The sequence below is a fragment of the Nannobrachium achirus genome (assembly GCF_963921795.1).
Source record: "Nannobrachium achirus genome assembly, chromosome: 1".
Classification (NCBI taxonomy): domain Eukaryota; kingdom Metazoa; phylum Chordata; class Actinopteri; order Myctophiformes; family Myctophidae; genus Nannobrachium; species Nannobrachium achirus.
Window position 1 is genome coordinate 58,760,010 of NC_137810.1, and position 72,089 is coordinate 58,832,098.

At 41.7% G+C, this 72,089-nt stretch overlaps 3 protein-coding genes across 3 annotated transcripts in view; 1 reads left to right on the forward strand and 2 right to left on the reverse strand.

Moving 5' to 3' along the window:
• The first annotated feature begins 2,835 nt into the window (after positions 1-2,835).
• On the forward strand, positions 2,836-6,379 carry LOC308282624 (CD209 antigen-like protein A). The gene is made up of 5 exons (XM_080723009.1): positions 2,836-2,962; positions 3,488-3,652; positions 3,782-3,909; positions 4,048-4,157; positions 5,645-6,379. Exons 2-5 carry the CDS (start codon positions 3,571-3,573, stop codon positions 5,778-5,780), a joined length of 456 nt encoding a protein of 151 aa, XP_080579135.1. The 5' UTR covers positions 2,836-2,962; positions 3,488-3,570; the 3' UTR covers positions 5,781-6,379.
• Positions 6,380-10,972: 4,593 nt separating this feature from the next.
• Positions 10,973-48,639, reverse strand: LOC308289041 (P-selectin-like; the record flags this gene model as incomplete). The annotated part of the gene is made up of 25 exons (XM_080730575.1): positions 48,566-48,639; positions 47,432-47,652; positions 46,893-47,067; positions 45,350-45,460; positions 44,159-44,344; positions 43,885-44,073; positions 41,935-42,120; positions 39,843-40,028; positions 37,900-38,085; positions 36,968-37,156; positions 36,279-36,464; positions 33,921-34,109; positions 33,416-33,601; positions 32,759-32,944; positions 31,920-32,108; positions 31,149-31,334; positions 30,353-30,538; positions 29,517-29,705; positions 27,940-28,125; positions 27,186-27,371; positions 25,958-26,146; positions 25,363-25,557; positions 24,010-24,135; positions 14,328-14,468; positions 10,973-10,992 (listed from the first exon to the last, which is right to left on the reverse strand). Exons 1-25 carry the CDS (start codon positions 48,597-48,599, stop codon positions 10,973-10,975), a joined length of 4,203 nt encoding a protein of 1,400 aa, XP_080586701.1. The 5' UTR covers positions 48,600-48,639.
• A 22,853-nt stretch (positions 48,640-71,492) lies between these two features.
• The window catches only part of LOC308289048 (E-selectin-like), a gene marked incomplete at both ends in the record, with an annotated part of 6,487 nt that continues 5,890 nt past the window's right edge, over positions 71,493-72,089 (reverse strand). Inside the window, 2 exons of the mRNA XM_080730597.1 lie at positions 71,493-71,556; positions 71,981-72,089. The exon at positions 71,981-72,089 is cut by the window's right edge and continues 27 nt beyond it. Of these exons, the coding sequence (XP_080586723.1) occupies positions 71,493-71,556; positions 71,981-72,089 (173 nt within the window). The remainder of the gene's footprint in view (positions 71,557-71,980) is intronic.

The window sequence follows — 72,089 nt, forward strand, 5'->3', positions numbered from 1 at the left end:
AACTTTTGTGTGTAAAAACAATGTGCATGCAGGCCATGTGTGCTTGTTATTTTTGGCAAGATCACACCCACAAACTACTACTGTATATCACTGACATACTGTATATTAAAGAGGAACCAACTGGACGTGTGTGTGTGTGTGTGTGTGTGTGTGTGTGTGTGTGTGTGTGTGTGTGTGTGTGATTCTTTTGAGGGGGTCTCCAGTTCAAATATGAATATGTTGGCGCGGTCACGGGCTGTGCTGCTCTAGCTGACGTGCATATGAGAATAGTAAACACATATTATGCAAAACATTGCATCTCTCTCAATGCACTGTGAGCTTGTAGATCTGCTATTTTCAAACGGCTGAAATACAGGGCTGAAGTGGTTACTTCATATGTTTTGTAATAATAATCCAAATCTATAAAGTAACCATTTTCAAATAATTGTAGTGGAGTAAAAAGTATCATATTTGTCTCTGAGGTGTATAAAAAAAAACACGTTACTACTACTACTTAAAAAAAAATAATTGTACAGTACAGTACTTGAGTAAATGTACTTAATTACTTTACACCACTGAATGTGATTGATTGATTGAAGACTTTATTAGAAGTTTGCATAGGAAAAGGTACAGTTTCATGACGGTACAGTTCACTGGTACAAGGTCTACTAAAAGGAGATCCATGAAAAGACTAAGCTTACTTATTTCCACAGGAAACCATTAAAGTATCTCATATAACATTGAATGACAGACGAATAGAACACAGTACTATGCAGTAGATATGTAAAGAAAATAAAATGAGAGAACAAAAAAAAGAAAACAGTAAGCCTAAACAAACAGTAAGTATAAGAAGGGGCAGGGGAGGGTAGGGTTGGGCTAGCTGAACACATCAGAAGACGAAATGTGTAAAAGAGGAAGATGGATCGAGCCACAGAAACAAAAGAAACAGCGCAGCGTCATCAGCACAACTTCTCTCCTCTTCAGCGCGCTGTGAAGACGCCGTGAACCATCATCAACCAAACACTTTATCCAGGTTAATTAAAGTCATAAAAGGAAGAAGAAATGGCCGTGGCTTTTCATTCCGACAGCATCGAGATCCAAGAGGAAGATGATGACGATGACGGTGACAACCAAACTCCTCAAGATGATGTACAGTACGAGAACGTCGAGACCAAGACTTCATCTCAGAAACTTCCACGGAAGAAGTCTGGTAAGAATATACTGTAGGCCTTATAACGTGTCTGTAAGAGACTATAGAGGCCTTATAACATGTCTGTAAGAGACTATTATAGAGGCCTTATATAATGTGTGTCTGTGAGAGAAGACATGATTGATTTGTAAATAGTTTAAAAGTGACCATTAAGACATTAAGTCCAGAGGCTGATTCTACCAAATGCTTCTAAATCACTAGTTCTCACACGTTCACGTTTTTCTCCAAAAACCTTCAATGACCAAATTCTCACATAAACTGTAATTTAAAAGTTGAGAAATTACAATATAGATTAACGTTTTGAGAAATGGGCATATATGACGCGCACCACTTTTTATCAGCTGTTCCGATCATGACTTTACACAAATGCTTCTTGTCAGAGCTGATGGTATCTCTGTTGTAACAGTGTGTTGTAACAGTGTGTTGTAACAGTGTGTTGTAATCTGTCTATTTTTGAACAGCCAAAACGCTAGGCTTGTTTTGTGCACTTTTTGTGGCCAAGCGGAGCAAGTTGAGAAATTGTGGGCAAGTTGAGAAATTACCGTTATCATCCCATACTGTAGACTATGGTCCATAGGCTATGTTGGCCTATCAGGAGGCTCTGTTACAGTATAGGCTGTCATCAGTAACTGCATGTGTTGTCACGTGACCTGCCCGAGTCCCGGAAAATACATGGGCGTTTATGCAACACCAATCATAAGTGTACACGGATGCTGCTGGTGTGTTCTGATGGTATCTCTGTGTCCTGCTGGCACTGAGCCACGTAGTCATGACAACCACACCTCAACCACACCACACTGACACCATCACCCCTCCTCCTCTTCTGTTCTGTCTGCCAAAAACTGTATGATAAACCTAAGTATTACCTAATATACAGTAATTATATCGTATTCACTGTATATTCAGGAGTTGTTTATTTTCTTAAAATTAATGTAGTGCACTGCTGCTCCCCTTGTAAACTTGTTTTATTTTGTATTGTTCTTATGAACTTCCATTTTTCTTAATGACCTCTTCCATTAAAGGCCCAGTTCTTATTTTATTGTTGTTTGGGACACGATCAACACAATCCTGAGTTATTTTTTGTGTTCAATAGATATTTTAGTATTTCAGCATGCTACAAAGCATCATGCAAAATGCATCATATGATGCTTTGTAGCATGCTGAAATACTAAAACATCTAAAAACACAGATCACCTAATGTGAACTCACCCTTAGATCATCAACATTTATACTGTATAGGCAGGTTTCTATAGCAGGTACCCCCAGTTCTAAAGAACTGATAAAGGCTGGATTGTTCTTCAATCAAGCAATAAATAAAGAGAAATTTAACTATTGCCACTGTGTGTACATTGCCCTGTTTAGTCTGATATAAAAGACAGATATGTGATAAATAGCTACTGTATGCCATGCAGTTGCTCAGTTTTGATCAATCTCACATCAACTAGTTTACAACTCTGTAAATATGCTGTACTTTCTGTACGTTAATACTTAATAATTCTTATTGCCATGTTTTTATGACAAAAATAGAAATCCCAAACAACTATAGGCTCCTAACTTTTCAAACTAGTGTTTGAAAGTGTTTGTTTAACTGATCTCCCTCCCTCCCATTTCTTTGTGTGTGTGTGTGTGTGTGTGTGTGTGTGTGTGTGTGTGTGTGAGTGCGTGCGTGCGTGTGTGTGTTTGTCACAGGACGGTGCAAGCTGATTGGACTGGTTGTTGGATTGCTTTGTGGTGTTCAAGCTCTGCTCAACATTGGTCTCAGACTCTCTCTCCGTAAGTCAAATTTCATTACAGTGCATTCTTTTATTTTAATGTTTAATATTTCTATGATGATCCAACAATTCATTTTATGTTCAATATTAGCAAATATGATACCCCATACAAAGTAATAGTAGCAGTAGATGTTGTAGTTTGCCTCCACTTGGCAGCCATTTGGCTTGTAGTTTTCTGTCAGTGAGCCAACACTCCAACGCAGGTCAAATGAACTACACACCCCAGAAAACCATCTGTCGTGATGTCATCACTGCCTACAGCCCTGCAAGATAACATGGGAAATGGATGCGTCTGATGTGTCTCGGCTTATGTTAGCTACAATGAAAATAGCAGAAGTACAAGCTTGCAGTGTGGCAGAAAGTAACGTGCTGCAAGCCATTAGCATCTGCTATTTTTTAGTATAGCCACTTGACAACGTAAAAAAAAAAATAGATACTTTTCTGGTTTTGATGGGTTGAGGAGGTCAGATCAGAGACAAAGTTGCAAATAAAACTCATTGTTTTTTTTGTTTTTTTTCTCTTACAGATTCTGAACCGATCAACAACCTGACCAAACACCTGGACCATCTACAGTCCAGCTACGACAACGTCACCAAACACCTGGACCAGATGACTAAACAGAAGGATGACTTACAGTCCAGATACGACAACGTCACAGCAGAGAGAGATGAGCTGAAGAGGAGGCTCTGTGGTCAGTGAGACACCACTGTTTTTATCCACTGTTACATCATGTGGTTCATCATTTGTCATTAATGTGAACAACTGACAAAAAAAAACAAAAAAAAAACACTTGTTGTCTTTATTTTGTTGTTTGAATCAGGTGGATGGCAGACCTTTGGCAGCAGTTGTTATTACATCTCTACTGAGAAGAAGACCTGGGAGGCGAGCAGGCAGTGGTGTCGAGACAGAGGAGCAGACCTGGTCATCATCAACAGCAAAGAAGAACAGGTATGATGTGCGCTTGCGTTTTGTGCATGCGCGCGTGCAAGCATTCGTGAGTGTGCGTGTGTGCTTGTACGTGTGTGTGTATTGTAACATATCTATTATACAGTGTGTACTTCAGTAACCAGCATCTGTTCTGTCCAGGACTTTGTTAACAGAGTTGTTAACGGGAACGCGTGGCTGGGTTTGACTGACAGCGAGCAGGAAGGAGTGTGGAAATGGGTCGATGGAACACCAGTGACCTCCACACCAACGTAAGACTTTATACCTTCATTCTACTCTGATTCATTTCAACAAACATTTTATATTTAATCTTTGTTATTTTCTAAATGGTATTCAAGGTTTCCTTTAGACCTGGAACAACACCTATATGTTGTTATACAGTATATAGAAACATGAAGGATTTTTACATGCTTTTTTATTCATTTTTGTGTATAAAAAAATAAATAGTTTTCAGAAAACTTTAGCAGTGGTGGAAAGTACTCACATTTATTACTTAACGTAAAGTATCAATACTGCAATATAGAAATATCTGTTACAAGCAAAAGTCCAGAATTCAAAATGTACTTGAGTAAAAGTACAAAACGTTTGAAATTAGCCGATCTACAATGCGACACATTGTGAGCTTGTAGATCGGCTATTTTTAAATAGCGCTTATGTATAAAATAGGGCTAAAGTTTTATATTATAATTTATAACTGTAAATTCTGTAATGTAATGTAACTAGTAACTAAAGTTCTCAAATACATGTTGTGGAGTAAAAGTGCAATATTTGGATCCAAGTTGTAGTCGAGTAGAAGTAAAAGTACTGGGAAAAGTAAAGTAAATAAACCTCAACAGTTTACTTCTAGTAATATACAGTACTTAAAGGAGTAGTTCACCACTTTTCAACCTGTCTTCATATAATAGGTCCTCACTAATGTTCATGATAAAATATCACAATTCTTTTCTACTCCAAGTCTCCTAGGAGAGCTGTGGGAAGTTCAGAATCCATCGTCTTGTGACATCATTTCCCCCCAACAAAAAAATGTAATCAATATTTTTGAAACAAATATTTAGATTTTTATTATCGCGAGAAGAATGGCTTCCACTTTAAAATTGCAACTTTTCAGGAATAGAAAGCCTGCAGTTTCTATAAGCTGGATTGGCAATCGATGATGTCACAAGACGATGGGTTTCTGACCTGCCCACAGCCCTCCTCTGAGAAAAAAAAGAATAAAAAAAAATAAAAAAAAATAAGCTATTTTTGAGTGAGGAAGCTGTAGCTCAGGAGGTAGAGTGGGTTGGCCAATGATCCGTGGGTCGGAGGTTCAAATCCCAGCTCCTCCTGTCAACATGTCGAAGTGTCCTTGGGCAAGACACTGAACCCCACGTTGCCTCCAATGAGTTGGTTGGTGCAAGCTTGCCACCATTGGTGTGTGAATGTGGGAAGTGAGGACGCTGGCGTCGAATGTTCGCCGCTTCACTTCCCAATGTATGAATGAATGAACCATTGTAAAGCGCTTTGAGCACTTGGAAAAGCGCTATAAAAATGCAATTCATTATTATTCATTAATTATATGAACATAGGTTGAAAAGTGGTGGAGTGCCCCATTAAGTAAATGTACTAAGTTACTTTACACCAGTGGGATTTATAAGGTGTTTTTAGAATGGCCCTCAGGTCTAAAACAAAAGATGAAAGTGAAAAACTATCCTTGTAAATGTACAGTATTGTAATGAATGTAATGTTCCTACTTCTCCAGGTACTGGAGCCCTAACTATGGTGTTCAGCCTAAAGGTGGTGTAGGATCAGACTGTGCTGTGCATCACAGTGGGGATGGATGGTACGACTACCCATGTACTGAAACTAGGCCTTGGATGTGTGAAAAGGTTGTGTAGTGAATCATGACGTTCACATTGCATCAGTTGTGTGTTGTGTTGGTACAGCTACATGATAAGTGTGTTAACAGCTGGTCGTTTATGTGTTTGCTTTGCTTTGTCTGCCTTGTAATTCTAACCAATGTATTCAATTCAAAGGAGCTTTATTGGCATGAGAAAAACATACATGTACATTGCCAAAGCAAGCATTGTGTAAACAGACCTATGTCACATTGTGCATTTTTTTTCATTATGTAGTTAAAGCAGAGCCTATATAATGTCTGTTTCATTTTAATACCATGTCTCATGCAGATTAATGAAGTGCTGTATTCTTAAAACAGTACAGTACAAGTTATTATGCATCTACTGTATTTCTCACAATATAATAATACTGGATTTAAATGTTGGTTTGAGGTATTTTATTTCATTCTATTTCTTATTGATATGATTGATGATATGATTTACTTGAGATTGTTTGCTGTATTTTGTTACTTTTATAGTTTTTCTTGTTTTCTTCCATTTAGTCCTGACCATTAAACTAAAACATTTCTCTGAAACATAAAAACAATCCAATTAATATGCATTTGTTTCATTAAAGCCTGTTTTGGTGACAATCTGAATCTTTGGTCTGTGACGTTACTGACAGCATGTTGAATTACTGGTGCTATCTAGTGGTAGACTGAGGTACAGCCCAACAGAGTGGCCAGTGTGTAAGTGAGTAGCCTACTACATCACTGTCTGGTTTTTGCTCTTTTGGCATAAATCAGGGTGTTAAGAATGTTTTTTAATACTAAAAACCTAAAACCCCAAAATAAATATAAAAGAAAGAATATAGAACCTTAACTAAAATATAAAAGAATAATAGAATCCGAGAAGATGATGAAGTAGATGTTCCTTGCAACATTTATTTAGGCAGGCATCACAGCATAGTCCAAGATAGCATACAGCATAAAAAACTAAAATGCAGGGTACAGTAGAGACTGCCAAAAAGGCCTGACCACCTCGCGGTGTCAGCAGGCTGATACTGACTCCTCACTTCAATTTACTGTCACTTTAAATACAATGTCCAATAAGCATGTCATATGGCCTACAGCATGGGTCTTCAACAGGGGGTCCGGGACCCCTAGGGGGTCCTCAGAGTTACTACAGGGGGTCCTCCAGATCTTTGAGTGATAGAAACTTTTTTTTCTTCTTTTTTATATTAACCATTTGAACCCTAGTGTCCATATTCGGAGAACTTTAGCCAAACATAGCAGATCTACAAGCTCACAACGCCTCGCGCTGTGAGGCGTTGTGAGCTTGTTGATCGGCTATTTTCGGCAAAGAGGTTTGGTGTAGAGGGGAAAAGCTGACTAAGTACAGAGTGAAGTGAAAGGTCAAGTTTATTAAGTATTGACGGTTGAAGTGGTTAAATATGCACCCGGGGTAAGTCCCTACGACATACTAGCGTCATGTCCAGGGGGTGTACTTGTACATCAAGCTGCCTCAAGCTACAGAAACAGGAGATAGGCTCCTGCCCTATGAGCCTCATGGCTCGGCCCAGTCATATGGGCCTCATGGCTTGGTAAGGCTTACTTACTATGTACAGCATCATAAACTGTCCAGGTGAATAGTATCACAGTGTTTTATGTCTGTTGCATATACAGTCTTTTGCATACATGTTGTGTAGAGGCCAATTTGTGCTTTTACCTATAACCACCGATTAGTGTAAAACTTTGTATGCACACTTCCCAGAGGCCAAGGAAAAACCTGTGCCCTGCATTTTTGACATCTGCCATTTATAGCGCCACCAGAAGGCCGACTTACAGTCTGTAAAACACATTCTTCGATATTACTCCTTCAGATTGTATCCGAAAATCACACAAATCAGTACACAGTATCTCTACAGTGATGTAATCATGACGGATTTGTCCGATATCATATTCTATCTAATTGGCTAACATTGAATTCCAAGGTTTGCAGTATTGCTCCTTTTTGAACAAAATGTCTCAAATCATGAACGCAGCCTGCTGTGTGTGTGAGATTTTGCACACACATTCCCACTAGGCCAAGGAACAGATGCCACCCTTCTCACATTGGCCTGTTATAGCACCACCAGTGGGTCAACTTTTGCAAAACACATTTTTGGAAAAGAATGGCTCAAATCCCGCATGCAGCGTCCGATTGCCGTGAAAGGCCCAAGAACGCGTGGTACCCTTTTCACTTTGGCCTATTATAGAGTCACCGGTAGGGAAAAAAAAGAAAAAAAAAAACCCCGCCGGAGGCCTGTTCGGAAGAACACTGCTTCTAGTTTTTCTTTGATTTCTTCTTTGCTTTCCCTTGATGCTTTTTTGCTTTCCTGCTTTTTCTGCCTTGGCCACTTTATCGCTGCTTGCAGCTATATTTCAATTTAAAATCTTTCATAGACTTCATTATTGCAAATCAAAGCTCGCTAAGATATATCCTGATGTTGATGACAAATGTGATCGCTGTGCGCTATCGCCAGCAAACCATACTCACATGTTCTGGTCTTGCCCAAAGCTAGTACAATATTGGACAAAAATCTTTGAGATTCTCTCTGAAGTGTTCTCGGTTCAATTAGAACCTTCACCCCAAATACTATTTTTGGAGTGCCATCAAATTTTCAGCTACTAACAACAAAGAAATCCAACATATTGGCCTTCGCAACATTAGTGGCAAGACGTAGGATATTACTGTTATGGAAATCTCCAGCCCCTCCTTCTGCTGATTTATGGCTGAAGGACATCATGGGATTTCTGAAATTGGAAAAAATAAAATTCACACTGAGGGGATCGGTAGAAAGATTTTTTTCAACCTGGCAACCACTTATCACATACTTTGAGGGTCTGAGGACACTTGCAGTAGACTGACCAACACTGTATAACTCAGAATATTTAATGGCCACCTCTCGGGGCAACCTGTAATGATATACATAATTGAGGAGGATGATGTCTGTTAACACTCTATCGACTTGATCTGTGTAAATAGTACAACTATGGTTTCTAGAAGACTTAATTCCAATGTTATTTTTTATTATTATTATATATATATATATATATATATATATATATATATTTTCTTTTAATTTACTGTACTTAACCTTGTTTGTGTAACTATTTTTCTTTACTATCGTGTATAATGTGTACGCTGATTTATTCTTTTGTATTTATTTTTATTATTACTGTCTCTATTATTTTTCAAGGAGTGATTAATGATAGCAATATGGGGGGAGGGTTGGGGAAAGGGGGAAAAAAGAAAAAAGAAAAAGAATGTCTTTGCAATATTGACTTGTTTAATGTATGATGTTGAAACATATGTGACATGAATAAAGATATATATATAAAAAAAAGAAAATATGTTAAATTCTAAGAAGGTTTCGAGTACCGATTTGATACAAAAGCGAATAAGCGCTACACTTCTGGAATCCTGTGCGTCGACTTAAAGTCGGATCCAGGCCTAATAACTTTATCTGGCCGCCCCGTTGCCACCTCCTTGTTACATTTTCTTTTCTCCAGGTGGATGGACATTCTTTTATAGGGGATCTAAGTCCAGCCGCCCCGTATCAGATCGGAGGAGGATACCGCACATTGTACCTCATCCACCCTTTCTTCTCTCTCCTTTTGGTATCTTTATCCTCCTCCTCCTCCTCCTCCTCCTTTTTTTCTTTTTTTGTCTTTTTTAGTCTTGTGTTTAGTCGCCCCGTACAGGAAGTGATGTCACAACTCGCTGACATCACACTGACATCACATCCTGTACAGAAGGAAGGTCACAGAAGGAAGGTCACTCAAGCGTCAAGGTTTTTCAGGGTAAATGCGACCTTCGGTCGCAATTAATTAAGTAATTCAAACTTAAATATATTTAAGATTCTCTGAGAAATCATTGGGTTTGGCCCTCATTTATAATGATGCTGAGATTACACTGTTGAAAATACATACAATGATTAACAAATAAAATCAGTTCAAATTGTTGACTTGGGTAATACAACCGTACAAATCAACAGACAGAATCAGTTACAATACAGTAGCTATACAGGTATGGACGATAGTACTTTATTTTTGCCAGACCCATGAAATGGGTAGGCCTACATAAGCAAATGTCGGTCTGTCCGGGTTTTCTATATAAAGGGTATATATGATGATGACATGATGATGACATGCCTACAAAAGGCATGATGTCATAAATGATGATGACAGACAGGGGGTCTGGCACAACCAGGTTGACCTGGTCTAGTTTTATTACATTTTCAAAAACGACAATGAAGACTGACAAGTATAACACGGAATAAGACATAAGTAAGAGGGAGCTAAAACTAACTAAAAACAAATAGTAAGATGGAATTACATAAAACAAAATAGCCTATATAAAGCAAAAGCAGTCAAAATTAAACAAAGCAGACGTAAGACAACCAAAGCTAGAAAAGGACACATACAAGTCAGGTTCCTCACAGCACAAGACATCCAATTTCATTTTGACAAAGTTGATAGTACAATCTTAAAATTGCCAAGAGGTATAAGGGCATTCATGGTTTTATGTCACATTGCACAATGCATGAGTCTGCTGTAGAAATACTAAAAGCAATCTTTCCAAGGTCAGACATGACATGAGGTCCCTGCACAACCAAGATAGTTGCTGGAGCAAGTAAAAAAGAACCACGGTTACAATACAACATAGATGTGATTGATGTCATATGCATCTAAATAAACGTGCCACAAGATGAGCCAGGATATGCAGAAATAGTATCTAAACACATGTAATATTGATTTTCCCAATGTATAAATAATGGCATGTAACAATGCAAGACTTCATAAAAACGTAGTTGTCCTTCAATCGTACCGGTAAGTCTCATTGGCTGGAATCGTTGCCTCTTCGACCTCCCTATACAGTAGACACAGTGAAAGAAGTGATTCTTTTTTTTTTATTACATGAGATAAACAGAAAGTTTGAATATGAAATTATATTAACCATCCAATGTTTTGAAATGATTATAATAATGTAAATTGTGTCCTTGGCTGACACAAATATTGTTGATTGATTCATGAAATACTGTTGCCGTACATATTATAATAATATTATAATTTGTATGACAGTAGATAGATTCTTGGAAATTAACTTCCAAAAAATAAAAAGTCATGGCATGGGTGGAACTATGATACATCTGTGTACAGTGAATATGATTTCAACACTGACCGTTTGAGGTAGCTTTCCTAAGAAACCTAAGAGGACCGTAGCTTTCCTAAGAAACCAAGAAGAACAGGTCATCATAGAGACATGAGGATTGCATCATATATTTTTGATTTTGAAATACAGTAATGTTGCAGAGGTTGATACAGACTTAAAGGACAACTCCGCCCTAAATCACTTCTAGGGTAATTTTCATACTTATATTGATCCCAAAATACTGTCCATGGGGTCTATTAGGCAGAAATTTTCCTGTTGTCCAGTTTCCCCTGCAGAACCCAGCAGCCCTCATAGCTTAGAGTGGAGACTATAAGCCTATCACTTTTACACTATTTGTTGTGGTCAAAAGTGATTTTCTTGTTCATGAATGTGTTACTAGTTGTCATTACAAACGCATCCATGCCTTGGTTGTCCCACACAAGCCTCCATAATCTCATAAATAATGTTTTGGGGTGAGCATTCCGCAGACATGCCAATCAAAGTGACTGTACTGGCCAATCACAGGGCATCTTTTCCGGGACTTGGCAAAACACATAAAAGCATAACATCTGTTTAGCAGAGTGTGATGGCTTGTGCGGGACAACGATGACATGGATGTGTTTGTAATGACGACAAGTACCACATTCATGAAAAATAAAGTCACTTTTGACCACAACAAATAGTTTAAAAGTGATAGGCTTATAGGCTCCACTCTATGCTAAGAGAGCTGCTGGGTTCTGATGGGGAAAATGAACAACAGGTGCATTTCTGCCTAATAGACCCCATGGACAGTCTTTTTGGATCAATATAAGTAGGAAAATGAGCCTAGAAGTGATTTAGGGCGGAGTTGTCCTTTAAGGCCTCTCCATACTTTGACTGAAATGTTCGGCGAGTTGGACTTTCCGACGTGCAAATTTCCGAACTCTCATTCGGTCTAATGCTTTTCAGAAGTCGCGAGTGGCGTCATTTTGTAGTCGAACCTTACCTTTTGACCGAAAACGGCGGTTTCGGTCAAAGTATGGACAGGCCTTTACTCTTTCTGTACTTTGAGCAACAAAAGCAGAGGCAGCACAGTCCTACAGCGGAGCAGGCCACACAACTAGCCAGAGCCATCAGAGCATGTTTATAGTCTGGGGAAATTGAGAAAGGAAGATTAACAATGCAGTAAGTAACCCTGTGTTTGCCAGTTTGACGTTTCTTCTATGTCGCCTCCGCTCCTCGTTAATCAATCAATCAATCAATCAATCAATCAATCAATCAATCAAACTTTATTTATATAGTCCATAACATTATATAGTCTATACAGCAAGTGAAACTCAAAAAAATATGAAAAGATAGGAAAACATTAACTCATCTAGTGCCTATCCCAAAGATTTCCGGGTGGTTATTTTCATGTCCGTGGTGCCTATCCCGAAAACCACCGGGTTTTGCCTTTTATTGTATAATCTAATTTTTTTGTTTGAAAGCTGTGAACAGCGTGCACACACATGGTGCATGATCTAGGCATGGGCGTGCATGATCCGTGCACTAACAAGAATCGACACACAGTCAATTTAAAATCTGGTGTATTGGTGTGTTGAAGTTAGTGTTGGTGTTCTTTCTCATGTATATTTCATAATATTCTAACTTACTGTAGGCTATATGTCTAGGGATGGCCAAATGGAGATTTTTTCTTAACCGATAACCGTCAGGCCTTATCAGTTAATTAACCGTTAACCGTTAAGGAAATGTGTTCAAAAATGCGCTATTTTAGCGATTTAAAAAAGGAAAATAGGCCTACACACGTTTTTCCCCATAATAAAGTGCTATATTTACACATTAAAAACCATAACACTGGGAGAAACAAGAATACAAATGTTTTCTAAAAGAAATGTGTTTTTGCAAAGAAACGGATTGAAATTATAAGTCTGTAATGTGATGCGCTGGTCGCCAGGCACGTGCGCACATACAGCAAAAGGGGCCCCTTAACTTTTATCCGTATGAAAAGGCCCTTTTAGAAATGTCAGCCCATGCCTCTCTAAAATTCTGTGCACTCCCTGGACCCTGGCTGTTGCCTAACAAAACCAGCATGAGACGCATGTAGCCGCATGTAGCAATAACTTCCAATCGTATGACTTTTGGAATCGTTGAATCGGCTAAACGTGATGTCCATTTCATTCATTTACTTCTCTCACGCCCGTGTTTTGTGTGTGCTGATGCAGCGATCATTGAATTTGCGACTCTGAGGTTTGTTATTTTCGCATAGCCTACTATGTAACCAAGACGACTTTAGCGTTCCTCACGTCATCAATGTAACATTAGAAAGTTGTGTTTTAAGCTCTTCTTAAACAGGATTCAATGTGACGACGCGGGTCTGTTTTGTAAAATCCAATCGACGAGGGAGCATGTTTCCTGATGACCAAGTCAGCGTGTACAGCCAAATCAAGCACGCAGCGGCAGACTCGCAGTTGTATGAATGCATGTATGTTACACAGACATTGGTGTCCAGAAATGTGTGACCACAGGGCCTGGCCTGTGAAGTGTGAAGGAATGGAGGGCCGCTCCCAATCATGAAACTAGCTCGGTTACCATGTGACATGGACAGCCAATCGGCAAATAGGTCGCCTGAAAGTCTCCTGAAAGTCTCGCCAGAAAATCATCTCTTTAAAGATCTGGTTTACACCAGATAAAAATGATATGGATTGGCATCCTGGTACTTGGGAGCCATTTTGAAAATGCAGCGAATGAAATAAAAAATAAAAGCAATGCAAATAACCTATAGGTGAAAACAATGTTAAAATGGTATATATTTTCTTTTTAAGTCCCATATACTGTAGATCCAGGCTGTTCCAAAGGTTAGAACCTATCAGCTGCTTTTCCGTGCCATGGTCTTGGAGTTGCGACTATATGGGGTCAGGAGATCTGGGATCTTGCTGTTGCTGCCAGGAACATATTCAAGAAGCATCTCAGATATATACAGGCAGATGCATAGCAATTTAATGATTTTCAAACTAACAGTTAATCGACGCAGGGACTTCAAGTTGCAACTGACCAAGGTTTTGTCAGACAGGAGAGAAGTACAGCTGTTACAAGCCTGCTACTGTAGTAATAAAACGATGCATCACTTCTCCAGGGTCAGCCTGGGAGAGAAAAGAGCAAATGACATATCTGTCTACTGTACGTTTATTATATACTGTAATAACGATTAGAAAATGTTGACATTCAGTGTCGAGCTGTATCTCTGTATTTATTCCCAATATTTATTCCCATTCATTTCCATGGACGTTTTGAATATCTCCAAAACACTTTCACCTCCAAAAAACTAAAGAAAAGGTTCAGGCCTGTTTTGGTGTAGCCTATAATGATAGTGACTGTAAGGTTCATATAATGAAACTTTAATTACTTGTACAAAAAGGTCGTGGCCCTCTCCACCTGCCATCGCTACCGCAGGTGACCCCAGTAGCAGGAAGCCCACGGAGCAGCCAAAGCGGCAGGTCGAGTTGAAGGTCCGGTTCGATCCCGAGCAGTCGATGTAGCCGTCGTCGGGTGCAGACTGTGCAGTACACTCCACAGCTAGAGAGACATGGGGGTTAAAGTGTATCTGCAATGCTTTAAAGTCCCAATGCCATCTTACTACTGTGTGAAGATGGATTTCTGCTGTGCCACATAAACCCACGTGTTAGCATTCTGAGTGTGGTTTTACGCGTCGGCAAACAGGAAACAGAGGAAACAGATGTCAAGTTGGATGTGACCATAAGCATCAAAGGTTAATTGAGGAAGCGCACGCAGTTGCCTTGTGGTTAGAGTGTCCGTCCTGAGGCTGGGAGGTCGGGGTTCAATCCCTGGCCCGGGTCACACTAAAGACTATAAAAATGGTGCCCAAATGCCTCCATGCTTGGCACTCAGCATCAAAGGTTTGGATTGGTGGGTTAAGGCCCTGCAACATGCTATAATGTCCAGGGGGCAGGGCAGGAATTTCAGGGAGGCCATGAAGGTCATGGCCGCCATTGCCCCTCAGTTTGGCCTTGTGCCCCTCAAACCAATTGCATGACCTGAGCCCACAGTGGCCTTAATGCCCCAGTTGACTGTACCACTTTCTCCTCTGTCTCTCACAATATGTAGACAGTAGACACTGGTGTCTCTTTCTTGTAAATATGTAGACACCAGTGTCCCCGAGTCCCCATCTTCAAACCAATCCAGTGACTTTGATTGGTGCAGGGCTGAGCATGGATCAGATTTTTAATACCATCATTTAACCTATTTCACTGCAGATTAGGTTATCATCCTTAACCCTTAGATTCAACAAATTCTTTCAATGCCATGGACAAAAATCTTGTTTTATTTGATGGCCTTCCTGCCCTGTCATTTGGCCTTTGTGCCCTCAAAATGGACAACACCAAAGGCCAAATGGCCTTGCCCCTAAAATGATGAAATTCCAGGCCTGCCAGAGGGTGTACTTGTACATCAAGCTGCCTCATGCCAAGGAAACAGGAGATAAGCTGCTGACCTAGGGGCCACATAAGCACAGGAACCTTTGTTTCCTGAATCCTGAGGCTAAACTTACTAAATAATTAGGGAGACACGGTTAGATAATACGTAAACATACGTAATCAACAAGCGATCCTTCAAGCTGTAGGCAGAGGGCTGTGGTGTAAATATGGAGCTGTTATGACAGTAATTTAACTTAAGTGTCAAAATGAGACGAATGGTTTTTGAGTCAGTATTGTATGAATTGCATTAAGAAATATTTGTCTCTGCTTTTCTGCTTTATAGTGACAGTGAAAGAGAGACAGGAAAGGCAGACAGAGAACAGGGTAATGACACAAAGCAGACAGTGGAACTGGGGACAAGCTGAAACAGCTGGATGTAACCATTCAGTTATCAGGTCGCCCAGAAATGTTTATCTTAACGTGTCAGCATGTGCACACACATTAAAATCCTCTGTTTAAAAGGAGTAGTTCACTACCAAAATGACTTTTTCTCCATTGATTACTCACGCCATGGAGACTTGAGTTCAATTATATTTTTTGTCGCATTCCAAAGACATGCAAAGTGAAGAAGTTGCCAGCACTCAAGGAATCTCCTTTAAAAAAGTTTTTATTTACCTCTCAACAGGCTCAAAACGGACGGTTTAGAGTCTAGACCAGGGTTCCCCAATTAGTTTTCCCCAAGGGCCGAATTATGTCTAGGGTACCAAGCCGAGGGCCACAACATTGCAGGGGGCGACGGCGGCGTTAATGCTACTCCAGCGACAGTTCAGATATCGTCGTTGTCGGGTGAAAATCTTGTATGTCCAAAACCGTTTGTTTCTAATTTATAATTTTTTAAATGATTTAAACTAGTGAAAACAGCCAATCTACAAGCACACAACGCCTCGCGGTGCGAGGCGTTGTGTGCTTGTAGATCTGCTGTTTTCACTATTTTGTGCGACGGCCTTGTATGATTTGCGAAAGAACGTACAAATTTGGAGATACGAGATTTCCAGCCGACAACGACGATATACCGGTACTAGTGTTGTTGCTGCTCTTATACCACCATGGTAGCACTTTACAATAATGACCTGTTATAAATCATTTATAAACAGTTTATAGATAAGTAATAAACATGAACAAACTGTTTATTGACATTTGTTAATGTTTACCTATACATTTATAACTGTTTTAAACATCATTTACATGTTATTAGTAAGGTATTAGTAAGTAGTAAACTAATCATGAACAAATCATTTATAATACATTCATAAATGTTTACTAAATCATTCATAACCAATGCTAAAAATCACATGTAATGTGTAGGAATTCATTTAAGAATGTCTGTTAAGGTGACCTCCATGTTTGTTCATGTATAATATATGCTTTGTAGATGTTATCAAGAGCCCTAATGTAAAGTGAAGACTATTCATTGTGACCATCAGGTTGCAAGTTACTATGAAAACCTCCCCCGGCTGTCTGTTAGTCCCTCCGTCAGTCTGTCCGTCACGTCACGTCACATCACATCACGTCACGTCACGTCACACTTTTGGCCCTACTCTTATCTCCGGCACCGTTTCCCCTATCCATGCCAAACTTTCCAAACTGCTAAACATGAACAAACATGGAGGCCACATTAACAGACAGTTGTAAATAATGAATAGTCTTCACTTTACATTAGGGCTCTTGATAACATCTACTAATGATTTATAGATATTTAAGGAATGTTTTACAAAGCATAACCATGAACAAACAAGGAGGCCACATTAACAGACAGATGAAAATAACCAGTAAGACTCCCTAATTGGGAGATAAGCAACCTCATGGTGGCGCTAGAAGAGGGGCATGTGAGAAATCAGGGGTGGAGGTTGTGGTTTGGCAGCCAAGGAGTGTGTGCAAAGTTTGGCATGGATAGGGGCAACGGTGCCAGAGATAAGAGTAGGGCCAAAAGAGTGGCATGACGTGACGTGACGGGACGTGACGTGACGTGACGTGACATGACAGACGGACATCCGGTGGAGGTTTTTATAGTAACTTGCGACATCATGGTCACAATGAATAGTCTTCACTTTACATTAGGGCTCTTGATAACATCTACAAAGCGTATATTAAACATGAACAACACATGGAGGTCACCTTAACAGACATTTGTAAATGCATTCCTACCTACACATTATGTGAATTTTAGCATTGGTAATAAATTATTTAGTAAGCATTTACAAATGTAGATAAATGGTTTATTCATGATTAGTTTACTACTTACTTATAACATGCCTTACTAATAACATGTAAATGATGTTTAAAACAGTTATAAATGTTTAGGTAAACATTTACAAATGTCAATAAACAGTTTGTTCATGTTTATTACTTATCTATAAACTGTTTATAAATGATTTATAAATGTTTATAAATGATTTACACAGAGAAAAACCCTTTATGACAAGAAGACACTAGATAATCTATTGTATCAGAGAGGTTACTAAACCCAACAATACTAAGGCTTACTGTGAACAATTCCAAAAATAGACGATATAAAAAATAAAAAAATATAAAACTAAGAATATACAAGAAGGAAGCCGTTGAGATCCACCACGCTCTAAGTTAGCATCTAAATGGTGTTAAATGCCAAACAAATTACATGACAGGCAACATGTCCAATTTCACAAGAAGCAGCTCAATAACAGCTCCTCCTTAAGTCCCTTAAGGGTGTTCAGTCTGAAGAGTAGCCTATGAATCCAAAAGCCAGGTTGTGACAGCTTCCCTCTGTAATAACAACTTATCCCAATCGCCACCTCTCTTCAAGGGGTTTACCACCTCAATCCCCATGAACCTTAAAGTACAGACATCGTGACCCACAGCATTAAAATGCCTAGCAAGGGTTAGGGTCCACACGGCACTTCAAAAGGTATACAACATATTTAGTTTTACATGTAATTCTGCCCTTGACTAAATATTTTTTACCAGAATGTGGATGTAAAAATGACTCGATCTTAATCATAGCATTACAGTGTATACAATTTTGACAAGGGAAAACATTCCCTTTCCGAAACACGGCCCCCACAAAACTGTAAAAAGTGACGACTCATCACTAAATCATAGTTTTATGGGGGCCGTTTTTAGCCCAAGGAATGTTTTTCATGCAAAACAAATGCTTGCATTGGATTCCGAATCATGAAAAAACCCTAGTTTGACCCCTCACATGCTACTTAAAGCATATTTATTTTTTGTATTATTTTACTGTATAGTAAAGCCTATGAGACGCCAACTTTGATTGGCTCCCACAAGTTTCCCCAAGACAAATCTGCGATGGCCCTATAGCCAAAAAAGTTAAATATGGCATGTTCTAACTGTGTGCCAAATGTCATGTTTCTATCGTAGTGCAGGGACATGCTGGGCCCCTGATTCAGCCCGGGAAAAAGAGTTGGAGAGGCCCTCATTGCGTGCTATGGAGAGAGATCTCTCTCTATAGTGCTGCTGCTATTCAAAGATTTGCCATTTCAGATCATGACAAGTGACAAGCCAGTGGGCCAATTATTGTACATGAGTTATATTTTGTCGTTGTCGGGTGGAAACCTTGTATGTCCAAAACCGTTTGTTTTGTATTTATCATTTTAAAAATGATTTAAACTAGTGAAAACAGCAGATCTACAAGCACACAACGCCTCGCGGTGCGAGGCGTTGTGTGCTTGTAGATCGGCTGTTTTCACTACTTTTGTGCAACGGCCTTGTATGATGAAGCAGGGCTTTGCTTTGCGAAAAAAAAATTATAAATTTGAAACTTGGAGATACAAGGTTTCTGCCCGACAGTGACAATTTACTTTGTTGGCCGCCCAGCCCCCAAAATGGAACATAGGCCAACATTTTATTTTATTTATTTTCCTAAAGGCCGGCCTGGACCGGCCGGGAATGAACCGGCCGTTAGGGAGTTGTCCCGCTTTTCCCAATGGCCAGCACGTCCCTGGTAAAGTGCATGATTCCATCAAAATACTGCCCGAAATGCCCGGACTATGGGGACATGTGCCCAGTTTGAATCCCACATGGAGCCGTGATGCAGAGAGGCATAATACATCACCTCCTCAGCTCTTAGTGATGGGGGGGGGGGGGTGGGGGGTTGTCTTTCTGGCCAGTAGATTGTGCCACATTGACACTTCATGCCATGCTTTGGCAGTTGCCCAGGCTTTGTGTGGCACTTTCACCAGTTGACCCCCAGGTTGTGAAGCCCATGCAGGGGGTGAGAGGCGGGTGAACTGGGCCAGTATGAAGGTGTTACAGCCAGACAGTGCCAGACCACTTCACATTGCAGTCGAGCAGTGGTTCTCAGATACTTAAAGTGTGGTTCCTGTGGAAATAAGCCTCGGCTTTCTAGGATCTCCTTTTAGTTGACCTTGTACCAGTGATTTGTACTGTCATGAAACTATACTTTTTTTCTATTGCAAACTTCTAATACATTCTTCAATCAATCAATCAATCAATCTCAATCCAAATAATCATATTTTAACTGGGGACCCCCCCACCCTACGAGCACTAAGAGTTGAGGCATTAGCCCCATTACATTTTGTATAACGCGGTTCTATTGTGAAAATAGCAGATCTACATGTTCACAAAGCCTCGCAACGCGAGGCGTTGTGAGCATGTTGATCTTCTATTTTCACAATTTCTGCCTCTAATATTTGACAATTTGGCCAATGTTTAATTTGTCATTTCAGAGGTATTAAAAAGTCCTTAAATTGTCACTTTAGAAATGTGTATATATACCCTCTATAGACTTAAAGTTTATGTTGGTTTGTTTACTGTTGAGTGAGAAATCAATTTTGCACATTAAGTTAATCATCTGGAGACCCCCCAAAATAATTTGGGGACCCCCCTGGGGGTCCCGACCCACACGTTGAGAACCACTGCAGTAGAGGTTTGGGTGACTCTCACATCTTGGGGTTATTAGGGTTAGTTAGCCGAGTCACAAGTTGTACAGTACATTGTAAAGTTTGGTTTATTCTCCATTATTTTAATATTACAATCACAAAACCATATACAGTAAATACAAGAAGCACTCGAATGTAAAAAGAATGTAAAAGTATAAAAGAAATAGTATTTTCAATATTATTCAATTATTTTCAATATTATTTCAATAATATTGAGAGTTCAACTCTCAAAAGCCGGATTCACCCTCTCTTCCCACAATGTTGGTTCAAAGTCCATGATGCCTGTTGAAATGAGAATTCAATAATTAATAAAACACATTCAGTAAACCAATGTATACTATATATATATTAGGGTTTTTCGATTAATCGATTTTTAATCGAAATCCGGGTTTTTTCCTTTGGACGATTTAAAAAATAAGAAATCGTCAAATCGAGTTTCACTTTAATTAGGGTAATTCTTACTCATTGGAGCCTTGCACGGGGCAAAAAGTACACAGCCCGGTCCTCCTAAAGCAGGACGACAAGGTCCGACACCAAATTAATACTAATTTCTCTCTGAGGTGTCATTTCTTTGATGCACATTTATAGCGCACGTCAGACTGTGTGCTGTGGCAGAGCTCACCACAGCACTGCGCTTACTCGCACTGGTACAGGCAGCAAACAGAACAAACGCTGCTGAGCTGGTAAACTTGCTTGTTGTTGTAGTTTGAAAGGAGCTTATTAATTCTGTGTTACCCACCTACTGTAGTCCTACGGTCCCTGTCACTGTGTTAATTTTGCGTCGGGAAGCGAAGCGCTTCGCCTCCGTTTACAATCAATCAACATCTCCGTGCATGGGCAGTGCAGGGGCGGCCTTAGCTATTTTTTCACCTGTTTCACCAGCCTCCAAGAGCTGGCCAGCAAGCCTTGTTCAACTTGCAACTTGTCACTGCACATTCCTCTGTTGCCACGGCAAGCTGTTTTGTCACTCACTATTGCTAATGAAACACTAAGGACTCTATAAGTTAACTTCTGTATGTGATTGTTGCGCAACTAAAGTTATTATTATTATTATTTTATTACATTTTGCTATTTGGCTATATAAAAAAAAAGAAAAACAACAACAATAAAAAAAAATCTTCTCCTTGCATTTTTTAAATGAAAACAACATAGTTGAAACAATGTATTATTTTTTACCAAAACAATCGAAATCGGAATTGAAAATCGACTTTTCTGAGAAATTCATACTTGTCAGCTGTCGTAACGACGCTGTGGGAACGCCCCCTGGTTTACTTGTGTCGGGCAGAAAACCACGTGATCTAGCACAGACCTCCAGTCTGCAACCCGACAGAAGCGTTTCACTGCCCTCCAAAAAGGATTGCAAAGCGACTTTGCCACATGCCGGACAGTTGTTGTACGATTGGTGTTCTAATAGACGAGGAGATAACTCCGGAGCATTATTTTGCGAGTGTTTAGTGTTGTGTTAGTTGTGTAGTACAGTGTTAACACACTGTACGATGTTGCGTGGTCGGCGAGTCATCAGGTCGTTAGATTATTTCACACTAAACAAGTGACTTTCTTTCTTGAAATCGTCTGTCATAATAATATTGTTGTGGTTTTCACACTATGAGATTGATCACACACTGTCAGATATTTCACCAGGATGATCCTTGCCAAAGCAAGTGTCACAAATAAAATAAAAACGGTTGAAAATGGATAACATATAGCCTATACATTGGGAGGGGGAACAGCATTGTGTAAAGCTATGTCGCATTGTGACATTTTATATATATACAGGGTATAAAGCTTTTGGAACAAATAACAGCATTTCTTCTCAAAATGCATTTAAAGGTAGCAGCTCTGTTTCATACTGTATGTGCAGTAGGTGTCAATCCATGGTTTATTCATAGTTTACTCTATTCACGTCTGTAATAAAAACAGCTAAATATTGTTGAACTCAAGTCTCCATGGTGTGAGTATAATCAATAGAAGAAAAGTCATTTTGAGGGTGAACTATGAAATACATTTTATTTTTTATGTGTTAAACGGACGAGGCTTGCTTAACGAGTTTTAATATGCTACAGCTGGAGAGACATCAAGACGACGTCAATTCTTAATCCAGCAGTGCTGGATTTAAACAACACAATAATCGAATCACGATCATCACATATTGTGTTTGGAAGCTGTTTACTACATTAAGGACTTTATTAATTTGGAACAGAGGATATCCTACAGGTAGGAGGAAAGCAGAGTGGACTTTGTTCAGTGTGTTATTGTCTCTGTTGTTGCGACTTGAGTTAAATGGCCATGGCAGCCCACATTTACATCTCTAAAAGCGTAACACTTTCTCAATTGCCCGGCCGCTTACTATAGTCAATGAATGGAACTGGTTGAGCGACATTCCTAGGCCTAGGTCCTCTCCACACTGTACTGTCCAGTCAGGTCTTTACACAATGGAAATAGAGATTTATTTATGTTTTAATTTAGGCGAGATCAGCTCTCAGTAGGCGGGCGCCTCGTTCGCCTAACGTTCCCTACGCTTCAGTTCATGATATATCCATCCATCGATCTATCCATCGATCTATCCATCCATCCATACAGACAGACAGACATAAGTTCTGTCTGTGCTCACATGCTGTCTGCTTTCATTTAACACGGATCTTTGAGGGTGCGCAGCCTCTTTCATACTGTATGATAAGTTTGCGACAGAGCCAAATATCAATTGCTACTAGATATCTAGAAACGCTCGGGAAGAAATCGCTGAGCGATATATTTTCTTGCGGCCAGATCTTCGGGTGATGATATTTAGTAGTATGTCCTTATTTAGTAGTACTACTAACACTAACCCTATCAGTTAGTGTTAGTGTTGTGTTTTACAGTGAGCATTATTATCAGCTTGCGTATTCTCTTCCATGGGCGACGCTATTGTTGTGACATTCTACGTGCTTTCTGCCCGACAGCATGGAGGAGGGGGGCAGGGGGCGGAGTCACTGACAAGTATGAATAAATCGAGATTTTATTTTTAGGCCATATCGAACAACCCTAATATATATATATGTTACAGGATATTTGGGTAACCCAGGACGTTCATTGTAAGAGCGCTCGTTTTGTAGTTCACCACACACTAATCACCACCAGATGGCGACGTCAGCCACTGGATAAGAGAGTTACGTCACGCTTTGAACTCGCCGCAGACCGGAAGTGTTTACTCTTTATTTACTAGCCTAGCCTAGCCTAGCCTAGCCTAGCCTAGCCTAGCCTAGCCTAGCCTAGCCTAGCCATTAGCTCCATTGTAGTCACTTGGACAGGGCGTTTAACGTGCGCTTGCCCAGGCCTTACGGCCTGGGCATAAATATAACGATTGCATTCACCACGGCTTCGTAACTCGCGCGGCCGGCCCTGGCCCGCTCTTCGCGGCCACTCGCGCCTGCGGCGCTCGGGGGCGAAGAGCAGGACCAAGGTCCGCTGGCCTTCGCGCCGCTTGGGGCTTCGTGGACCCAGGGGGGCCTCGTAACTCGTTTGGGCTTCGTGGATACAGGGGGGCTTCGGTAGCCGCTCGCAGTGTCGTGGACAATAGAGCGGCGCACCGCCTGGAGTACGTTGTATTGGCGACCGCTTGCTCCGCCCCGTGCCGCACCACGAGTGCTCCGCGTCTCGAATGTCCTGTTTCTCTTTAAAACCGTGACATATATATATATATATATATATATATATACTTGTGTAAATCTTACTCTCAGATGGACTCACCCCGCTTCTTTGTCAAACGTTTAGCAATCAGTAGACCAAGTCCTATTAGGGCCAGCACAGCAACAGCAGAGCCTGCCCCAATGCCTGCATACATCAGCATAGCACGTCGTAGTGGAATACCCTCCTCTGGAACACAAAACCATCAGATGCATCGTCAGCACAAGTCCTTACACAGTACTACTCTGATCTCATACAAATAACCAATTCTAAAGCTTCATTTATACTTAGCAGGGACGTGCAGAGAATGTTAGAGAGGCAGGGGCTGAAATGGTGAAAATGTTGAAAATAGCATGACATCCGAGCTCAAGACGCATCGCAGCTTGGAGGTCGCTGTTTGCGTTTCTTGAGACCACACTGAACTAAGCATAATCAAGTATTGGAATTTTGGAGATGTGGCGTAACGGCATGTATTTCTACACAGAGAGGGCAATTCTTTCAACATAAGTTGCTGCATTCAAGTTCGGGAGAGTTCGGACAAGGCAATTCTCTTGGCATGGAAAGAGCGTGTTTCTTTCACCATAGTAAAAACTGAATTCATGGTCTGGAGAGGGCGCTTTTTATAGACACGTAAAAGGGGAGGGGCTCAAGCCCCCTTTGATGTCTATGTGTGCACTTGCTATTAGTTGAACGCCGGTGTTGTGCACCGAAGGTATAGCCATATCAACAAGGCTGGGCCCCCGGGGACCCCCTGGGTGCCGGCCCCGTCTGTCCCGGTCGCAGGGGGGCGGAGTTACGGCCTTTTTAGCGGGCTGCAGTGGCGGGGGTCCACCGGTAGGTGGCGTTCTACACAAGGCTGTCTCCGCTCCACCGAGGCGGATGCGTGTGTACCGGCCCCGGCTCTCCCGGTCGCTCCTAGCCCGAGTTGCAGCATTTTATATGCACTGCAGTAGCGGGGGTCCTCCACTAGTGACCACTTTTGCATCGGTTCTGGAGCACCAGGAGTCGGTGGTCCCCGGGAATTCCCCATGAGCAGCCCCGTTGGGGTGGTCATTTGGTCATTTTTGCTCTTTTTGGTGGCGGCGCCAGGGGTCCCTGGGGGTCCCTGGAGATCCGGGGGTCCTGGAGCTTGTGGTTTGGCAGGCAAAGAGTGTGTATGCAAAATTTGGCATGGATAGGGGCAACGTTGTTGTACACCATACGTCGCAATCACTGTGGGTCGCGATCATTTGCGCGTGGTCGTGCGCGTGCACGCTTCGCAAAAATTTCCCTCCCCCGTAAATCGCTCAGAATAGGGCACAGTTTCAGGCTAAAGCGTGAGCTGAGTCTGAAATCAGGCTAGGTAGAGTACCATTCCACATACTGTAGCTTACCTGTACAGGTGGGTACAGTGCCATTCCACATACTGTAGCTTACCTGTACAGGTGGGTACAGTGTCATTCCAGAGGCCAGTGGAAGAACACGACAGCGCGTCTGTTCCATTCATGGAGAAACCGTCGTCACACGTGAAGAGACACTGGGAGCCAAAGGTGAAGTTGCCATGCAGGGGGTGATGAGAGCAGTTCATGAACAGGGGTGAGGACTGAGTAGGAAGGGCCTCACACAGGACCACTGTATGTGGAGAAAACAGGAGTTTCGGGGATAATTAGCAGACCACGTAAAGTACCAGTTTAGGAATATAATACATTGTAAAGAGAAGATGCATGTGAAAGTCAAATGATTATTGCTACAGATTGCACTCTGTGTGTGCATGCGTTTTCCTTCATGCTGTCAGAATAAAGGTTCATTCCCACTGGACGCAATAAAGATAACGATAACAATATGTCGGTTCGCATTATGACGGCTTTATCGTTGTGGTGTGGACACTGCTATCCACTTCAATTGAAAACGATATTTTTCACCGTTGTCTTTATCTTATCGCACCCAGTGGGAAAGGGCCTTTAAAATTACACACGACATAGCAGGTTTGAATTCAAATGGAAACTTAAAAGTCCATGTATTGACTGTTAACCTTGGCAGCTGGGAGCCTCTTGGCTCCAGAGAGCTGAGGTGGTGCAGTGTATTGTTGGCGTTCCTCTCAGCAGGAAGCCCTCCTTGCATCCAAAGTCACAGTGGGAGCCGTGGCTGAAAGGGGAATAGGGATGGCTGCAATTCATCCACCCATGATGTGGACCACTGGCCAGTAGGGGGCAGCGGCGTGCTGTGAAGAAAAGATAAACATGTCACCATCAGGTCAAACCACCAGTCCAGTTGCACTCCGCCTGTGCAGCTTTACCAACGGGTCTGAGGCATTAAGCTAGATGCAGAATAGACCCACATTTAGAGTGAATATTTTAACTCAAATCTTTGCTTCTGGGGGTCTCTGGAACAAAATATCTTGAGATGGGGTCCACGGCCAAATACATATCATTTTGGGGGTCCTTGACAGGACAGAGAACCACTGATATAGCGAGTTTTTTTTTTTCTGTTAGGATTTAGAAGACATTTTAGAATTGGCCTATATCAGTGGTTAAGGACCTCCAAAATGATACGGACCCCCATCTAAAAGAAATCAAACCTCGGTTTGAAGTGAAGCGGTGAAATGTTATTCTATGTGTTCTAGAGCTATGAAATCTGTGTTCTAGATCTATACATTCTGTGTTCTAGATCTATACTTTCTATGTGCTTTAGTTCTATATTTTTATGAATTCTGAATGAATTAATGATTTTGTCTGGAGGGCCAAATTGTCATGTGAAGCTTGACCAATCCTCTATTCTGCATGCACGGTACATTTACGGGACAGACAAAGCCACTCCTTGAGAATCTATGGGAATCCTCAAAAAAAAACATGTACGGGACAGACAAAGCCACTCCTTGGAAGCGGCTTTCACCGCTTCAAAAGTATTTTGTTACAGGGACCCCAAGAAGCAATGATTTGCGTTAAAAATGTTCACTCTGAATTTGGGTCTTGCATTAAGCTAGATGCAGAATAGATACACGCAGCTCAGACCCGTTGGCAAACGAAAGGTTGTGTCCACTCCAGAGTCCACACTAATAAAGAGTGGTGACAGGATTTCCTACAAAATAATTATTCTTACCATTGATCTAACAACTAAACGCAGGGGACAAATTCCACGTATGTGAACGAGGTACTTTCGCAATACCCCAACAACAACTCCTATTATTATAGGCGTAAAACAACAAAAGGAGAAGTATATCTTCACAAGCTATTACTGAACCCTCTGTGGTCATACTGTACCCTGGCAGAGAGGAAGAGCATGGCTCCAGTTGCCCTGTGAGAAACACTGAGTGGAGTTATCTCCAATCAGATCAAATCCCTCTTCACACTGTGTGGTGCATGTTGAACCATAGCTGAACTCTCCCAAAGGGTCCTGGCATTGCAGAGAGGCATGAGGGGGAGCTTTTAGGCTGCTGCACCGTATCACTGCAAAGGAGTAGAACAACTTTGATTTGACACGTAAACTTGATTTTTTTCTCTCTTTTTTAAATGCAACATTATCCTTCTGAAGTTATCGCTTTGCCACAATCACCAAGGCAAAAGCAATTAAGATACAGTACATTTTCGAAAATAGTATCGAAAATAGCAGACCTCCAAGCTCACAATGCGTCACGCTGCGACGTATTGTGAGCTTGGAGTTCGGTTATTTTCAGTGCTTAATACCACACTGAATTACAGTATAAGCATAATCAAGTCAATACTGGAGATGTAGCGTGCTGCGTACAGCATGGATTTCTACACAGAGAGAGCAATTCTTTCAACATAAGATGCTGCGTTGAAGTTCAGGAGAGTTTGGACATGGCAATTCTCTTGAATGCTGCCTTCAGGTATGGCATGGAAGGCAGCATTTCACCAAAGTAAAAACGGCATTCATGGTCTGGAGAGGGCACTTTTTTACTGACTGATAAATGGGCAGGGGCTCAAGCCCCCTTTGATTTCTATGTGTGGATCGTGTGTACGTGCCTGAAGAGAATAAATGTTGCCTGTGACTTACCTGTGCATACAGGAGTTAGTTTGCTCCACTGTCCAGAGGCCAGACAGGTGAGTGTGCTGTCTCCCTTCAGAGAATAGCCCTCCTCACAGGTAAAGTGACAGGAGGAGTTAAAGGAGGAAGGTTCCAGGGGGTCCACACATGTCATGTTACCCATAGAAGGTGAGGAGAGACGGGGACATCTGACAGCTGAGAAGAAACACAGATATTGAGTAGCCTATTGAGTTATAACCTATATGGCAAATAAGTAAATTAGTTTGAATAGTTTTACTAACATAATACGGGCGTCATGTCAGTCAAGACAATCATTACTTGCACCAGCATAGCACGCAAGTACTGCGTTCGGCTGCATATGTACATATACACACCGTTATGTATGTCGGTGTCTGCTGCATATGTATGGGGCGGCATAGCTCAGGGGTAGAGAAACCGCCATTAGAGCTCGAAGGGTTCCCGAAAGGTTCCCAGTTCAAATCCGGGCTCCCCCTGAGTTAATGTCGAGGAGTCCTTGAGCAAGACTCTGAACCCCTAGTTGCTCCCGTTGAGTAGGTCGGTGCCTTGCATGGTTTCCTACTCCATGCGTGTGAATGTAATGCACAATCTATGTAAAGCGCCTTGGATAAAAGCGCTATATAAATCCACCATTTCTTTTTTTTTTTTATGTCGGTGTCTGTGTTTGTTTAAGCCTGTAGCCCAATCAGGGACAGGGACCAGTATTTATGGCAACGTCATCATTAACAGCCAATGAGGGACCAGCAAGTGATGCCAGTGGTGATGCCAGTGGTGAACACACCTCATGGTGCGCTTTGCTGGCGCACAAGTAGGTTATACATGGCCTACCTGATGTGTGCAGGGTGCAAGTTGGCACCTCGACAAAGTGCATTTCTAGTTTTAGATTGCAATACAGTCAAGGGAAATGCCACCTACTTATTGACATACAATGTAGAATACCTGTGTTGAATGAATTCAGGAATTATGTGTGATATTTTGACTGCATGCATTGCAGGCCCAATATCACGACAGACTTGTGACAGTTTGATTTCAAAAGGTAGTGCATGGGTCTTCAACAGGGGGTCCGGGACCCCTAGGGGGTCCTCAGAGTTACTACAGGGGGTCCTCCCAATCTTTGAGTGATATAAACTTTTTTTTCTCCTTTTATATAATAACCACTTGTACCCTAGCGTCCATAGTCTGAGCACTTTAGCCAAAAATAGCCGATCTGCAAGCTCACAACGCCTCGCGCTGCGAGGCGTTGTGAGCTTGAAGATCGGCTATTTTCGGCAAAGAGCTTTGGTGTAGAGGAGAAAAAGAGCAGACCAAGTACAGAGTGAAAGGTCAACGTTATTAAATATTGACAGTTCAAGTGGTTAAATATCTGAAAACACAAATTGACATGAATCCAAAATACACTGATGATTGTGCCGGCAAACAATGAAACTATATGGAATCTATGATAAGGTAGTGGGGGGTCCCTGATTTATTTCTCTCTCAACTAAGGGGTCCCTGGCCTGAAAACATTGAAGACCCCTGAGGTAGTGTTTAAATGTAATTTGTAATTATGCCATGTATTGACTGTTAACCTTGGCAGCTGGGGGCCTCTTGGCTCCAGAGAGCTGAGGTGTTGCAGTGTATTGTTGGCGTTCCTCTCAGCAGGAAGCCCTCCTTGCATCCAAAGTCACAGTGGGAGCCGTGGCTGAAAGGGGAATAGGGATGGCTGCAATTCATCCAGCCATGATGTGGACCACTGGCCAGTAGGGGGCAGCGGCGTGCTATAAGGGAGACAATGAACAATGGATAAACATCAGGCCAAAACCACCCATCCACTCCAGACTAATAAAGTGCCAAACAGGGTTTCCTTCAAAATAAATAATATTCTTAATTGATCCAGCAACTAAAAGTAGAGGAGAAATTCTAGGTATGAAAGGTTTATTGCAGGGGTCACCGCCATGCTGGCTTGTGATGGACATTTTTGTCAAAATTCCATTTTTGCCGCTGACATACAAAATGAGCAGACAATGATATTACCAGAAATACATAAAGAGATAGCCCTGAATGACCATAACAGGTCTGTAACTCTGAGAGTGTACACATTAAACATTTGGTTCACACTCTCAGAGTTAAGGGGGGTCCTTGCAAATAAAACATTTGAGAACCACTAGTACTGGTGGTCTCCTAATATGCCACAGTGTCATAATAAATCAGCGTCACACATGTTCTGAAGAAAACCTGAAGACTTGACATTCAGTAATTGGGTCTTGTTATCAAAATAGGAACATTATAATGGTGTGTAAAAATCCCACACTGTTTTGTAGGAACAGTATTTCTAATTATTATAGGGGTACAAGGACAAAAGGAGAAGTATTTACTCTGGGTCTGACAACACAAAATTACTGAACCCTCTGTGGTCATACTGTACCCTGGCAGAGAGGAAGAGCATGGCTCCAGTTGCCCTGTGAGAAACACTGAGTGGAGTTCTGGCCAATCAGATCAAATCCCTCTTCACACTGTGTGGTGCATGTTGAACCATAGCTGAACTCTCCCAAAGGGCCCTGGCATTGCAGAGAGGCATGAGGGGGAGCTTTTAGGCTGCTGCACCGTATCACTGCAAAGGAGTAGAACAACTTTGATTTTACACATAAACTTGATTTTTTCTCTCTCTTTTTTAAATGCAACATTATTTTTCCTTCTGAAGTTATCGCTTTGCCACAATCACCAAGGCAAAAGCAATTATGATACAGTACATTTTTACATACATACACATTTCAAAAAGAGCCTTTTGGTATATTGAAAATAGCAGACCTCCAAGCTCACAATGCGTCACGCTGCAACGTATTGTGAGCTTGGAGTTCGGTTATTTTCAGTGCTGAATTACTGAATTACAGTATAAGCATAATCAAGTCAATACTGGAGGTGTAGCGTACGGCATGGATTTCTACACAGAGAGAGCAATTCTTTCAACATAAGATGCTGCATTCAAGTTCAGGAGAGTTTGGACAAGGCAATTCTCTTGAATGCTGCCTTCAGGTATGGCACGCATGGAAAGAGGGCATTTTCGTTTCTTTCACCATAGTAAAAACTGCATTCATGGTCTGGAGAGGGCACTTTTTTACTGACTGATAAAAGGGCAGGGGCTCAAGCCCCCTTTGATGTCTATGTGTGGATCGTGTGTATGTGCCTGAAGAGAATACATGTTGCCTGTGGCTGTGACTTACCTGTGCATACAGGAGTTTGTTTACTCCACTGTCCAGAGGCCAGACAGGTGAGTGTGCTGTTTCCCATCAGAGAATAGCCCTCCTCACAGGTAAAGTGACAGGAGGAGTTAAAGGAGGAAGGTTCCAGGGGGTCCACACATGTCATGTTACCCATAGAAGGTGAGGAGAGACAGGGACATCTGACAGCTGAGAAGAAACACAGATATTAAGTAATAACCTACTATGGCACATATCGTCGTTGTCGGGTGAAAAACATGTATGTCCAAAACCGTTCGTTTTGCATTTATCATTTTAAAAATGATTTAAACTAGTGAAAACAGCCGATCTGCAAGCACACAACGCCTCGCACTGCGAGGCGTTGTGTGCTTGTAGATCTGCTGTTTTCACTACTTTTGTGCAACAGCCTTGTAGGATGAAGCAGGGCTTTACTTTGCGAAAGAAGGTACACATTTGAAACTTGGAGATACGAGGTTTCCACCTGACGACGACGATATGGATATGGGGATCAATAAATTAGTTTGTATAGTTTCCGGTGAATTTTACTAACATAATACGGGCGAAGGGCGTCATGTCAGTCAAGACAATCATTTTAGATTGCAATACAGTCAAGGGAAATGCCACCAAGAATGCCTGTGTTGAATGAATTCAGGAATTATGTATGGTATTTTGACTGCATGCATTGCAGGCCCAATATCACGACAGACTTGTGACAGTTTGATTTAAAACGGTAGTTATGTTTAAGTGTAATTATGCCACGTATTGACTGTTAACCTTGGCAGCTGGGAGCCTCTTGGCTCCAGAGAGCTGAGGTGTTGCAGTGTATTGTTGGCGTTCCTCTCAGCAGGAAGCCCTCCTTGCATCCAAAGTCACAGTGGGAGCCGTGGCTGAAAGGGGAATAGGGATGGCTGCAATTCATCCACCCATGATGTGGACCAGTGGCCAGTAGGGGGCAGCGGCGTGCTATAAGGGAGACAATGAACAATGGATAAACATCAGGCCCAAACCACCCATCCATCCACTCCAGACTAATAAAGTGCCAACAGGGTTTCCTTCAAAATAAATAATATTCTTAATTGATCCAGCAACTAAAAGTAGAGGAGAAATTCTACGTATGAAAGGTTTATTGCAGGGGTCACCGCCATGCTGGCTTGTGATGGACATTTTTGTCAAAATTCCATTTTTGCCGCTGACACACAAAATGAGCAGACAATGATATTACCAGAAATACATAAAGACCTAGCCCTGAATGACCATAACAGGTCTGTAACTCTGAGAGTGTACACATTGAACATTTGGTTCACACTCTCAGAGTTAAGGGGGGTCCTTGCAAATGAAACATTTGAGAACCACTAGTACTGGTGGACTCCTAATATGCCACAGTGTCATAATAAATCAGTGTCACACATATTCTGAAGAAAACCTGGAGACTTGACATTCAGTAATTGGGTCTTGTTATCAAAATAGGAACATTATAATGGTGGGTAAAAATCCCACACTGTTTTGTAGGAACAGTATTTCTAATTATTATAGGGGTACAAGGACAAAAGGAGAAGTATTTACTCTGGGTCTGACAACACAATATTACTCAACCCTCTGTGGTCATACTGTACCCTGGCAGAGAGGAAGAGCATGGCTCCAGTTGCCCTGTGAGAAACACTGAGTGGAGTTATCTCCAATCAGATCAAATCCCTCTTCACACTGTGTGGTGCATGTTGAACCATAGCTGAACTCTCCCAAAGGCCCCTGGCATTGCAGAGAGGCATGAGGGGGAGCTTTTAGGCTGCTGCACCGCATCACTGCAAAGGAGTAGAACAGCTTTGATTTGACACATAAACTTAAGTATACAGGTGTATACAGTGGCTCAGGGGTAGAGAAACCGTCATTAGAACACAGAGGGTTCCCGAAGGGTTCCCAGTTCGATCCCGGGCTCCACGTGAGTTAGTATCGAAGAGTCCTTGAGCAAGACTCTGAACCCCTAGTTGCTCCCGGTGAGCAGGTTGGTGCCTCGCATGGTTTCCTCCGCCATCAGTGTGTGTGAAAGGGTGAATGTAATGCAAAATCTATGTAAATTGCCTTGGATAAAGGTACTATATAAAAGCACCACTTTTACTTTTTCAATTTTTTTAGAAATTATATATTTTAAGAGGTCATGCAATATTATTTTTCCTTCTGATGTTATCGCTTTGCCACACTCACCAAGACAAAAGCAATTCAAATACAGTACATATGTTTTGAAATGAAGAGAATAACTGTCGCCTGTGACTTACCTGTACACACAGGAGTTAGTTTGCTCCACTGTCCAGAGGCCAGACAGGTGAGTGTGCTGTTTCCCTTCAGAGAATAGCCCTCCTCACAGGTAAAGTGACAGGAGGAGTTAAAGGAGAAAGCTTCCAGGGGGTCCACACATGTCATGTTACCCATAGAAGGTGAGGAGAGACGGGGACATCTGACAGCTGAGAAGAAACACAGATATTAAGTAATAACCTACTATGGCACACTATGGGGATCAATAAATTAGTTTGTATAGTTTCCGGTGAATTTTACTAACATAATACGGGCGAAGGGCGTCATGTCAGTCAAGACAATCATTTTAGATTGCAATACAGTCAAGGGAAATGCCACCAAGAATACCTGTGTTGAATGAATTCAGGAATTATGTGTGATATTTTGACTGCATGCATTGCAGGCCCAATATCACAACATACTTGTGACAATTTGATTTCAAACGGTAGTTATGTTTAAGTGTAATTATGCCATGTATTGACTGTTAACCTTGGCAGCTGGGAGCCTCTTGGCTCCAGAGAGCTGAGGTGTTGCAGTGTATTGTTGGCGTTCCTCTCAGCAGGAAGCCCTCCTTGCATCCAAAGTCACAGTGGGAGCCGTGGCTGAAAGGGGAATAGGGATGGCTGCAATTCATCCAGCCATGATGTGGACCACTGGCCAGTAGGGGGCAGCGGCGTGCTATAAGGGAGACAATGAACAATGGATAAACATCAGGCCAAAACCACCCATCCACTCCAGACTAATAAAGTGCCAACAGGGTTTCCTACAAAATAAATAATATTCTTAATTGATCCAGCAACTAAAAGTAGAGGAGAAATTATATTTATGAAAGGTTTATTGCAGGGGTCACCGCCATGCTGGCTTGTGATGGACATTTTTGTCAAAATTCAATTTTTGCCGCTGACATACAAAATGAGCAGACAATGATATTACCAGAAATACATAAAGACCTAGCCCTGAACAGTGTTACCAGAAGGGAAATGTTGAATTATCGTACCGGAGGCTCAGAATTATCGTATTTGACATGTAACTATCGTACACGGCCAAAAAAGAGAAATCACTCGTGTAAAAACGTAATTTCACCAAAAAATGCGTCTTTAGTGTAAGAAACAACCTAGTTTTAGACTCCTGCGTGACAAAAACGCATCAGATTTGCTGTGTGGAGGCAGGCAACTTCTTGGAGCTTACACAAATAAAAGCCTGAAACTGGTCTGGAAAGATGCAACCAGTGTTTTTAATGCCTCCAAGTACAGATCTAGGGTCAGATTGACTGATTTCCTGGCTTATTTTGAGAAGCCAAACCAGATCCCAGATCAGCAGCCAGGGAAAATAGTGAATTCACGCTCTTTTTGATGATATGCCGAAATTATCGTACATTTGGGCATTTTTGGAATCATTGATCGTACATCGTACAGAGGGTCAAATTATCGTACAAATACGATAATTATCGTACGTCTGGCAACACTGGCCCTGAATGACCATGACAGGTCTGTAACTCTGAGAGTGTACACATTGAACATTTGGTTCACACTCTCAGAGTTAAGGGGGGTCCTTGCAAATAAAACATTTGAGAACCACTAGTACTGGTGGACTCCTAATATGCCACAGTGTCATAATAAATCAGCGTCACACATATTCTCAAGAAAACCTGGAGACTTGACATTCAGTAATTGGGTCGTGTTATAAAAATCAAACCTCGGTTCGAAGTGAAGCGGTGAATTTTTATTCTATGTGTTCTAGAGCTATGAACTATGTGTTCTAGATCTATTCTAGATCTATACTTTCTATGTGCTTTAGTTCTATATTTTTATGAATTCTGAATGAATGAATGATTTTATCTGGAGGGCCGGAATGTCATGTGAAGCTTGACCAATCCTCAATTCTGGACGCACGGGACACACATTTTTTTATGAATTGTCATGTGAAGCTTTAAAGTATGGTCTCATTGGACATTTTTAATCATCCAATCATCAGCCCGGGACGCACAGGACACACAAAGCCACTCCTTGGAAGCGGCTTTCACAGCTTCAAAAATAGGAACATTATAATGGTGTGTAAAAATCCCACACTGTTTCGTAGGAACAGTATTTCTAATTATTATAGGGGTACAAGGACAAAAGGAGAAGTATTTACTCTGGGTCTGACAACACAATATTACTGAACCCTCTGTGGTCATACTGTACTGTACCCTGGCAGAGAGGAAGAGCATGGCTCCAGTTGCCCTGTGAGAAACACTGAGTGGAGTTATCTCCAATCAGTTCAAATCCCTCTTCACACTGTGTGGTGCATGTTGAACCATAGCTGAACTCTCCCAAAGGCCCCTGGCATTGCATAGAGGTATGAGGGGGAGCTTTTAGGCTGCTGCACCGTATCACTGCAAAGGAGTAGAACAGCTTTGATTTGACACATAAACTTAAGTATACAGGTGTAAACAGTGGCTCAGGGGTAGAGGAACCGTCATTAGAACACAGAGGGTTCCTGAAGGGTTCCCAGTTCGATCCCGGGTTCCACTGGAGTTAGTGTCCAAGAGTTAGTGTCCAAGACTCTGAACCCCTAGTTGCTCCCGGTGAGCAGGTTGGTGCCTCGCATGGTTTCCTTCACCATCGGTGTATGAATGTGTGTGTGAATGGGTGTAATGCAAAACTATGTAAAGTGCCTTGGATAAAGGTGCTATATAAAAGCACCACTTTTACTTTTTCATTTTTTTAGAAATGATATATTTTAAGAGATCATGCAATATTATTTTTCCTTCTGATGTTATCGCTTTGCCACACTCACCAAGACAAAAGCAATTCAAATACAGTACATGTTTTGAAATAAGGAGAATAAATGTCGCCTGTGACTTACCTGTGCATACAGGAGTTAGTTTACTCCACTGTCCAGAGGCCAGACAGGTGAGTGTGCTGTCTCCCTTCAGAGAATAGCCCTCCTCACAGGTAAAGTGACAGGAGGAGTTAAAGGAGAAAGCTTCCAGGGGGTCCACACATGTCATGTTACCCATAGAAGGTGAGGAGAGACGGGGACATCTGACAGCTGAGAAGAAACACGGATATTAAGTAATAACCTACTATGGCACATATGGATATGGGGATCAATAAATTAGTTTGTATCCACAAGTTTCCAACGCCCCATAGTGCATTGCACAGACGTCTGTACCGAGCTTCCGGTGCCGATTTACAAGCTCACAGCGGGTTGCATCTGCGACACGACGTGAGCTTGTATGTCTGCTGTTAAACCCGTAAGTTTGGTCCCGATAGTCTCCAGTAAACTCCCGCGGAAACTTGTGGATAGTTTCCGGTGAATTTTACTAACATAATACGGGCGAAGGGCGTCATGTCAGTCAAGACAATCATTTTAGATCGCAATACAGTCAAGGGAAATGCCACCAAGAATACCTGTGTTGAATGAATTCAGGAATTATGTATGGTATTTCGACTGCATGCATTGCAGGCCCAATATCACGACAGACTTGTGACAGTTTGATTTCAAACGGTAGTTATGTTTAAGTGTAATTATGCCACGTATTGACTGTTAACCTTGGCAGCTGGGAGCCTCTTGGCTCCAGAGAGCTGAGGTGTTGCAGTGTATTGTTGGCGTTCCTCTCAGCAGGAAGCCCTCCTTGCATCCAAAGTCACAGTGGGAGCCGTGGCTGAAAGGGGAATAGGGATGGCTGCAATTCATCCAGCCATGATGTGGACCACTGGCCAGTAGGGGGCAGCGGCGTGCTATAAGGGAGACAATGAAGAAAGGATGTTGAGATGAACATAATCAGGCCAAATCACCAGTCTAGAGCAGTGGTTCTCAACCTGTGGGTACTGGGGTTCCCAAATTATTTTGGGGGGGTCTCCAGATGATTAACTTAATGTGGAACATTGTTTTCTCTCTCAACAGTAAACAAACCAACATAAAGTGTATAGAGGGTATCTGCACATTTCTAAAGTGACATTTAAGGTCTTTTTAACACCTCTAAAAGGACAAATTAAACATTGGCCAAATTGTCAAATATTAGAGGTAGAAATTGTGAAATAGCAGATCTACATACTCACAACGCCAAGCATTGTGAGGCGTTGTGAGCATGTAGATCTGCTATTTTCACTATAGAACCGTGTTATACAAAATGTAACTTAGTACTCGTCAGAGTGGTGGTGGTGGTGGTGGTGGGGGGAGGGGGGGGGGGGGGTTCCCAGTTAGAATATGATTATTTTTGGCCTGAAAAGGTTGAGAACCACTGATCTAGAAGAGCATTAAAGCTATGTGTCCATAGGTGTATCCTACAAGAAATAATTCTTACCATTGACCTACGTAAATCTAAGTGAATAAATAAGTGATAATAACAAAAGTGAATGTATGAGCATGAGACATGTTACGGAGAAGTATTCTACTATAGAGAACAGCATGTCTGTGAGCAGGAATGATGATTATTACATGCCAAGCTTTAATCTCTTGTTACAGTAACATAACTTATTACCTTGGCAGGGGGGGACTTCTCCTGTCCAAATGCCCATGGAGCTGCACTCTGTCTCAGCCGTTCCATTCACCAGAAAGCCCTCTTCACAGGTCACATTACACCGAGAACCAAAACTGAACTGACCATGAGGGTCAGAGCAAGACAGAGATCCATGAGGGGGAGACACTCGCTGACTGCATCTCTTCACTGAGAGAGAGAGAGAGAGAGAGAGAGAGACAGAGACAGAGAGACAGAGAGACAGAGATATGATCCAACATACAGTAGAATACGGAGGATATGTTCTCACCTATGGTCATGAAGTGTGGGTCATGACCAAAAGTATAAGGTCGCGGACAAAATGAGTTTCCTCAGACGGGTGGCTGGTGTCTCCCTTAAGAGATACGGTGAGAATTCAGTCACCCGAGAGAAACTTGGAGTAGAACCTGCTCCTACACTTAATTGGAAAGGAGTCAGCTTAGGTGGATCGGGCATCTAGTACGGATGCCTCCCGAGCGCCTTCCTTGGAAGGTCCTCGATGCACGTCCCACTGGGAGGAGACCCTGTGGCACTGTGGCAGACCAAAGACCAGATGGAAGGATTATATCTCCACACTGGCCTGGGAACAGGTATACTCCCTGAGGGAGTGGCTCAGGATTAGCCTGACTGCAAGCGTCAGACTCAATCACACACTTCGTTTTGGGATTGAGTCTGAGCCTGGGGACGGAGATTCTACTTCAGCGGGGGCGGGGTAAAGCCTATTGACGTCACACACACACACACACACACACACACACACACACACACACACACACACACACACACACACACACACACACACACACACACACACACACATACACACACACAGCCCTGTGTGTCGCCGACGGCGACGTGGCGTGACATTGCAAAAATAAGTTATTTCTCATAACATATTATATGACTGCATGTTTACGTAAGAATTCGAGTCGAGTCTGACTCCGCCATGACAGTTTTCACGGACCAATCAGAGTCCACTAGCGGCTCACGTGGGCAGAAGAGCACCAATCAGAGTCCACTATACGGACTCTCACGTGGGCAGAACAGCTCCGAAGGGAGGGGGCTGGGACCGGAGCAGCCTACCACGTGCCTCAAGTCTACAGCCCTGATTGGCCCATTCAATGCGCCCGCTCTTTAGGCGCGCTTGAAATAAAATAAAATATCTCCGGGTTCAGTCCACACTACACACCACCCACCAACAGGGGGTGGTGATGTGCGGACTGAAGTATCAGGCTAGCTCAGGATAGGGAACTCTGGAAATCTCAGTTGGAACTGTTACCCCGCGACCCGATTCCGGATAAGCGGTTGAAGATGAATGGATGGATCAGTATGCATAAGACCATGATGCCTGGCTTCAAACACTAAACGTCTTCTTGAAACCTTCTTCAACTCCTACCTGTTAACTTACTCTGTATGGGAGCATCAGCTAAATCCCAAAAGATTCAAGTTGAAAAATGTAATAATAAAGTAACATAACATTATTTAGTGTCCATAGTCAGGGGCTTCTTTGCTCCATTCGGCCACATTAAAGGTGCCTTCTGTTTCAGCATTCTGTGTCATATCAGGTTAACACTAACTTTTAGACTATGAGTTGCCAACTTGTGCCTTGTGCACTCGTGGTCATGTATGGCCTACTTGTGCGCCAGCAGAGCGCGCAAGTACTACTTTCTGGGCTGTTCGGGGCTGTTTGTATGTATGTGGGTGGGCAAGTTCGCACTCTGAAAATAGTACTTGCACGCTATGCTGGCGCAAGTAACTAGCAATATAAATAAGTAAGCAGTTTGGGGCCCAGGTACTGGAGACTAAATCAAACTATTATGACATTCAGTCATACTTTCATGCAGTAGAGATAAAACAGCAAAAGGAGAAGTATAGGCTTTACTCTGGGAACACAAGCTATTACTCAACCCTCTGTGGTCATACTGTACCCTGGCAGAGAGGAAGAGCGTGGCTCCAGTTGCCCTGTGAGAAACACTGGGTGGAGTTCTGGCCAATCAGATCAAATCCCTCTTCACACTGTGTGGTGCATGTTGAACCATAGCTGAACTCTCCCAAAGGGTCCTGGCATTGCAGAGAGGCATGAGGGGGAGCTTTTAGGCTGCTGCACCGTATCACTGCAAAGGAGTAGAACAGCTTTGATTTGACACATAGTACAGGGGCCAGGCTGAATTGTGGTGATTTTTTTTGTCAATATTCAATTAAATATTTTGCCATACAAAATGAATAGACAAACACATAAAGAGCTAGCTTTAAATGACCATTACAGGTCTGTAACTCTGAGAGTGTACACATAGAACCAAATGGACCTTTACTGTACCTGTCCATTTGGTTCCATTTGAGTTATGGGAGTGAAACGTAAATGTTAAAGAACCACTGTCCTATATAGACTCCTAATGTGCCAAACATACTGTATAGTGTCATCTATCATCTAATTAGAGAAGTCAGTAGGTCAGTAGGTCACACAATGCATTTCCACGTTTATCTATTCACTCGCTTCAGCAACTGATCCGAACTTTCACATGGCATTGGCCATTAACATTATACAGATGGTGACGGAGCCCGAATTTAATTTTTCCCAAATTCAAGCTGTTTATTAGCGTTTCTTCACCACTTCTGTTCAACTCTACAGCCTGTTGTCAGGGTTACGGTCCGTTCCTCCAGGCTATGGGATCTGTAGCCCCACACACACACACCCCTCTCCCTCACAGTTAGGAATGTGCATGGTCTCTCTCTCTCTCTCTCTCTCTCACGTGGGTTGCAGGCATGCACGGGACACGCATTCACCGGGTGCGTTTGATGTGTGTCTCATCTTCTAACGGGTATGGAAAAACTATGTGGAGCAAGCGCATACATCCCCATACTTCTATTCACCTAATTTTGCTGTAAAATTATTTTTATCCATCATAATTCACTCCTTCATGGGCTGCTCCTTACATTATGATGCTCCCACATATTCTCACGCACGCACCAGTTACAGTAACTTTCCCCACAACCCACACTCTGCACATATTTTGGAGCACATATCTTTGAACGGGTAAGGTAAGGTCTAGTAGTATATGATGATGAACTCTATTTCAGACACAATAGGTCCATAATGTATATCAGTGTCGTACATATTCTAAAGAAAACCTGATTTGACGTTCAGTAATTGGGTCTTATGATCAAAATAAGAACATGATAACAGAAAATCTAAAATGTGCCAACGGACAAGGCCAAGTCTTGCCACAGACACATTTGTCCGTGTACGAACCCCTGGACACATAAACTTGAGAAAAAAATATGTTTTTATCCAATACCATCCAATATACATTTTCTCCTAAACTTCCAGTTTGCCAGTCACCATAGTCAGGGACCCACAATCCCAAAAGCTCAAGGAATAGGGATGAACCTGTGATGTTATGCAGTACTTTAAATTTCTGTTTTATCTATTAGTTTGGTCATTAAGGTCCACAGAATGAGAGGCCTGCTTTGCCGGAAACATCGCGAAAAAGAGTTATGACAATGTTTATATTCACTGTCCCATTGGCTCCAGTATAAAGGAAAAGAAAAATATTTAAAAAAGAAAAAAACATCTTCTTTAAGTAGCATGTGAGGGGTCAAACTAGAGGTTCTTCATGGTTCTGAATCCATTTCAAGCATTTGTTTTGCATGAAAAACATTCCTGGCTAAACTTCGGGCCCCCAAAATGATGAAAATTGATGAGTCATCAAAAAGATCATCACTTTTCACAGTTTTGGGGGGCTGAAATTTTGCCTTAGGAATGTTTTTCATGCAAAACAAATGCTTGCAATGGATTCAGAATCATGAAGAATCCCTAGTTTTCTTTTCCTGTATAGTGGAGTCAATGGGACAGTGAATATAATATATGACCAAACTAATAGATAAAACAGAAATAAAAAGTACGGCATGACATCACAGGTCATCTCCCATTCTGGGCTTGTGGGTCCCTGGCTACCAAGAAAAAAAGCAATTCAGATGATCTTTCTTTTAAATGAAGGGAATACATCCCTCGTGTCTTACCTGTGCATATGGGAGTTTGTTTGCTCCACTGTCCAGAGGCCAGACAGGTGAGTGTGCTGTTTCCCATCAGAGAATAGCCCTCCTCACAGGTGAAGTGACAGGAGGAGTTAAAGGAGAAAGCTTCCAGGGGGTCCACACATGTCATGTTACCCATAGAAGGTGAGGAGAGACGGGGACATCTGACAGCTGAGAAGAAACACAGACATTGAGATATCACTATATGGCACATGCATGGGCATCAGTAAATTAGTTTTATCAGTTTCAGAGACATTTTGCTGGCTATATCATGGATGTCGTGTTAGTAAAGACAATCATTTAGATGCAATACAGTCAAGGGAAATGCCACCTACTTATTCACATAGAATTGCATTCAACATTATGTTGTTTGCCAAAACCCAAACACAAATGGTGTGACCTGAACTGATGACAAGTGTCGCCGGGGTCTATGATCTGAGCAGGATGTGGCTCCCCACGGAAAGACGGGCCAGATAAACATTTTGGTCACTATGGTAACAGTGGTTATGTTTCGCAAAAGAGGACGAAGAAGCAGGAAACGTGACAGTTGCAGTTGAGTATTTCATAAAAATGTTCACAGAAGTTTCACAGGAAAATAATGATTTCGCAATGAAACCAACATCATTGATAATTTACCGATGACTTATTTCACTCACAAGATAAAATTCACTTTGGTTTTCACCAAAGTGAAAACTGCATTCATGGTCTGGAGAGGAAACTTTTTACAGACGGGTAAAAGGGCAGGGGCTCAAGCCCCCTTTGATGTCTGTGTGCACGTGCCTGTGCAAGCATGACACCAGAGCTCTTCACATCACAAGCCCCCCTGAAGCAAAGCATAATACTATGACATAATAGACGTGAAAATTACTACACTGCTCATAAGGCAGAATCTGAAGATATATAAGAAATTAAAAGAACATTAATGCATTTTTTGAACATTGAATGACATATGCTGACATAGCGAAAAACTATTGCTACTATAGGAGGAGACTGGGGAGGTGGAGGGGGCTTGATCACTGAAGAGCTGCATGCAGTGGTGCATTTACTCAAGTACTGTACATCATCTTTTACTTTACAGGAGTATTTTACATTTTCTCTACTTTTACTTCTACTAGTCTCCACTACATCTCCGGGGCCAATATTTAGACTTTTAGCCTACTCCGCTACAATTATTTGAAAACTTTCTATATCCATTTTGGCCATTTGAAAATAGCCGATCTAAAATACGGTGCGACGCGCAGCATTGTGAAATTTTAGATCTGCTATTTTCAAAATATTTTTTACACATTTGTATACATTTCAAAACTTGTTAAATGAGACATTCTGCGTAATGCGTACGCTCTACTTTTGGTCCAAGTCCAACCCTTTTGTATTTACTCAAATAAATGTTTCATTCCGTAATTTTACTTGAAACAGAGTATTTCTACATTGCAGTATACGTTCACTTAAGTAAATATTGTGAGCAGCCTACTTTTTCCACCACTGACTGCATGTGATTTGTGGTAGCAGTGAGAGATGATGAATTGAATGTCGGGCCACTAACTGTGTAGAATATTGAACCATTGGGATTGTGACCATTATGTGATTGAAGTGATTGCAAGAACTACGGTGATGCTCCATCCATTTTAGGGTCCATCGGTATTTAATGTCCTACTTCAGTTTATGATATTTTGCCTATTTATGCTATATGATAATTGGATCATAATATTTTATGAAATGGAAGGTTTAGAATGGTATTTTGTGGTAGGCGTAAGGTTTGACACATTTCAGCATTCAAAATTTGAGTTTTTATACTGTTTCCTGCCTTGTCAAATTGTATTAATTGAACCTGAAACCTGGGACACAATAAGGCCTAAAGTGGAATGTTCAAGCCAAAGTATACAGTATCTTGGGCTTAAATGAAACTAAATAAATTAAGTTATTATGACCCATTACCTGTACATGTAGGAACACCGGCGGTCCACTGACCAGTAGAGTCACAACGTATCTGGTTCTGTCCATTGAGTTCATAGCCAGCATCACATTCAAACTCACAAGTAGAGTTGAAACTGCGAGTTGCAATGGGATGGCTGCAGTACATGATCCCTCCACGGGGGGCAGTGATTTGATCTGCGCACTGAACCACTGAAACAGGAAGCGATGGAAAGGTTTATTTGTTTGATCTATTATTATCATTATTATTTTTTAAATCAAACCTGCTCTTTCTGACCTTGGCACAGAGGAGCAGGATGGTCCCACTGGCCGCTGGCTTGGCATGAGAGAACGGGCGACCCGGCCAGCCGGTATCCAAGGTCACAATAGAACTGGCAGGAAGAGTTGAAGCGATGAGGTCCGTAGGGGTGGACGCAGTGGACAGAACCCTGCTCCGGAGCCAACAGGGCTCTGCATGCAATGGCTGACATACACAGATAATGACAAAAACATTCTGTGAATACTAACCCTTAACAAATAAACATACCATGTGGTTTTGGTCTCTCTAAGAGAATGTCACTCTGTCTGTGTCAACATTGCCACCCAAGTGTTGACCCCTACCCTTAAAACATGTAGCCCACTGGCCTCCTTCAAAACTGCCTTGAAAATTCACGTTTCAGTAGGCCAGAGACGTACAGTAGGTAGTTATCACTTCTCCCATAGATAGGCGAGAAGTTACCTTACCCCCACCCCCTTTTTTACCCCTACTCTGTACAATACGTATAGCGATGATATTTGAATGTTTTTTTGTTGCTATTTTTCATGTAAATGAATTGAATACCAAGGACCTCCAACGTATACAAGGGCTTATTTGGGGTGTTCCTTTTAGGCAGGTTGTTTTACTGTACTTGTACTGTACTACATTTTTTTGTTTTGACTATACTTAATGTTCTTCATTTTTGTCTAATAAAATATTCAATCAATCAAGTGTGGTGAAGTCACAGTGTGGAGGACCCAAGGAAGATCAAAGAAGGAATGGACACCAACGTCATTTTAGGCTCCATGTCCATCCGCCATGACACTCTCGGTGGCAAAACTGGCACCGGAGGTTCGGTGAATAACATTGGAGTATATGAGCGCCGGCTGGGGCAGCTCATGAACAAAAAATGATTCTGAACGATAGAGACCTTTATAAAACACTCAGCTCAGGAATATAAAAGAAAACATGTCACACATTGTTTTGTGCTGTGTTGCTTTTCACAGCAAAGGTCTCTTTTCACAACAAAGGTCTCAATCGTTCAGAATTATTTTTTGTTCATGAGCTGTCCCAGCCGAAGCTCATAGACGCCAATGTTATTCATCAAGCTTCCGTTGCAAGTTCCGCCACCCAAAGTGTCATGGCGCATGGACCGTGGTGTGGGCGTGACTTATGGTGTCTTCTCCTTCTTTGAGGCTTCTTGGGAGGAGCCAGGAAGCAGTGTGTACTCACCATCCTCACAGTGTGGAGGAGCCAGGAAGCCAGGATGGCACTGACAGATGAAGCTCCCTATGGTCTCCACACACTCTGCATGGACACCGCAGGACCGCTCTGAGCACGAGGCTGCACACAAACAATCATGTCACTTGATATAGGAAAAGTTGTTTTGGAATTTTCAGGCCGTGACCCCCAAAATAATGATATTTTAACTAAGGACCCCCCATTACATTTTGTATAACACGGTTCTATTGTGAAAATAGAAGATCTACATGCTCACAACGCCTCGCGTTGCGAGGCGTTGTGAGCATGTAGATCTGCTATTTTCACAATTTCTGCCTCTAATATGACAATTTGGCCAATGTTTAGTCTGTTTTGTCATCTTAGAAGTATTAAAAAGTCCTTAAATTATCACTTTAGAAATTTGCACATACCCTCTATAGTCTATACACTTAAACGTTATGTTGGTTTGTTTAATGTTGAGGGAGAATACAAAGTTGCACATTAAGTTATCATCTGGGGACCCCCCAAAATAATTTGGGGGTCCCGACCCACAGGTTGAGAACCACTGCATTATGTGACACTTTAATGTTTCAGCTGGTAAAAGTGGGGATCATCATGTGCTGATGTGCATTTCAGAAACCTGCCCACAAATGACATCATCGATGGTGCTTTCAAAGAACATATCAATCTTGTATTTATATATTTGGACTGCAGGAGCAATAGGCCATTATCACGGAGCGGGGCGGGACTTCCGCTTTTACGGCAAACGGGCAGCCCGACTTCCGCCACCGCCCTGCAACAATACAATGGCGAGCTGTCAGTCACTGGCACAGAACAGTGACTGACAGCTCGCCATTGTATTGTTGCAGGGCGGCGGCGGAAGACGGGCTGCCCGTTTGCCGTAAAAGCGGAAGTCCCGCCCCGCTCCGTGATAATGGCCTATATGGCTTCTACTTCAGCATGCAAACTTTCCAGGAAGACAAACGCTGTAGCTTCCATTAGCTTGGAATTAGATGTCATCGGTAGGCAGGTTTCTGAACTGTCCACAGCCAAACTTGGTTGAAAATGGGTGAAGTTGTAGTTTAATGGATGTGTTGTCATATAATCAAAATCCCCAAAAACAAACTAGTAACTCGTCACTGTCGGGCAGAAACCTTGTATCTCCAAGTTTCAAATGTGTACGTCTTTTGGCAAAGCAAAGCCCTGCTTCATCATACAAGACTGTCGCATAAAACTAGTGAAAACAGCCGATCTACAAGCACACAACGCCTCGCGATGCAAGGCGTTGTGTGCTTGTAGATCTGCTGCTAGTTTAGCACATTTTTTAGATGATAAATACAAAACTAACGGTTTTGGACATACAAGGTTTCCACCCGACAACGACGAACTAAGGCCTTCAAATAATTGTAGAGTAGGCCTAGAGTAAAAAGTCAAAATATTGCCTCTCAGATGTTATCTAAAGTGGAGCAGAAAATTCTCAAGTAAAGTGAAAATACCTAAAATGGTACTCAAGTACAATACTTTGGTAGTTTCTAGTCACTACAGACTGTTGTACCTGTGTAGCATATTGTTCCCTTCTTCTTGCTGCAGCTCTCATCATTCCATTTAGTTGGTTCTTTGTCTCTCTTGATGTAAATCTCCACACAGTCCTGTGCCTTCTTTCCTAAGTTATTAGGCTCTTTCATTGCCCAATTCTCAGCCTCTGGGGTCAGGGCCTTATTAGTTCCTACCTATAGGGGTGCAAGTGCAACGAGAGCAACAGTTAATCGAAACAATTTATTATGAGAAATATTCGATATTCGGTCATTTAATAAAACAATCGATTAATAGTTGATTCCTATTTTGGGCATACCATTATGTATGCCCATTTCTTTTTAAAAAATGTTGAAAATAGCTTACGACTAGGCCTACAAGCTCATCAGCTATTTTCACTATTTTTGCACAGCAAGTTGTGGGACGAAGTCTAAAATAACACTTACGGTAAAAATATAACAAAATGTTTTAAGTGCTTCTCGATTATTCGATTCATCAGAAAATAAATCAATAAAAAAATCATTAAGAAAACAATGGATAGTTGCAGCCCTTCATTCCTACCCATGTCCAGACGTCGTTGACTTTGCGGATGCCTATCCAGTAGTACCCGCGGTTGTAGGGCAGCATCTGGTTGAGGTAGTCGATCTCCCCACGGTTCTGGATGGCCACCATGTCGGTGAAGTGGTCCCGGCACCACCGGCGGGCCGTGTCCCAGTCACGGCCCGGGTCGGTGCTGTAGTTGTACATCCATGCCTGAACCCCTCCGCCACCTCCTCCCAAGTCTGAGAGCAAGCGGATAAGAAAACATGAGACCTTTGTTGATCCCGCAGGGGAATTCAGTCGCCGGAAGCAGCACAGCAGTTAAGATACAGTACAGTTACAGCAGGGACCTGCAGAGAATGTTAGAGAGGCAGGGGCTGAACTTTCTAAAAGGGCCTTTTGGTGGAAATATCGAAAACAGCAGACGTCCAAGCTCACAACGCGTTGCGCTGCGACGCGTTGTGAGCTTGGAGGTCGGCTATTTTCGGTGCTTGATGCCACACTGAACCAAGCATAATCAAGTCGATTAAGTCGTTCAAGTTCAGAAGAGTTTGGACAAGGCAATTCTCCTGAATGCTGCAGGTATGACATGGAAAGGAGGCATTGCATTTCTTTTACCATAGTAAAAACTGCATTCATGGTCTGGAGATGTCACGGACGGATAAAAGAGGAGGGGCTCAAGCCCCCTGTGATGTCTATGTGTGCACGTGCCTGAGTTACAGGGCAAGTGAAAGTACTGTAGATACAACAGAGGTCATTCAAAAGACCTTCACCATGCTACAACATTAGAGTGATGAACACATGCACTACTAATTGCAATCCAATTGCGATATAGGACCATATACAGTAAATTGGAAGAATATTTGAGTGCCAATATTTTTTTTTCTTTTTTTGCTTTTAAGTAACATTTTGGAATGTCACTCCATTGAGACTTGAGTTCATTAATATTGTATTTGTTGCATTCCTAAGCCAATAATTTGATTAAATAATAAATTTACCCTCATTGATTCATTTGGGTCTCCATCCGGAATCAATGGGCCTAGGCTTAGGAATGTGACAAAAACAAAATACTTATATTGAACTCCATGGGGTGAGTAATCGATAGGAAAAAAAAGTAATTTTGGTGGTGAACTAGGAAGGAAGTAAGGAACACACCTTGGTTGATTACAATCACTGCGACAATCAACATCCCATGATATATGCTGGGTCTAAGATGGTTCACTCCTTGAAACATCTGAAAAATACAACAAAATAAGAATAAGTAAGATGATAATAATAATATTATTATATTGTGCATTCATGGTTATATGACAGTATATATACAGGCTATATATGTATGCTGTATGTACAGATCCATCTAAAAAAATAGAATATTGTGTGTAAAAAAAAAAAGTATTGCAGGTGCCCTAGCACCCCAAATCATAACTGGCTGTCGAAACTTCCCACTGACTTCAGAAGGTTGACATTTTCTCGATTATAAATCCCTGTTTTGAGTGGTCTTGTGTAATATTGTAATATTTTGAAATATGGACTTTTGATATTCATGAGCTGTATGCCATAAAAACAAAAAAGGTTTGGAATAAATCCACTGAATGTGCAATGTATCTAGAATATATGAAAGTTTCAAGTTTCAAGAAAATGTACTTTTACCCAACATAATTCTTTTAGATGTATTTCATTGTCTTACCATTTCTTCAGGCTTTCCTCTACGTATCTGTTGTGTGTGTGTACTTGCATTTCATCGACTACTGAATGATTTTTAATTATACATCATGGGTTTTAGGCAACGCCCAGTTTGGCAATATCTATTCTAACATGACTTCCTGTGTTATAATCACCAACGCCTAATGCCTCCACCATTGCAGATATACACACATGCATATGCGCAACACACACACACACACACACACACACACACACACACACACACACACACACACACACACACACACACACACACACACACACACACACACACACACACACACACACACACACACACCATAGAGGCATAAATGCAATGCTTTATTTTATTTTCATTTACAATGTTATGGATCACTACCACTTTCCAGTTTTTACATTGAAATTGATGACAACATAAATGTTTGGTAACTAATTAATGAATGAAGTAATTCAAACTTTATTTAAGATTCTCTGAGAAATCATTGGGTTTGGACCTCATTTATATAATGGTGCTGAGATTACACTGTTGAAAATACATACAAAGATTAACAAATAAAATCAGTTTAAGATTGTTATTTGTTACCATGGGAAATACAACCGTACAAGTCAACAGACAGAATACAGTATAGCTACAGGTATGGACGATAGTACTTTTTTGTTTATGACATTTTCAAAAAGGACAATGAAGACAGACAAGTATAACACGGAATAAGAAAGAAGTCAAAAGGGAACTAAAACTAACCAAAAACAAATAGTAAGACGGAATCACATAAAACAAAATAGCCTTGATATAAAGTAAAAGCAGAGTCAAAATTATACAAAGCAGACGTAAGACAAAAGGACGCAAATCAGGTTCATCACAGCAACAGACATCCAATCAAGACAAAGTTGATAGTACAATCTTTAAATTGCCAAGAGTTAAAAGGGTATTCATGGTTTTATGTCACAGTGCACGATGCATGAGTCTGTGCTGTAGAAATACTAAAATGAGTCTTTCCAAGGTCAGACATGGAATGAGGTCCCTGCACAACCAAACAGTTGCTGGAGCAAGTAAAAAAGAACCACGGTTACAAATATAACATAGATGTGATTGATGGTGCCATCCATCATGAGTCATATCGTCACTATCGTCGGGCAGAAACCTTGTATCTCCAAGTTTCAAATGTGTACATTTTTCGCAAAGTAAAGCACTGCTTCATCATACAAGGCCATCGCACAAAAGTAGCTAGTGAAGACAGCTGATCTAGAAGCACACAACGCCTCGCGGTGCGAGGCGTTGTGTGCTTGTAGATCGACTGTTTTCACTAGTTTAAATCATTTTAAGAAGATAAATGCAAAACACACGGTTTTGGACATACAAGGTTTCCACCCGACAACGATGATATGCATCTAAATATAAGTGCCACAAGATGAGCCAGGATATGCAGAAATAGTATATAAACACTTTTAATATTAGATTTTCCCAATTGACATGTAACAATGCAAGACTTCATAAAAACATAGTTGTCCTTCAATCGTATGTCTCATTGGCTGGAATCGTTGCTTCTTCGACCTCCCTATACAGTAGACACAGTGAAAGAAGAGTTTTTATAATTACATGAGATCAACAGAAAGTTTGAATATGAAATTACAATAACCATCCAATCTTTTGAAATGAGTATACTAATGTAAACCGTGTCCCTGGCTGACACAAATATCTTTGATTAATTCATGAAATACTGTATCATAGTAAAATATTGACGTATATTATAATATTATAATTTGTGTGACAGTAGATAGATTCTTGCAGGGGCGTCAATTGGGTATGGCAGGGGTATGCAGCTGCCATACCCTGGGTCCAGGCCAGGGGGAAAATAAAAGTTAAATTTAAATTTAAATCCATGAATGTCTATCTGTATTATGTTGTTAAATTACAGTAAAATAACTACAAAATCTAACAAAATGGTCACTTTAACAAGGTATTGTGGCACGTTTACTAACATGCCAAGTTTATCTGCACTTGAACAACCATTCCAGGCTGCCATATCCAGCCCAAGAAATCGTAGAAACGGGGGGAAATAGAATGTACTTCTTAAGGTATGGCAACCATGACTGGTGTCTTGCACGCGCGCGAAGGCGCGCGTGCAAGACACCAGTCATGTTGCCATACCTTAGCTTTTTCTGAACTGACGCCACTGGATTCTTGGAAATTAACTTCCAAAAATAAAAGTCATGGCATGGGTGGAACTTGTGGTAAATCTGTACAGTGCATATGATTTCAACACTGACCTTTGCTGTGTGAGTTTCTTTCCTGTTAGAAACCAAGAAGAACAGGTCATCATATTAGAGACATAAGGATTGCATCATATATTTTAGATTTTGAAATAACGTTGCAGAGGTTGATACAGACTTACTCTTTCTGTACTTTGAGCAACAAAAGCAGAGGCAGCACACTCCTACAGCGGAGCAGGCCAAACTACTAGCCAGAGCCATCAGAGCATGCTTATAGTCTGGGGAAATGGAGAAAGGAAGATTAACAATGCAGTAACCCTGTGTTTGCCAGTGTGACCTCGCCTCCTCCACTCCTCATTAATCAATCTTTATTTATATAGCATATACCCGTAATTGCCGGACTATAAGCCGCAGCTTTTTTCCCCATGTTTTGAACCCTGCGGCTTATACAACGGTGCGGCTTATATAACGATTTTTACACCTAACGGCCAGTTATTTCGTTTTACAATGGTCTTTAACAAGGATTTATATATAGATTTCTACAGCTAATGGCCACCAGGGGCGCTCTAGCAAGAAGCAGGAAGGACACCTGCGGCTTATAGCCCGGTGGGCTTATATATGTAAACATTTGTTTTTGGAGCGGTGAAAGCGCTCCCAATAGACAGGTATGTCCGTGGGTATGTGGGTGGCTGGCTGGCTGGCCGTGTCCGTCCGTCCGTAGCCTGGCAATACCTTGAGTGGCCACACACAACACACTAGTTAAAGGAGGGGCGCTGTTTTGTGCACACACACACACACACACACACACACACACACACACACACACACACACAGGGTATAGCTGCTCAGATTCACCGCTCCACTTCGAACCGAGGTTTGATTTTTTGTTCTAAATTTAGCTGGTGCGGCTTATATTCAGGTGCGGCTTATAGTCCAGCAATTACGGTAACATTATATAGTCTATACAGTAAGTGAAACTCAATGCTCTTCACTCAAAAACATATTAAAAGATATGAAAACATTAACATTAAAATATAAAAGCAATGCAAATAATCTAGGTGAAAACAATGTTAAAATGGTATAAATGTTATTTAAAAATCCTGTGGATCGCGTCAAGGGTCGTGCAGAGAAGGTTAGAGAGGCAGGGGCTGACATTTCTAAAAAGGCCTTTTGGTGAGAATATCAAAAATAGCCGATCTCCAAGGTTTTGTCAGACAGGAGAGAATTACAGCTGTTACAAGCCTGCTACTGTAGTAATAAAACGAAGCATCACTTCTTCAGTCTCAGCCTGGGAGAGAAAATCTTGTAATGAGTTATCATTATTTATTCATTTACATTTCTGATTTGAGCATTTCTGATGTGAGCCAGATAATGATTGAAGTCAGAGTTAATAAATTGACTGCTTAGACATAATTGAGCAATAGGAATGGTCATTATAGGCAAATGACATAATATCTGTCTACAGTATGTACGTCTATTATCACTGTAATAACGATTAGAAAATGTTGACATTCAGTGTCGAGCTGTGTCCCAAATGATTCCTTGGTTGATTCCTTGGTGGTCACAGCTTTCTTCCTTTTATTCCCAATATTTATTCCCGTTCATTTCCATGGACGTTTTGAATATCCCCAAAACACTTTCACCCGCTCACACTTTCACCTCCAAAAAAACAAAAGAAAGGTTCAGAACTATGTTTTGGTGTACCCTATCCACGACTTTCCAACTCCCCATAGTGCATTGCGCAGACGTTGTACCGCGCTTCCGGCGCCGCAGCCGAGTGCGATTCACAAGCTCACAACAGGTTGCATCGGCAACGCGACGCGAGCTTGTACGTCTGCTGTTAAACCTGGAAGTGTGGTCCAAATAATCTCCTGTAAACTCCCGCGGAAAGAGGGTGGATAATGTTAGTGACTGAAGGACGGTTCATAATGAGACTTTAATTACTTGCACAAACAGGTCGTGGCCCTCTCCACCTGCCATCGCTACCGCAGGTGACCTCTTTTGACCCCAGTAGCAGGAAGCCCACGGAGCAGCCAAAGCGACAGGTCGAGTTGAAGGTCTGGTTCGATCCCGAGCAGTCGATGTAGCCGTCGTCAGGTGCAGACAGTGCAGAACACTCCACACCTAGAGAAACATGGGGGTTAAAGTGTATCTGCAATGCTTTGTCCCAATGCCATCTTACTACTGTGTGAAGATGGATTTCTGCTGTGCCACATAAACCCCACGTGTTAGCATTTTGAGTGTGGCTTTACGCGTCGGCAAACAGGAAACGGAGGAAACAGATGTCAAGTTGGATGTGACCATAAGCATCACAGGTTAATTGGGGAAGCGCATGCAGTTGCCTTGTGGTTAGAGTGTCCGCCCTGAGGCTGGGAGGTCGGGGTTCAATCCCTGGCCCGGTTCACACCAAAGAAGACTATAAAAATGGTACCCCTGCTTGGCACTCAGCATCAAAGATTGGATTGGTGGGTTAAGGCCATGCAACATGCTATAATGTCCAGGGGGTGTACTTACTTGTGCATCAAGCTTCCTCACACTCAGTAAACAGGAGATAAGCTCCTGACCTATAGGGGCCACATAAGCACAGGAACCTTTGTTTCCCGAGGCTACCGGTACTTTACTACATAATTAGGGAGACAAGGTGAGTTAGATAATACGTAAACATACGTAATCAACAAGCGATCCTTCAAGCTGTGGGCAGAGGGCTGAGGTGTAAATATGGAGCTGTTATGATAACTTATGACAGGGATTTAAACTTAAGTGTCAAAATGAGACGAATGGTTTTTGAGCCAGTATTGTATGAATCAGCGGGCTATACTGAGCATATCCTGTGGAAGTGCATTAAGAAATGTTTATCTCTGCTTTTCTGCGTTATAGTGACAGTGAAAGAGAGACAGGAAAGGCAGACGGAGTCACAGAGAACAGGTTAATGACACAAAGCAGACAGTCAAACTGGGGACAAGCTGGTGTGTGCCCGAGCCATTCAGTTATCAGGTCGCCCAGAAATGTTTATCTTAGCTTGTCAGCATGTGCACAGTAAAACCCTCTGTGTTCAATTGGGTTGAGGTTGAACCTAGTGTGGCTCTGAGAGTGTACGGTACGTAGGGTCCATTTGGTTCCAATTCTGCACTCTCAGAGCTACTGTAAATGAACAGTGAGAATTTGACATTGTGTATTTGGGAAGGTTAGAGTACACATACCTGTACAACTGATTCAGAAGGCATTTGTAGAATCGGCCTATAACATACATGGGCAACTGGCGGCCCGGGGGCCACATGCGGCCCGGGGGCCCCAACCTTCACTTAATGCGGCCCGCAGGTTAATACTGGTCCGGAATACTGATATATTATTGGTTTCAGCTGTTACAATTCCAAACATGACCTGCTTTAATTCCGTCAGTCTATCTTTGTAGCTTAATGACTAGTATAGTAGTATTAAAATGTATTGTTTAAAGTTAACATGAGTATATAACTAAATGCGTTTGAAATTAAATCAAAATGTTACATTTCAGGATTCCAATTAAAAAATAACAAAAAATTATTCAGGATTCCAATTCAAAAGAAGCAAAAATAGCCGATCTACAAGCTCAAAACGCATCGCAGCTTGTAGATCTGCTACTTTTGTGTGAGATACTAGAATGACAAAGTAGGACGTAGCAATTTGCAATGTGGCCCTCTGGAGTGAAGGTGGAAATATAGTGGCCCTCTCCATCATCAAAGTTGCCCACCCCTGGCCTCTAAGGTCATAATTTTAAAGTGCACATACCTGTACACTGTGGCTCTGTGTGGTCCCACTGTCCAGAAGAGTTACAACTGACCACTGATGGTCCAGACAACACCAAGCCTTCCTCACACTGGAAGCTGCAGGTGGACTCAAAGCTGAGGTTTCCATGGAGACCGCTGCATCTCATGTCACCATGGTGGGGTCTGATAGGCTCCGTACATGACACTGCTGTGAAGTCAATCAAACATTGAACAAAAACAACACAAACTGATCACAGACGTTTGGGGTAGGCTACTTTTTGATACAATAAAAAATAAAAATCACACTTGTGTGAACTGAGCGGTGGAGGCTGTGTGTGCGCGCGTGTGTGCGCGTGCGTGCGTGCGTGCGTGTGTATGTGTGTGTGTGTGTGTGTGTGTGTGTGTGTGTGTGTGTGTGTGTGTGTGTGTGTGTGTGTGTGTGTGAATGTGTGTGTGAGTGTGCCTGGCCTGAGGCTGAACAACAGCGCCCCTCCCTTAACATGTGTGGTCAGAAAAGGTATTGCAGGCTACATACAGACAGACAGACAGACAGACAGACAGACAGACAGACACGCACGCATACACACACGGCCACGTATAGGAGACGGTGTGACCACCGCTCAAAAAATAAACTCTCTTGCCAGCTACTTGGGACACAAACGTACAGTAGGTCACAACATTGTCCCACAGGGTCATAGATAAAAGATCTAAACTAAACTAAACTAAACCACACTAAACTACACTAAACTGACAAATATATTGCGTTATAAAGAACTAATCGATAAATAGTATTGTGTTCCTCATGGGCGGAGAGGGTAGAAACTAAGGCTTCCAGGGAATCGAAAGGTCACTGCTTTAATAGACCCTCGGCTTATACCGTTTACAGCTTGCCCAGTTTAATATCCGATCTATTAGCTCACAACGTGTCCCAATGTGAGCTTGTAGATCTGCAGTGATCACCCCGATAGAATATATGGACGTTAGGTTTCATGAGGCTAACTAGCAATCCCCCCACGCGACGCCTCCTTATTCCCTTATTCTCCGTATTTAAGTGTGAAGTAAAGCTCTCCGTTTACCTGTTTGGCACCTGTCTCCCTCAAAGCCAGGTTCACAGAAGCAGACTGTCTTGTTGATGCTCTCTGAACAGTTCCCCCTTTCACATGAAGCGTTGGTGCATTGGACTGTCAGGGAAAAGTGCATTAACAAAACGATCTACCATCGTCCCTTTTGATGTTATCACAATTATGTTTGTAGGTATGTAACTTGTTTATGTCTGAGTGGAAGTGCATTAAAGGAGTAGCTCACCCCCAAAATGCCTTTTTTTCTATTGATTACTCACGTCATGGAGACTTGAGTTCAATAATATTTTTTGGTTTTTGTTACCTAAGACAAAAATTTGATTACAATAAATTTGCCTCCAGTGATTCCGGATGGGGACCCAAACGCATTTAACCTGACTGCGTCAGATAATGGCAGCAGTGCGTATGCCTGGCTGCATACCGCTCTGCTTACCATCATCTGGGATCGTTCGGGCAGACTCGATGTAAGGGGCGGGACATTTTTTCAAATTCTTTAGCAGGTGATTGGATGGTGCCGTCTCTCTATCACAGTCTGGGAGTGCCAACTCCAACCACTCATCCGCCTCCTGGGTTTCCACGTGGTCTGCAATCAGACTCTATTGGTTCAGAGCCGCTCAGAGCCCGCCCTTAGCTGCCGCTGATTGGTGCGGCCCGGGGCTTTACGAGTGTGATCAACTCTCCCAGAGAGATCTCAGATGGTAAAGTAGGGCGGTACGCACTACTGCCACCATCTGGCGCAAGTTAGGTTAAAACGCATTCGGGTCCCCATCCGGAATCAACGGGGGTAGATTTACTATAATCAAGTTTTTGTCTTAGGAATGCGACAAATACAAAAAAAATATCATTGAACTCAAGTCTCCATGACGTGAGTAATCAATAGAAAAAAGTCATTTTGGGGGTGAACTACTCCTTTAAGAAATGTTTATCTCTGCTTTTCTGCTTTATAGTGACAGTGAAAGAGAGACAGGAAAGGCAGACAGAGAACAGGGTAATGACACAAAGCAGACAGTGGAACTGGGGACAAGCTGAACAAGCTGGTATGTGCCCTAACCATTCGGCTATCATGTCGCCCAGAAATGTTTATCTTAGCATGTCAGCATGTGCACAATGCAGTAAAATCCTGTGTTCATTTAGGTTGAGGTTGAATCTAGTGAAGCTCTGAGAGTGTGTGTAGGGTCCATTTGGTTCCAATTCTGCACTCTCAGAGTATTTGGGAAGGTTAGAGTACACATACCTGTACAACTGATTCAGAAGGCATTTGTAGAATCGGCCTATATAAGGTCTTAATTTTAAAGTGCACATACCTGCAGCGTTGTTTTTGACAGCAAATTTTTATTTAGTTTTATTCATAGTCTTTTGAATAAAATGTCATTTAGTTTTGGTCATAATTTAGTCACCTGAAAAGTTTTAGCCTAATTTTAGTCAACTAAATATCATGAGATTTTAGTTGACTAAATCTACAGTTGATTTAGTCAACTAAAATGTATTTTGGCAGGCCTTGATGGCATCATAATGACTTTTTTTTACACTTGGTTGCATGCTGAAAATAGCCGATCTACAAGCTCACAACGCGTCGCAGCGCGGCGCGTTGTGAGCTTGTAGATCTGCTATTTTCAGCAAGCAACCCCTGAGAGCAACCAAACATAAAATGACTTTCTCCTCCACTTGTCCCTCCCTTACATTTTAGTCTAGTTTTTATTTTGTTGACGAAATTGTCAATATATTTAGTCTTAGTTTTAGTCATCACAGCTTAGTTTTTATTTAGTTTTTGTCAGTGAAAGAAACGCAGTCGACACATATTTTTCCTCATAGTTTTAGTCGACGAAATCAACACTGCATACCTGTACACTGTGGCTCCGTGTGGTCCCACTGTCCAGAAGAGTTACAACTGACCACTGATGGTCCAGACAACACCAAGCCTTCCTCACACTGGAAGCTGCAGGTGGACTCAAAGCTGAGGTTTCCATGGAGACCAGAGCATCTCATGTCACCATGGTGGGGGTTGATAGGCTCCGTACATGACACTGCTGTGATGTCAATCAAACAATACACACAAACTGATCACATCACAGACGTTTGGGGTAGGCTACTTTATACTACAAAAGGTCACAACATGGTCCCACAGGGTCACAGTCCTCACAGATATAGTCAAAACAAAAAAATAAAAATCAAACCTCGGTTCGAAGTGAAGCGGTGAATCTGAGTATAAAATTGTCTAGAGCTACGGAATTCAGAATGAATGAATGATTTTATCTGGAGGGCCGGATTGTCATGTGAAGCTTGACCAATCCTCAAACTATGGTCTCATTGGACATTTTTAATCACCGGGACGGACACTACACACATTATTCCGGACGTACGGGACAGATAAAACCTGTTCATTCTGGACTGAAATGACCATATATGGACATGGGGGACACACAGGGGACACACATTTACGGACAGATAAATCCTGTTCATTCTGGACTGAAATGACCATATATGGACATGGGGGACACACATTTACGGACAGATAAAACCTGTTCATTCTGGACTGAAATGACCATATATGGACATGGGGGACACACAAAGCCACTCCTTGGAAGCGGCTTTCACCGCTTCAAAAAAATAAACTAAACAGACAAATATTGCGTCGTTTAATTCATCAGGTTCTAATGTCATGGTCATTGCCATCGGGTCCCACTCAGAGCCTACTTGTACTGTACTGCTAACAACTGGCTAACAATGCCCCACCACTCCTTATTCCTTCATGTAGTTTGTTGTTTTAAGTGTGAAGTAAAGCTCTCCATGTACCTGTTTGGCACCTGTCTCCCTCAAAGCCAGGTTCACAGACGCAGACTGTCTCGTTGATGCTCTCTGAACAGTTCCCCCTTTCACATGAAGCGTTGGTGCATTGAGCTGTCAGGGAAAAGTGCATTAAGAAAATCATCTGCCTTTCAATTCACTCCAGAAAGCTGCAATCCCAAACTTTTTTGGCTTGATCTTATTTCTCAATGGAAGAGAGTAGTGTGTAGGCCTATAGTGACACAACCTCCAAGGACTGTAGATGTTAAGAGACAATAAGGTGGACGATATATTATTCTGGACACAGAGTAATGAAGCTAGCTATGTGGCAGCTATGTGCCTTCTTCTACCCTGAAGAAGGCAAAGTTAGCTGCCGAAACTTTGGTTTGGGATCGTGGCCTGCGGGAATTGATCCGAGCGCAGAATCCAAGGCCATATTCATTCTCTGCTTAGTCTGTATAGGATGCTTGTAATATTTCTCATGCTGTTATTGTGCCTATGCTTAGTGTATGCTGCTGCTTTATGCATTATGCTGCTGCTGCATATGTCATGCTCTGCTTAGTCTGTATAGGATGCTGGTAATATTTCTCATGCTGTTATTGCGCCTATGCTTAGTGTATGCTGCTGCTTATTATGCTGCTGCTGTATATGTCATGCTGCTGTTTATATGGTTGCTGTTGCTGCCTTCACGCTGCCATTCTTGTCAATAAAGTATTATTTAACCTAAAGAATGCTCCCCTGAAATGACCCTATGCGTTCACTTTGGCTACCAGCGCGTGCGGCTACCTTATTGTCTCTTGAAGACTATCTTTTGGACAAGGACTTTGGTGTGTGTAGCATTCCAGTGCATAATATTGTGTCTAATGTTGTGTAATCTACCAAACAGAATGGTTAAAATAACTATTTGTTGATAAAAGATTTGTTCCAGAATATTGCAGCTTTACATATTACATTGTTCTTATGAGAGCTAAAGGAACAGCTTATTAGAAAAGAGACATACAGTAAAGTCCTGAGTGTTCATTTAAGGCAACTCTGAGAGTGTACAGTACACATGTAACCAAATGGGCATCATGAGCCATAATGTCCATTTGGTTACATTTTGTGCACTCTCAGAGTTTGATGAACAATGAGGATTTGACTGTGTAGTACTATGCATCATAATTGTATTATGTTAATCGTTTTAAAATAAATATTAAATATTTAACAAACGTTGTCTCCCTTTTGTAACTTGCATGACTGCTCACCTTGATAACAAACAGGGTATTTCTTACGAGCACATTTCTCATCGTTCCACCTCCCTCTGTTGGCCCCGGTGTTGACGTAGATCTCTACGCAGAACTCTGTGATGTGGTTGTTGTTGGGTTCGTTCTGTGCCCAGGAATCGTTCCCGATCCACGTGCTGTTATGGCCAACCCAGGTCCAGGTTTCGTTGGCGTGGGCTCTGGTGATCCCTATCCAGTAGTAAGGGCTCCCGGCTCTGTTGGGCAGTGTGCTGACCAGGTAGTCGTTCTCCTCCTGGCTTTGGATGGCCACCATGTCTGTGTACTCGGTCTGACACCACTGTCTTGCCTGAGTCCAGTTCATAACGTCTTGCGAGTAGTGATACGTCCAGCCCCTGGTTACACCTATTAGAGAATTACCTATAGTGTGAGGGGAAGATTGTTACAGCAACATTAACAAATAAAGAAACATTTATATGGAGTTACATTTGTGTCTTTATCATCCAAGCAAAAGAAAAAGAATTGAGAGAAAAAAAATTAAAACACAACAAAAAAATGTAAACCACAAGCAAAAAAGATATTTCCAAGCAAAGAAAATTATAAACCCAGCAAAAAGATTCAAAGAGCATACAGCAATAAAAAAAATAGTTGCAAGCAAAAAATATATATATATTTTAAACAAAACTTTTAGAACTCGTGAGTAAAAAAGCAAACATTTAAAAATAAATCAAGCAAAATCTTTTTAAACTTCAACAAAATACTTAACTCCATACATTTAGGTCTTATAAAAACAATTGTATTCTTCGCAATTGCTGGTCTATCTTCCATTTCATCAAAGGCAAAGGTGGAGCCATGGATTTAATTTCTCCCCACCCCAGCAAATCGAACCCGGTGTGTGAAATGTATTTTGCGTGTCATATTTGAATGTTTAATGGTTGGGGCTGGTGAGAGTTGCATGATGGGATGGAATGGATTATCTCTGCTACATAGCCTTTACAGTACACAGTATGTATACATAATTGTTATTATATTGTGCAAAGGTGAAAAATCAAAAACAGAAAAAATGTACTGGGTAGACAGAAAATCTCAACTCATCAGTGGCAGTGCAAGAACATAGTGGGACGCAAAATGATGAGGTAGTATAATATAAATCAAGATGCAAACATTAAAGATGGAAGATGCTCATAGGGTGCTGCAGCATTTGCATGCACCTCATAATATGTCCAAAACTGTTACTTTTCAGGATTCAAATTCAAAAGTAGCAGATCTAAAAGCTCAAAACGCTTGCTTCACATGGCATTTCAAGCTTGTGGATCTGCTACTTGTCATGCTGTGATGCTGTAGTATGATCAATAGGGCATTGATTTACGACAGTGTTGTTTTTGACAGCACATTTTGATTTAGTTTTAGTCATAGTCTTTTGAATAAAATGTCTAATTTTAGTCAACTAAATATCATAAGATGTATTTTGGCAGGCCTTGATGGCATCGTAATGACTGATTTGACACTTGGTTGTGTCCTGAAAATAGCCGATCTACAAGCTCACAACGCGTCGCGCTGCGATGCGTTGTGAGCTTGTAGATCTGCTATTTTCAGCATGCACACCTGAGAGCAACCAAACATAAAATGACTGTCTTCTCCACTAGTCTAGTTTTTTTTTGTTGACGAAATTGTCAATATATTTAGTCTTAGTTTTAGTCATCATAGTTTAGTTTATATTTCGTTTTCGTCAGTGAAAAAAACAGTCGACAAACATTTTTCGTCATAGTTTTAGTCGACAAAATCAACACTGATTTACAAACAAAAAATATTTAAAAAAACAAAGAAAAAAAAACTAAAAAAATTAAATTATGGAGATAAGACTTTTTTTTCGCCCGACAGCGATGATGATATACTGTACAGTAACAATAAATGTGATAGTTACCAGTGAAAATGATCATCAGTGCCCACTTCAAAGCACGTGAAGCAGTCCCTCTGGAGAGAGACACGCAGACGCCATTTACTTGTCCAAGAAACATCTCTTGCTTGAATAATAAAAGAAACATGACACAAAAAGTAAGGAATATCGTCATAAAAAATTGGAAATTCAGTGATTTTTCTAGTTCTGTAGAGTGTAGACCAACAACATATTATTTTCTTTTCATTTGAAGTTGAAGGACAAGTGTGTGAAATCTACAAAGAATCATTCTTACACTTACCATAGCAGTTCTAGTGGTATAATGTACGGCATGTAGCGATCTGTGTGTGGCTTAGGTTTTTATAGCCAGCCTCCCTTGCGTGACATTCATTCTAAAACTGTCACAGAATACCTGGATGCATCATAGTTTACTGTAATGAAATGTGAATGGGTGCGATGAATGATTGAATGGCTGGCTGGCTGACTGACTGACTGACTACGGACAGGCCTTCTGGTAATGAAGCCCTTTTCTGGTAAAGGTGCACCTAACAAAACACTTTCCCGGTGAGATATGAACATAGGGGGACGTATTCAATAAAAGCAACATATGCATCAGATGATGAATGTACTTGTTACTGGAACAGATGAAAATGACAAGTTTAGGCTTTTTCAGGAAGTTTTCTGTTTGAGTACAGATGTGAGACAGAAGGCTGGGTTGCAACACAGCACAGGTGTCTAGCCGGAATGAAACTGGGGACATCAGTTTTGTTGGGCAAGTTACTCAGGAATTGTATTAAGTTACTCTTTACTTTACTTACTTATATTCTTTAAAAAGTAATAACATTACTTATTCATTGATATAAAAGTGTATTTGTTATGTTAACCATAAGTCCCCGCCCCTTCCAAACAGTAATATACAATACAATGTGTTGTGTACCGGTATGTGTAGCTAGGAAAAAAAAATTGTGTAGAGATTAGTAGGCCTAATTGCAACTGTAATTAGAGAGCGGACGAGCCCCGCCCCCACTATCATTTCAATGCAAGTGCTCAGTGGCGTTTTGAAGCAACGGCTACGTGCTAGCATGTAGCTAATCCAGGTGCATTCTGGGGAATGGCCCCACTATCTAGGGTGTCAGGCATAATCACCTATAACATTTTCGCCTTGATGGATTAGGTCTTTTCGCGTGGCGTTTTCGCCGTGGAGGAGAGTGTTTTCACCTAACCTGTCTGGCCGTTTCACCGCCGTTGAAGAGCCATTTCGCCTACGCTCAATTCTGCTGTCAGACTGTCCATGTTTGCCTCACCTGTCTGCTGTCGGTGACCATTACACTATCCTATGCACTCCATAGAAATCAAAGTAAAACAGATTAGAGCTATTGGAATCAGGTGCCGCTCTCTCTCTCTCTCTCTCTCTCTCTCTCTCTCTCTCTCTCTCCCCCCCCCTCTCTCCCTCTCTCTCTATGCGTCTTCTGTGTGAGGGATGCATTTATTTTAACAAGCGCATGTCATCTCTGGTCAAATCCCCGCACCAATTGACAAATATTAGAGGCAGAAATTGTGAAAATAGCTGATCTACATGGCTCTTCAACAGCGGTGAATCGACCAAACAGGCCTGGTGAAAAGTCTCTCCGCGGCAAAAAAGCCCCGCGAAAAGACCAAATGTGTTGTGGCGAAAATGTTATAGGCGAAGAGGCTGGTGACCTCTACGTGTTGTAGTAACGTGTCCTTGGTTGACAAAATGGCATCCAAATGGCATATTGGGAATTTTGGCAAAGTGAGTTGTTAATATATGTTTAACACTTACAGATACTGAGCAAACATAACGGTCAGTGCACAAGCACTGCTAAAGGCTAAACCATGGGGTAAACCTATACCCAAATATGTGCAAAGCATGACATCTACTGATTGGTAAACACACCTATTTTGGGCATGTCACAATAGGTGAACATTCAGGAAAAATGGAAGAACATTTAGAAATATTACACAAACATTTAGCAATCATTTGGTGGAAATAGAATATCTATAAGCTCAATGCATCATGTTGTGAGCTTGTAGAATGCTAATTTCGAACCATAATATAACCATATACAATGACAAGTGCGTCATCTGTGTTGGCAAGGCGCAGAGAACAGAATAGGTTATCCTCTGTTTGCTGGACATGAGAGGAACAAAACGAACGCTCGAGTTGTGCAAGTTGAAGTGATTTTACATGAATCTACTGTACTAGACCTTACCCGTTCGAATATATGTGCTGCAAAATATGTGCAGAGTGTGGGTTATGGGGAAAGTAACTGTAACTGCATGGTGCGTGCGTGAGAATATGTGGGAGCATCATAATGTAAGGAGCAGCCCATGGAGGACTGTATATTTATGATGGATACAAATAATTTAACAGCTAAATTAGGTGAATAGAAGTATGAGGATGTATTTGCTCCACATAATTTTTCTATACCCGTTGGAAGATGAGACACACATCACCCGTTGCATGCGTGACCCATGCAGAGAGAGAGAGAGAGAGAGAGAGAGAGAGAGAGAGAGAGAGAGAGAGAGAGAGAGAGAGAGAGAGACTGCAACATTCCTAACTGTGAGAGAGGTGTGTGTGGGCCCGGGGCTACAGATCCCATGGCCTGGAGGAACGGACCGTAACCCTGACAACAGGCTGTAGAGCTGTAGAGTGAAGAAACGCTAATAAATCGCTAGAATTTGGGAAAAATGAAATTCGGGCTCCGTCACCGTGTGTATAATGCTAATGACCAATGCCATGTTAAATTTGAGATCAGTCGCTGAAGCGAGTGAATAGATAATGCATTTTGTGACCTACTGACTGACTGACTGACTGACTGACTGACTGACTGACTGACCTCTCTCTCTAATTATATGTTAGATGACCTAAATGAGCTGACTGACGTACGCCAGAGCAATGACAGGTGATAACATGCCACACACACATACTGTTATCCTGTAACATAGGATAACAGGTAATGAAATGTCCTCAACTAAGAATAGTGACGCGGGACACAAGGACTGTCACTCCCATGACACCACATCTACAGGAACACCACAAGAGCTTCCACTGTATTCATATGTCTCATAGGTTTCTACTTCATAGGTTTCTACATAATCTGCACAATTGCCTAAATTGATTAAGCCAATTAACCACTTAAGACCTATATTATACTTAGTTGAACAAAGGTATTGTGCAAATGTGGTGATCTACAAGCTCACAGCACATCGTATGCAAAACACGAAAAACATGAAACTTTAGTTGTGGCAACAGTATTGATGATCACTGACACCAATATCACACTAATCTCCATTCATCCGTCCGTCCATCCCGCCAGCCTCCTTCACAGTTTAGGCACTGCGGTGACACCAGCTGTTTTGTGTGTGTCCTGGAGCCAAGATATTAGAATTTTGTTCAACTCCGCTGGCCTGGAACAAGGGCATGGAGAAGATGATAAGTAACACGCACGCACGCACACACGCACACACACACACACACACACACACACACACACACACACACACACACACACACACACACACACACACACACACACTCACATTACATTAAATGTCTAGACTAGGTCTATACTCTATACTAATGAGACCTAGTATAGGTACTGTATACGGGTCCCCTCTTGACCAAATTAGGCGATGTACTGTACATAGATCTGCAATTTTGTTCTCTTCAGAACTGGGATGCTAGGGCTCAAGTGGTTAAGGGACTAAAGGGCCCTCCACAGACACCAAGCACTACAACTATATCTACATTTCACCACTGTCCTCGTTACAGTTGTGGTGTGGAAAAAGGGGTCATTGGACAGATAAAACAAACATGACCTTTTTCCCCAGAAAGTACAGGTGTGCATACTACTCTGACTATCCATAACCCTAAAGGTCTTTACACACCGGGAGCATGATAAATAAATAAGCATGATCTGTGTGAATATGCGTGTTCTGAAAATGCATCTGCACATATTTTGCATCAAACTATTCATATAGTTGGTGCCTCATTCATACAGACTGATGCTTTTACTCAATGTGAAAAATCAACCTCACGCTCTGTGTGGATGTACATCACACTCATGCACGCACGCACGCGCACACACACACTCTCACACACACATACTTCTCCATCTGAGTCCAGTGTCCACACTCCTCAATGTGTCCTCTGGTCAGGTTGGCGATCTAGCAGGAAGAGAGGTAAGCAAAGTTTATGAGCCCTGGTACTTGAAATCCTTGACTTCCTTCAACACAGTGCCTCCTGTTGTTGTCAGAGGTGGATGTTCCGGTAAGATGTTATAGGTGATAACCTCAGTTTTCTTGGCATTTAGCCTAAGGCCAACCTTGGAACACTCCAACTCCACTCTGTTCAGCAGTTCCTGTGCTTGTTCCATGTTGTCGGAGAGCAGGCTGATATTGTTCGTCCACATAGTGACATAGTCCACAAACCACTGGTTCCAGAGGACAAACATGTTTGGTGCCAGGAAAATAGGTAGTGAACGGTGCAAATATCACGTACAACCAGTCACCAAAGTCCAAGGTTATGATGAATGATCATGAAATGAATAAGGAGAAGAGGAACACTAAGTATGGTATCAAATATATATGGTCACGAAGGGCTGTCTTTACATGTTATAGGCGATTATGCCTGACACCCTAGATAGTGGGGCCATTCCCCAGAATGCACCTGGATTAGCTACATGCTAGCACGTAGCCGTTGCTTCAAAACGCCACTGAGCACTTGCATTGAAATGATAGTGGGGGCGGGGCTCGTCCGCTCTCTATTTTATATATACTCTATGTGTATAACTGGCAATTATGAGGGGCCGGTTAGGACAAAAATCATAAAACACTTTTACACACACTAATGAAAGGCGATTGTAATCTCTTACACTACTCATTAGGCCTACTTGTGAAAGTATTAATATTACAGTAATATATTATTTGGAAATAGGTTACGGCCCAAAACTGTCCACGGTGTCAGGCACATTTGCCTATGATTTTTTCGCCTATGCATTTGGTCCTTTCGCATGGCACTTTCACCGCGGAGGAGAGTCTTTTCACCTATCCTGTCTGGCCCATTCACCGCAGTTGAAGAGCCATTTCGCCTGCCCTAGACTGTCCATGTTTTCATGACAGTCGTTAGATAATCACCCGCGTCACGGTTACTGGGGTTAGGGTTAGGTTTAGGCATAGTTTTACTGAGGTTAGGGTTGGTTAGGGTTGGGGTAAGGTTAGGTTTTGGTGGTCGGACCAAAGCAATTTAAGGGTGTTCGACCTAAGGACAGACATATAATATAATATTTAAATGACAAAGGGATAATAATAATATGCAAACATGTACAGTCTGACAGTAGAATTGAGCATAGGCGAAATGGCTCTTCAACGGCGGCGAAGTGGCCAGACAGGTTAGGTGAAAACACTCTCCTCCACGGCAAAAGTGCCACGCGAACAGACAAAATCCATGTAGGCTTTGTTATTTTTGAGCGGTGGTCACACCGTCTCCATAGCGTGGCCGTGTGTGTAGGTATGTTTGTTTGTATGTGGGTGGGTGGGTCTGTATGTAGCCTCAAGCCTGTGGTGTAGTACCTTTTATGACCACACATGTTAAGGGAGGGGCGCTGTTTTCAGGCCAGGCCAGGCCAGGCACACACACACACACACGCACGCACACACACACACACACACACACACACACACACAGGGGGGAAGGGGGGAGGGGTAAACCGGTTGGTGGGTAAACCACCGCTCAGTTCACACGGGTGTGATTTTTCTTTCTTTTTTTACTGAGCCCCAGGCATGTTTGAGTCTTTTAAAAGATGTCTTGACCTTAAGTGACATACTGTACAACAATAAGTGAATAAATGACAGTGACCTGAACCCCAGTGCTGCTGGTGGGAACTCTGTCACTCCGAGGTGAAACATCCCATCTTTCTCTGAAGCCTCTAAAACGTTGACATAAGTGGTCTCTGAACTCACTGAAACAAACAACCGCTGTTACGTGCCCAACACCGCTGAAATGCACAGCATACATCTTAAGTTATATAACCATTCACAACATGGCATGAGAGGAAGGGAGAGCAGGGATCTGTAAAAGGAAATACCCCGGCCAGTCTGACCTAGGGGACCCCATGGAAAGTCCAGAGTCATCAGAAATGCACCTACTATGAGCTTAGCTGACAGGCTGAGATCATCATCATCACCTTTATTTAAACTCGGGAGTACAATTGAGGGCAGGCCCTCCTTTACGATGCAGCCGAGATTCAACAATAATCAACAAAAATATACATTTACATACAGCAATAAAATATAATCAGGATAAGAAAACCAAACAATATTCAATGAACTAAAAAAACAAACATATATTTACAAAAAAAAACAAAAAAAAAAACAGTTGCAGTCTAGAACAAAGGTCCAAAAGTATTAGAAACTCATTCCAAGCAAATGGAGCACTGATAGAAAATGCTGCCTTGCCTACACGTATGAGCAAAATGGAACCTTGAGGGTCAGGAAGTCGCTTGAGCAAGTCTGGTAGGGCAGAGGTCTTGAACATTTTCAGGCCAAGGACCCCTTAGTTGAGAGACAGATGAAGCAGGGACCCCCACAACCTGTTCATAGATTCCATATAGTTTCATCGTTTGACAACATAATCATCAGTGTATTTTGGATTCATGTCAATTTGTGTTTTCAGATATTTAACCACTTGAACCGTCAATACTTAATAAAGTTGACCTTTTACTCTGTACTTAGTCTGCTCTTTTTCCCCTCTACACCAAACCTCGCTCTTTGCCAAAAATAGCCGATCTACAAGCTCACAACGCCTCGCAGCGCGAGGCGTTGTAAGCTTGTAGATCTGCTATTTTTGGCTACAGTTCTCAGAATATGGACACTATAGGGTTCGATTTGTAATATAAAAAGGATTGGAAGATTTGGAGGACCCCCTGTAGTAACTCTGAAGACCCCCTAGGGGTCCCGGACCCCCTGTTGAAGATCCCTGTGGTAGGGAATAGAGGCCAGATTCAGTACAAATATAAGGGGGGAGCAGTCATGAGATAAAAATAAAAAGATACCAGTGCTTATCACGCCTCTCAGACAGAGAGAGATAAACATCAGTGCACAAAATGTTAATGCAGTTTATTGTGCGTGATGTTTGACTGATTGAAGTTTGCGTTGAAATTATTATTTTACCATACAAGACAAATAAAATACCAAATAACAACGAGCACACTGTAAATGGAACCCCTGGCCACCCCTCCCCTGACTTGTTCCTCGCTGATTCAAGCACTGCAGAGGCCTCCATGTGAAGGTGTTATTATGTCTACCTGGTTATTTAAGATGATTTGAAAACAACACACACACACACACACACACACACACACACACACACACACACACACACACACACACACACACACACACACACACACACACACACACACACAGCATTGAGTCTGTAAAAATATATATCGTTTTAGACCTTCTCCAATACCCAACAATAAAGTGACTTAAGTGCTTGCTTAAGTACAAGCATAATTGCGATAATGGAATTATTGGAATTGGATGATTCTACTTTAATACGTTGTTATAATATACACAATTTGAAACCCATTATTATCTTTTGCATTTTATGCAGTCTTGTGGCCAAGCCGCACGCACCAACATTTCACTGCTTATTCCTTCCTGTGAGTGAATGACAAATAAAACCTTCTTGATTATTGATCGATATTATCTGATTTGTCTAATATGACTGTAACATGAATGATCATGTTACAATATATGCTCCATACATTTTAAATTAATGACAAATACAGAATACCATTAAAAGTTTTTATTAGAGAAAAATCATAAACATAACATAATGACATGTTCTAATATACACTATGGGCCTCATAACCAGTAGTTAGCCTAAATAAATTATACATAAATAATTATGAATAGACATTCTGAAATGTATGCACATTTTCACAGTTGTGTCACAATATATAAATAATCATTTAAATTACATCACAGTATGATCACAGAAACTACTACCACTTAGAATAACATAAAACCTTACAACATTCCAGCACAAAATGTGCTCAACATAAATCTCCCCTTGGGAGAACAGGGAGTACAAAAACCAATAATTCACGGACCATTTTCCCTCCCAGATACAAATAATGTGCATACAACATATATTCTCCATGAGTATTAAACCCACTCAATGAGTTTTCTCTTGGTTAAATACAGGTTAATTAATACAAACAATCGAATCTCTTATGTGGAGATAGAGACAAACATACTAAACCCACTCAATGAGTTTTCTCTTGGTTAAATACAGGTTAAATAATACAAACAATTGAATATCTTATGTGGAGATAGAGAAACATACTGATAGTCCAAGATACTTTCCTACCAAAAACATGAAACATAATCTTTTTATGAATCTTTCACAGTTTAGTTGAAGTTCTGTGACTGCTGAATCGCAGTCAGCCAATCGCATCCATTCGAGGATGTATTTTTCCAATCCACCCTGGCCACAATATAACTTCCGGTTGGTTCTAGCGGAAGTGGTCGGAAGTGCTGCGTTTAACGGACATTACGTCATGCGTTGCAGTCTTCCGGTGAAATTCTCACGGCGGAAGTTGAACGGTCTCTGCCTGATATTGTCACCAGGCTTTTCTCTTCGCAGATGAGTAAGCCTGGCTACGCAAGGTTACTTCCAATCCGATTTCTGCAGCTGCCGGTGTTATTTGAAAGTAGAAAAGGATTCAGGAGACTCCTGAAGAAAGAAACAACAGGTGTTAACTCCATCCCAATGTATGAATGAATAGTCCATTGTAAAGTGTTTAGAGTTCGCAACTTGCTTAGAAAAGCGCTATAAAAATGCAATCCATTCATCATTACACGGTAGGTGTTAACTTAGTAATCACACTTGTTTCCTCCTTAAAGGACAACTTTGTTTTTTTCCAACAAGGGTTCATATTTTAGATTGTAATTAGAGAAAAGAAAAAGTGAGTGTTAAAATGTTTTAATTTCTATTGTTTTATCGCGTTTACCATGCTAAAATGTGGGGCATGCGTACGCATGGGGGCATGCGTACAAGTGGATGAATATGTATTTTTAGACACAATAAGCCAGCAGTTTCTTTATTGCTATTTACAGTAACACTTCTAGCCCCCATAAGTCACATCCAACCATGAAAGGTCGCGTTGTATCTTGGGAATGGACTTATTCTGTGTAAAATGACATATTTAGCCACTTGTACGCATGCCCCCAAACACTGAAATAAGAAACTCTAAAACAATAGAAAGAAGTAAATGAAATAATTTTAACACTCATCTTTTATATTCTTTAATTACAATCTAAAATATGAACCCTTGTTGTAAAAAAACTAAAGTTGTCCTTTAACAGAGACCGTCACATAACATCACGTTACGTCCCAAAGTGTGTCCTGGACTTACCCATGATGCTTTTCTTCTAAATGAGGCTGTCGCTGTCAATGCTGTTCCTGTAGTGCTGTGGAGCATCCAGTAAATTCTCACTGAAAAGCACCACACAAGAGGCACACATGGTTTAAGTCAGTGCTTCCCAAACTGGTGAAAATAGCAGATCTATAAGCTCACAACACATTGTTTCGCGCCACATTGCGTGCTCGTAAATCGGCTATTTTCACAACTTTTTAATTATTATAATTTATTCATGGAATTTCTTAAATGTGTCTGTTTGTTTGTTTTAAAATGCATACAATTATTTCATTTTATCTTTTTATTTAAAAATTTAATAAAAAATCTTTTGAAATAATATTTTCTTTTGGGGAGTCGTGACCCATGAAAATTGGTCCGTGACCCACAAATAGGTCCCGACCCACTGTTTGGGAACCAGTGGTTTAAGTGTTGTGGCTCAACACGATGAGAGTCAATATTTGATTGATTACAGGAGAGTGGTTGAGGTTGCCTGAAACTCACAATGAATTCAGCTCAAACTTGTTCTTTCTCAGTCGGAGTCGTTTCAGCAGCCAGGCAGCCAGGGACAGACCGGACAGCAAGGCAGCGCCACCTGCTGCCAAACCCAAGG

Excerpts from the sequence above, each read along its gene's own strand:
- LOC308282624 (XM_080723009.1), top strand. The coding sequence starts at position 3,571 with ATGACTAAACAGAAGGATGACTTACAGTCCAGATACGACAACGTCACA. Across the intron at positions 3,653-3,781 it reads GCTGAAGAGGAGGCTCTGTG|GTGGATGGCAGACCTTTGGC; the intron begins GTCAGTGAGACA and ends TGTTTGAATCAG. Across the intron at positions 3,910-4,047 it reads TCAACAGCAAAGAAGAACAG|GACTTTGTTAACAGAGTTGT; the intron begins GTATGATGTGCG and ends TGTTCTGTCCAG.